Source organism: Lottia gigantea (genome assembly GCF_000327385.1).
Source record: "Lottia gigantea unplaced genomic scaffold LOTGIsca_341, whole genome shotgun sequence".
Taxonomy (NCBI): Eukaryota; Metazoa; Mollusca; class Gastropoda; family Lottiidae; genus Lottia; species Lottia gigantea.
The window spans coordinates 1-58,654 of NW_008709149.1; the positions used below are offsets into that span (position 1 = coordinate 1).

The 58,654-nt window shown below is 32.8% G+C and overlaps 2 protein-coding genes across 2 annotated transcripts; one reads left to right on the plus strand and one right to left on the minus strand.

Annotated features, from left to right (window-relative positions):
- Positions 1–4,407: 4,407 nt before the first annotated feature.
- LOTGIDRAFT_145514 (hypothetical protein) lies at positions 4,408–5,277 on the minus strand (the record flags this gene model as incomplete). The annotated part of the gene is made up of 1 exon (XM_009058567.1): positions 4,408–5,277. The coding sequence occupies one exon, from the start codon at positions 5,275–5,277 to the stop codon at positions 4,408–4,410; it is 870 nt and encodes a 289-aa protein (XP_009056815.1).
- A 15,101-nt stretch (positions 5,278–20,378) lies between these two features.
- On the plus strand, positions 20,379–53,851 carry LOTGIDRAFT_145516 (hypothetical protein; the record flags this gene model as incomplete). Its single annotated transcript, XM_009058568.1, has 5 exons — positions 20,379–20,757; positions 21,399–21,494; positions 22,549–22,599; positions 32,321–32,360; positions 53,338–53,851. The coding sequence occupies 5 exons, from the start codon at positions 20,379–20,381 to the stop codon at positions 53,849–53,851; spliced, it is 1,080 nt and encodes a 359-aa protein (XP_009056816.1).
- Positions 53,852–58,654: the final 4,803 nt, after the last annotated feature.

Below are 58,654 nucleotides of genomic sequence, written 5' to 3' on the forward strand. Positions count from 1 at the left end.
ATTTTCACATTAAACAAACACCATGAAATAGAGTGAGAGAGCATAGTTTGGACATAATTAACTTTGAACATGACTAAACTAGCCTGTTGTTTTACTAACACTTTATCTAAGTAAATACTTAACATATTTCACCTGCTCTAATTATTACAACATATTTTAGACTTGCGAACAATACACTACTATTTCCATAAGAAAACTAATGGTAGAAAAGGGGCTCCGATAGCCAAATATACACTGATGATTCAAAAATTTCATCACATCCATTGTCGACATGGACAAAACACTGATCACAACTAGGAACAACTGTTAGTTGGCTGAAGTCATATGGATGGAAATAATTCTGACTGCTCAGTCCACTGACAAGATGCCATTTTTGTTTTTTGGTAAAACACAAGCAGGATGGCAACTTCAGCTATTTTTTGTTGTTGGTTCGTTCAGCCGATTAATCAAATTCTCAAAGATGCTGTCTGTTGCAAGTCTATAAAATACTAGGAGCTAGTTTTCACATTCATGTATATACTGTTCTAAGATGGTAGACCTCAATTCAGTTGCCATTTTCCCACAAATAATACGAAATGAAATGATGTTGAGTTTGAGAAAGATGTCTCCTACTTATTCTGAAGATTTCAACTAATAATATTGAGCCAAAACTAAATCAAACTGCTTAACTTATTACTATACTCTGTTTTTAATTATTATGGTAAAAAATATAATCAGATTAATCACCTGTATACACAGAAATATATAGCATATTTTAGAAATATTATCTGTATAAATCACAATGCTTTTTATAATAGAAAATAAATGAAATGAATGGAGTTTTACGTCCTACTTTTCTGCATCATGTGGACTAATGAAGATGGGCAACGCCATGCATGGTGCAATGAGGGAAATTTTGCCAGGACAGCCGCATAGGCCTGCCCTTTTTTCGATTTCCAACTGTCGAGGTATCTTTAACGTGCACAGCCTGTAGCACTCAGTGCCTCGGTTTATTGTCCCATCCAAATGACTAGACGCTTTTTCCATGTCAGCCCCTTTTACCTGACAGGTGGAAACCAGGTTGAAAAATCCGAGGGAATTATCTTGACCTATGCCGGGATTGAACCCTGGACCTTCAGGTTAGTGAGCAAGTGTCTAACTCACTGAGCCACCGCTGCTCCTTTTTATAATAGACATTGTGAATACAGCCCCTTTGTAGAAATTATATAAAACACATCGAAATATCTCACCTTTGAAAGTTGACCATCTTGAAAGTCGTCTCCGTACAATCTTAGGCTTGGAATCAGATTTCATTTTATAAACATCAGAAAAATGTACGGTTTTCTCCATTTTTCCTCACACAAAAAAATTATATCTAAATTCACACGAGTTTTTATTCCCATTAACTCTAATTTGAACTTCAAAGTTTGAAGCTGATTTTAAGCAAATAAACCATAAAACATGAGAGGGTTAATAAATTTTTATGACCTTAACCCTCTCAACTGACTCTAGCCAAATAATTTATGGATCTAATTTAATAAAGTTAGACCAATATATATATCTATTTTCTTAATCAAATGGCCTGAGAAAACTAAAACCAATATTCCACTGTATTTTATTTGGTTTCTACTATTATTATTATTATAGCTAATTTGAATATGTATACAATACTGGTTATAATTAAAACAGAAATAAAAATAATATTTGTTTAATTTCAACACAATTGTAACTTTAAGATTAGCTTCATAAATAAATGAAATACGAAAAATAGTAACAAGTTTTAACAGAGTAACAAGTTTTAACAGAGTAACAAGCTTCAGTTTAGAGTAACAATTTTTAAGAGAGTAACAAGCTTTAGTTTAGAGTAAAAGTTTTGAGAGAATTTTTAAAGGAGTAACATGTTTTAGTTGAGATAGTAACAAGTTTTAGTTTGGAGTAACAAGTTTTGAGAGAGTAACAAGCTTTAGTTTAGAGTGAGAAGTTTTAAGAGAGTAACATGTTTTAGTTTAGAGTAACAAGTTTTGAGAGAGTAACCAGTTTTGAGAGAGTAACAAGTTTTGAGAGAGTAACAAGTTTTAGTTATGAAAGTAACAAGCTTTAAGAGTAACAAGTGTAAAGAGAGTAACAAGTTTTGAGAGAGTAACAAGTTTTGAGAGATTAACATGTTTTAAGATGGTCACAAGTTTAAAAAGAAGTTACACCTTCTTCTGTGAAAGTAACATGTTTTAGTTGAGATAGTAACAAGTTTTAGTTTGGAGTAACAAGTTTTGAGAGAGTAACAAGCTTTAGTTTAGAGTGAGAAGTTTTAAGAGAGTAACATGTTTTAGTTTAGAGTAACAAGTTTTGAGAGAGTAACAAGTTTTGAGAGAGAGTAACAAGTTTTGAGAGAGTAACAAGTTTTAGTTATGAAAGTAACAAGCTTTAAGAGTAACAAGTGTAAAGAGAGTAACAAGTTTTGAGAGAGTAACAAGTTTTAAGAGAGTAACATGTTTTAAGATAGTCATAAGTTTAAAAAGAAGTTACACCTTCTTCTGTGAAAGTCCGAGAAAAGAAAAAGAAGGAAATTGCCATGAGCAACATAAAGGCCACAGTATGCCATTTCTGGGGTTGACTTCAGTCTTGAAAATAAGAAAATAGTCTTCAGAAGTACTAAAACTGCATGAAAATAGCATAATCCTTACATATATACCTTAAACTAGAAATTTCACTTTCTTTTTCCCCAGTATACAAAGGCCAGTATTCGAGTGCATTTTTTATTTTTTGCTTTATTATAATATTTTAAATATGGTTGAAATTACATTTATAATAATAATAACAATAATAATACATACGATATAATGACAGCATTCTCACTGATCCTTTCAACTTCATTAAACTTTTCTTATTATTAGAACAATTCCATGTAACTTTCTTAGCAGACAACCTCTCGGCATTACCAATAGTGGAATCACTTCTAGAGTTTGATGAGCTACATTTTCTATCTGGTGTTTTACTTTTAGAGCCTGATATTTTCCTGGATTCCGACATGTTTAACAAACCTTCAGGAATAATATGGAATTCAAACACTACTTTTTTATAAGCTGAATCTCAAAAATATTAACATTCCATTAGAAAGCACAACGAAATTGTATGCAACTGTTATCACCAAATTTGGGTAGCACTAATACTTCAAATGTACACAAAAATTCAATACAACATATTCCACCAAACTGCCAAAATAAAGTACTGGTATTGCTTAGCTTAAAACTTCCAGCAAAGAGGCATGACAAAGTACTATGTCAACTATTGGAATTGAATGGCAACCAGAGTCTAGGTCAAAATCAATTTTTGAAAACAATATAATATTGGAAATGTTCAAACAATTCCATATTATGAGTCAAAAAATTTGACCGAACACCACACAAAATGTTGTTGAAACTAGAAACAAAGGTCCTGACAAGTTAACGTAATTTAATTTCAACGAACAATAGCCCTTCAAGTATTCTTCACTCTTATTTCAACTGCTCTCCACTAACAAAGTCATAAAAATTGATTTCCTATACTAATATACAATGTTTAATGCAAGTTATCAATTTGAAACCAGATATTACTCATAAAAGTTAGAAAAGTAATTACAAAGGACCCTATTACAAATTTTATCTGATAAAGTAAGTAATTAACTCTAACTTGTCAACAAACCATAAAGTTAATCAAATTTCTTTTAAGAAATTCTAGTTTGTACTGAAAGTTATTAGAAATAGATACAAAGAAAACTTTGGCATGAAAGATCTTGTAAATAAATCTCAGAAAAAGTAAATGACTGGAATCAAAAAATGTTGTAGGCCTCCTTTTAAAGGAAAGGTTTTTCATCCTTTTGACCAATCATACTTTAGTCTCAGAAACATTTTTTGGCTTACCTAATCAGTAATGGTGTTCATAGCTCACTAACGCAATATATACCAGAGCAGCCGGCATACCAGCCACACACTAACGCAATAATGTATACCCGAGCAGCCGGTATACCAGCTACACACTAACGCAATCATATATACCCGAGCAGCCGGTATACCAGCCACACACTAACGCAATAATATATACCTGAGAAGCTGGTAATACCAGCCACATACTAATGCAATAATATATACCCGAGCAGCTGGTATACCAGCCACACACTAACACAATAATATATACCCGAGCAGCAGGTATACCAGCCACACACTAACGCAATAATATATAACCGAGCAGCTGGTATACCGGCCACACACTAACGCAATAAAATACCTGAGCAGCCGGTATACCAGCCACACACTAACGCAATAATATATACCCGAGCAGCTGGTATACCAGCCACACACTAACGCAATAATATATACCCGAGCAGCTGGTATACCGGCCACACACTACCGGTAACGCAATATATACCCCAGCAGCTGGTATACCAGCCACACACTAACGCAATAATATATACCAGAGCAGCTGGTATACCAGCCACACACTAACGCAATAATATATACCCGAGCAGCCGGTATACCAGCCACACACTAACGCAATAATATATACCTGAGCAGCTGGTATACCGGCCACACACTTACGCAATAATATATACCCGAGCAGCTGGTATACCGGCCACACACTAACGCAATATATACCCGAGCAGCTGGTATACCAGCCACACACTAATGCAATAATATATACCCGAGCAGCTAGTATACCAGCCACACACTTACGCAATAATATATACCTGAGCAGCTGGTATACCGGCCACACACTTACGCAATAATATATACCTGAGCAGCTGGCATACCAGCCACACACTAACGCAATAATATATACCCGAGCAGCTGGTATACCAGCCACACACTTACGCAATAATATATACCGGTACCTGAGCAGCTGGTATACCGGCCACACACTTACGCAATAATATATACCCGAGCAGCTGGTATACCAGCCACACACTAATGCAATAATATATACCCGAGCAGCTAGTATACCAGCCACACACTTACGCAATAATATATACCTGAGCAGCTGGTATACCGGCCACACACTTACGCAATAATATATACCTGAGCAGCTGGCATACCAGCCACACACTAACGCAATAATATATACCCAAGCAGCTGGTATACCAGCCACACACTTACGCAATAATATATACCGGTACCTGAGCAGCTGGTATACCGGCCACACACTTACGCAATAATATATACCTGAGCAGCTGGCATACCAGCCACACACTAACGCAATAATATATACCCGAGCAGCTGGTATACCGGCCCTTACTAAGTGACGCCATACAACATCATACAACGTCATACGCTTTTACTTTTATCACTCAGGGTTCAAAGGGTGAAATATGAATGGCTTGTAATTTAATATGTCTATGATCACCATACCCACATACATTAGTTAGGATGAAATTGTTTAAAGATGGTATTATAGAACCTTGATGAAATTTGAAAAATTTTCGTAGGTTAGTTGTCAGGCCTAGATCTACATCCATTTATATATTAAACTTTTGGGTCAAAATGAAGGGGTTCACATGTTACAGAAAGCAATTAGGCCTACAAAGTAGAAGTAGGCTACGGAGGCTAGGCTTTTGTTATATAAGGAACTGGTAAACTAGAGCCACCTCTGAGCCCCTTTGGAAGGTTTTACACAACTGTAATTATTTGTCATTTAGAAAAATATTTAGTATAATTTCTTAGGAAAAACAAAAACCAATGGTCAATTTCTTATACTTTTTAAAATTGTAAACAAACGTTTATAGTTTACGTCGAATTAAGCTACTAACCAGAAGATCTTGGTCTTTCTTTCTTGGCTGTTTTTGGATTAAGTTTGCTACTCATTATTCTTTCGTGAATTTCAAAGTTACCTCTTCTTGGTTGGGAAAATATGTTATTTTTTGTATGTAAACAATGGCAAAAACAAGATTAGGCAGCCATGTTGAGTCCTTGACAACGAACCGGTAGTGGATTTTAGTACTCACAAGAATACAAGAGTTGTCTCCCTTAGAGCACCTGCCAATTTCATAATTACTGTATATTGAAGACCATTGATATTAATAAATAATTTATTTATAGGCCATAAAGCACTACAGCGAAATCTTCTGTTTAAAGCTTACTTCCATAGAGTTATGTAATGCCCAATGAATAATTAACTAGCATAAGCTAAGGCTATGAGTTAAAAAAGTGTAGTTTAGATTCAAACTTTGCCCACGTAAATCAAAGAGCCTAGCCTATATCTAGATGTATCCTAATCAGAAATCAATCTATAATCTATGAAAATATATACTATTGAAACCGTTAAATTTGGGTCTTAACTGGTAGATGGATCACATCATAATATAATAGGCTATTGGATAAATATAACTGTAAAGAAAATGAACAAAGTTTCAGAATCCAAGTCGAGACTTATGGCTCAATCTGTCATCCCTGTGTATATTTTGACCTATAGGCCTATAGACGTCGAACGTAGAATTAAGTCAAATAAGACTTTTGTATCAAATATTACACCTAATTTCTCGATACCATAGAGTAAATAACTTACCATGAACGACACCAAGCCTTATTTTAGCTTTTCCCCATTTCCCAGCCATTATATTCCAGTATATTCTCTAGATACAGAGAAGGCCTATTTCAAATATGGCGATTAGTTGATAAATTCAAATTGGCCATCATATTAATTGTGAATAATACAGGTATTGAATGTTCTATTGTCGGGTTAATAATAAGATATCAAATACACCATTACAAATGTAAATAGATCCTAAATCTATCTATTGTATTCTGATAAGCTTGGCCCAGTCGTCCATTAACTGGGTAACACCCTACTCAAGTTAAACAATACCTTAGTATAATGATGGGTTAGGACAATGTGGCTATGTATATGGTTAAAGATCGACCTCGAGAAATACTGTTCAATGTCAAGATTAGGATTTCTTTACCATAATGGAAATTAGAAACTGAAGGCTGCCAATGCCGAGCAATTTAAAAGCAATGTCCCTAAAAGCAACACCTAAAATTTGAACCACGGTGGTCCACTCCATGAACTGAAGCTTTTGCGAAAAATGGCAGAATCCACAGAAACTCCAGACTAAAGGATTCATGAATCCAGGGAAAACAATTATCTCCTGTTCTCCTGATGGTTGCTGAATCAGATTTGACCATAATGCAGTTGCTGAGAGAACAGTAACCGCTGTGGTACCTTGTTGTGTTCTTTCTGGTTAGTTATAGGCATTCTATAGACGACAATACGATGTAGTTGTTGATGTAATATTATAGCCGGTTATCCTGTCCTTTCAAAATATTTTCATGATCGTTTATTATAATAGCATCATGAAAAATGTATAGCCTTTTTTATATTCCTCTGAATGCTGTCTGAAATACGACTCTATAATTGACAACGACGACGATCATTTTGACCAGGGAGAGAGCCATCGTGCATAGCCAACTTCTTGCTATATTATTTAGAGATCATGTATCCATGCGACTTTTTTTCAGATCTTCTAGGTTTCCAACAGTCATTATATAATCTAACCAAACCAAACCAAACGACTACCATTCGAATACCAATCAACAAGAAATGCCATGATCAGAACGAGTTTAAAGAATGCAGAAGATCGAGTAACTCACGAAACACCATCCAGGGCCGAGTTTCACCGCCATGTCATTCGATCCGACCAGATCTAACGAAGAATCAACAACCAACTCAACAACACCGAATCATCCAATTTGAACCCATCCAACTACCAACAACTACTACGACTACCAACAACTACTTAGTTTGTGATATGAGCATCCGCTAGAAGCGAACGTTAACTTGTATCTACCTACCTACCCTATCCATGCGACGACGATTTTTCCATTTTTCTTTTTATCTCAAGGAAGATGGATTCAGTGACGGAGTCTGATGTATGGCTCATTAGCTCCGCCATGTTCCTTTAGCAACGGTGCGATTATTCACATCTAACCATTGTTAAAAAAAACCCATAGCTCCCCTTGCCTTTTCGACGCTTCAGTTTTTATGTTGATCTACAATCTGAACACTTAATTTCACAGAGTATCCAAGTAACACACTCTATTATATATAAGGGGTTAACCTCTCTTATTGATGTCAGATGTATATTACGAGATCTAGGGGTTAAATACAACGAATTAACCTTCGGAAGCAATGGTCGTAACCAACACATGAAGCTGCTCTCCAAAACCACATCATTTCCGGATAACTAACGACAACTTTTCATTTAAAGAAATCCCATCAATTTGAAATTCTGGTATAAAGTTAATAACGAAATATTCATGTAAAAATACTTACATACAGCTTCTAGCTTGACCTTGGCAGTGGATGGGAATTTACTTTCCATGCTATTACTACGTGAACGGGTACGTCTCTTATCGCAAATTTTCGCGTTGTTTTTTGGCATATTCGTTCAAGTGCTTTAAAAGTCGTGAAATTATGTGTGAAAGTTGTCATTAGAAATGGAATGTGGGCCCTTCATGAACACTTTGACTTGTATTTTATGGGATAATCTGTCTATTAAACATGTTTATTATGGGTAATAAGTTAAATACAATATACCATTTATCTAGCCTACTATACCCAAACATTGTCCTGTATAGAACAAACTTTATTAAAACTCGTCAAATTTTTAATATACTTGATCTCTTCCATTTTGAATGAAAATGTCCTACACAAATACTTGAGAGGTATATAGTCATTTAAGCGATTCTCTTAGGAATCATATCCTGATACAACGATTAAGTGACGATTTTATGAATCATAGGATGGGCAGAGTAGGGGAGTAGGCCTAAATGACCCTCCCTAAAAATAGATTTTACCGCCTATCGAAGCTCAATTTTAAATATTTGCCTCATATTTGTGCCAGAATGCACCAAAGCAATTGCATTTTTCAAAAGATTTCTCATGGAGAAACCCGCTCGGACGCTCTATTGAGACTATGCGCTTCCACAGAGACCAAGCAGTTTAAATCTCAACCCCGTAGCTTGTCCCCACACTAAGTCAGCATATCTTCATATTTGTACTCCCTGTCTCGAGAGACTGGCGTGCCTCCGCTGCACAATATTGCGATCTCTGTAAAATAATTAACAAATTTGACATTTGGGGATGGGTGGGGCATAGAAAAACCATTGTATTGCACATTGCCGATATTCGATCTTCATCGTCCCTTGGTGATACACATAATAGTTTGCATCTAAGTATAAAATACGAGACATTATAGTCACAGGTTTGAAGGGTCAGTTTCTTGATCGAAGTTTACTATAACGTAATACTGTTCAGACAAAATAGTATTTTCCTCAACCAATCGAGTTTCAGTTTTCAACAACGGAGTTTAAATTCATCCTGATTGACATTGATTGGTGATTATCTAGTCGTCACCTAGATCGCTCAGATCAAAATCTATAAGCTGTGGTCGCCATCGTTTACACAGACTTGGACTTAACTGCTTTATTCTCTGAAAATGTGGAACACATCCCAAAATATTTCAGCTGTCATTTTTGTTATTTTGACTTTTGTCTTACTCATTCCACTTCTACTTTCTCGAAGAGAGATAGTTATGGTTCAATTAAATAATACTGCAAACTAAAAGAGGTTTAAGTGGTAGGTTTGGAAATACTGTCCACTAATGGAAGGTATGGGGATAGTAACTGAATTACTACCCATTATATTACCAGTGGTGGAGCCAGGTTTACTTCCGAGAGGGGGAGAAATATCTGAGATTGCCCGAATTTCTAATTAAGTTATAAGATTTTTGCCCGAAAAACTTGCTTTCGGGGCACCGCCTCTGTATACCACGGTGTAAGGGTAGCTGCGAAATTCTGTCTATTCAGAGAGGGTAAGTGGTATAGTTTCTGAAATAATGTCAATTAAGAGGACGTACTAGCGTGGTCGCTGTCAGCAGAAAGAGGATAAGGGGAAGTTTCTGAAATTCTGTCGATCAAGAGAATGTAAGTGATAGTTTCTTAAATACTGTCCACTTGTAGGAGGTATGGGGTAGTTGCTTCCAACTAAGAGAGGATAAGTGGTAGATTCTGAAATACTGTCGATCAACAGAATGTAAGTTATAGTTTCTGAAATACTGTCCAACAAGAGAATGTAAGTAATAGTTTCTGAAATACTGTCCAACAAGAGAATGTAAGTAATAGTTTCTGAAATACTGTCCAACAAGAGAATGTAAGTAATAGTTTCTGAAATACTGTCCAACAAGAGAATGTAAGTAATAGTTTCTGAAATACTGTCCAACAAGAGAATGTAAGTAATAGTTTCTGAAATACTGTCCATCAAGAGGATGTAAGTAATAGTTTCTGAAATACTGTCCATCAAGAAAATGTAAGTAATAGTTTCTGAAATACTGTCCAACAAGAGAATGTAAGTAATAGTTTCTGAAATACTGTCCATCAAGAGGATGTAAGTAATAGTTTTTGAAATACTGTCCAACAAGAGAATGTAAGTAATAGTTTCTGAAATACTGTCCAACAAGAGAATGTAAGTAATAGTTTCTGAAATACTGTCCAACAAGAGAATGTAAGTAATAGTTTCTGAAATACTGTCCATCAAGAGGATGTAAGTAATAGTTTCTGAAATACTGTCCATCAAGAAAATGTAAGTAATAGTTTCTGAAATACTGTCCAACAAGAGAATGTAAGTAATAGTTTCTGAAATACTGTCCATCAAGAGGATGTAAGTAATAGTTTCTGAAATACTGTCCATCAAGAAAATTTAAGTAATAGTTTCTGAAATACTGTCCAACAAGAGAATGTAAGTAATAGTTTCTGAAATACTGTCCATCAAGAGAATGTAAGTAATAGTTTCTGAAATACTGTCCATCAAGAGGATGTAAGTAATAGTTTCTGAAATACTGTCCGTCAAGAGGATGTAAGTAATAGTTTCTGAAATACTGTCCATCAAGAGGATGTAAGTAATAGTTTCTGAAATACTGTCCAACAAGAGAATGTAAGTAATAGTTTCTGAAATACTGTCCATCAAGAAAATGTAAGTAATAGTTTCTGAAATACTGTCCAACAAGAAAATGTAAGTAATAGTTTCTGAAATACTGTCCAACAAGAGAATGTAAGTAATAGTTTCTGAAATACTGTCCATCAAGAAAATGTAAGTAATAGTTTCTGAAATACTGTCCAACAAGAGAATGTAAGTAATAGTTTCTGAAATACTGTCCATCAAGAAAATGTAAGTAACAGTTTCTGAAATACTGTCCATCAAGAGAATGTAAGTTACAGTTTCTGAAATACTGTCCATCAAGAGAATGTAAGTTTTAGTCTCTTAAATACTGTCCATCAAGAGAATGTAAGTAATAGTTTCTGAAATACTGTCCATCAAGAGAATGTAAGTTGTAGTCTCTTAAATACTGTCCATCAAGAAAATGTAAGTAACAGTTTCTGAAATACTGTCCATCAAGAGAATGTAAGTTACAGTTTCTGAAATACTGTCCATCAAGAGAATGTAAGTTGTAGTCTCTTAAATACTGTCCATCAAGAGAATGTGAGTAATAGTTTCTGAAATACTGTCCAACAAGAGAATGTAAGTAATAGTTTCTGAAATACTGTCCATCAAGAGAATGTAAGTTGTAGTCTCTTAAATACTGTCCATCAAGAAAATGTAAGTAACAGTTTCTGAAATACTGTCCATCAAGAGAATGTAAGTTTTAGTCTCTTAAATACTGTCCATCAAGAGAATGTAAGTAATAGTTTCTGAAATACTGTCCATCAAGAGAATGTAAGTAATAGTTTCTGAAATACGTCCATCAAGGGAATGTAAATTATAGTTTCTGGAATACTGTCCATCAAGAGAATGTGAGTAATAGTTTCTGAAATACTGTCCATCAAGAGAATGTAAGTTACAGTTTCTGAAATACGTCCATCAAGAGAATGTAAGTAATAGTTTCTGAAATACGTCCATCAAGAGAATGTAAATTATAGTTTCTGAAATACTATCCATCAAAAGAATGTAAGTTGTAGTTTCTTAAATACTGTCCACCAAGAGAATGTAAGTAATAGTTTCTGAAATACGTCCATCAAGAGAATGTAAATTATAGTTTCTGAAATACTATCCATCAAAAGAATGTAAGTTGTAGTTTCTTAAATACTGTCCACCAAGAGAATGTAAGTAATAGTTTCCGAAATACTGTCCATCAAGAGAGGTCAAACCTTAGTTTTTTAAATACTGTTCACCAACAGAAGTAAGTGGTTCTTTCTGAAATACTGTTCTCTAAGATTAAAAATATATCCAAGCAATTGAAAGTTCTCATTTCTGACTTTTTTTTTTATAACCGTTTAAAGTTACTGTGTGGGAAATTCATTTGATTTCCGAATAGTCATCGTTTTGTGTCTTATTTGTTTTTGAAAGAAATAGAGATTTTTTCTTGGCAAAAAGTATAAGAAGATGATCAGGTGCCTGTTGTTTGGAAACAAAAGTAAACGATATTGTGAATATGCATACGTTTATGTAAATTTGGTCATATATTCGTCTATTTGATACAATAGTCATGTGCACACAGTTTGAAAACAACAGATAAAAAATTGTAAAATGAAATGTATCTTGTTATTAACGTGCAACACGCCAAAATTTCTGTTAAAATGAATAATTAATATGTAATTATACATTGAAATTCTCTAAAGATCTGTTTGAACATTACAATGTCTGCCATTCAGATAAACATGGTTAGATTAGATTCAGTTTCACTTTCCAAAGGTCGACGATTTTCTTGCTTGAATAATAGATGTTGTCTCGTCATTTTAAATAAGACTTGATAAAACACGCCAATTTTATCAAGTGCCTATAGTCTGCCTTGACGCCACCGGACGTTGCCGATCCCCTAGTGGGCAATCATCTTCCAACATTTTGAATCTTCTTATGTTCAAACCAAGTGATTATGGCAGCAAATGAGTTAACATTTCCCAGAACTAAATTGTTTAACGAATATTATCATATGGTTTATGTTGCCAATAGACTTCAAACAACGACGGTAAATTGTAGTGGGCGCCATTTTTTCCCATGCGTTTTGTGAAATACCCAGCGAGAAAGCACGAGACGCCAGAAATTCATTAAATATTAATAAACTCCTATTGGGTCGCCGTTGTGGAATCTCTGAGGTATATTAGCATTTAATGGTCTTAGACTTATTCAATTTGTGTGGTAACTGTAAAGGAAGATTAAATTATAAGTTTTAAATAATATACTAATAGATTGTAGATAGTCGATGTTTGGTGTATGGTTTATGAGATATTAATATGTTCTGGCAGCCATGCCACTCAAATTACAGACGTTATTCCTACATTAGATGCAATACAATGATAATGAAACGAACATCGTAGAGAAGCTTAGTAGTTTCAAAGAAAATGAATACCCGGGTGGATGCATAGCTTAACAATGGCAACAAGATGAGCTGGGGTTGTGGACTTGGGGCCCCTCCCCTCGAAAAATGTGTTTTTAACATCTCTCCTGCATTCTGAGACCCCTCTGTAAGTTGTTGGGGACAGGGGTCCGTAGACTTGGTTCAACCAGTCCCTATGTTAGTTGAGCCACTGTAGCTTCTTAAATGACTGGAAGAGAATATCAAAGATCCATTTTTACGAGACAAACATTGATGGCAAACCACAATCATCGTGAGGGGTGCTTTTGTTATTTTTGGCAAGTTTTCATAGCCTAATATCCATTGATGCCTGTCGTTGCCTGTCGTTGACTCTGTCTATAATCCAAGTTCTTGCACACCATGTATAACACAAGTAAAACATGCACTGTACAATATGTTGGCGAAACCCAAAACGCATTGCGTACTCGTCGAAGCGGTCATCGCTTTGATATTCTTCATAAAAAAGACAGACCAATCGCGAATCATTTCAATTCAACCAATCATTCCATTGAAGATCTTCTTGTTATGCCAATAGAAAAGGTTTCTGTATCTACAACAATCAAACCAAAAACCAAGCAATTGTAAAGGGAGAGTTTCTGGATAGACCAATTACAAACAGTTGTACCTAACGGCCTCAATATACAGCATGACCACCAAATTATACCTTTCGTTGCCACCTACAATTCTACAGCTTAAAATGCCCGTGTGATTGTCAAACTCTTTTATAAAGAACTTCAAGACGAATTCCCAAACATTTAAACTAAAAGTGATGTTCCTGTGCAAGGTAGATTATAGATCCTTTTTCATTAATTGTTTCAATCGTTTTGCATTTCTGAATTATTTCTGTATCTTGCAAATCTCTCCAGAAGTAGACAATTTTCTATCAAATTGATGTATTCCAATGCTGAAATCCACAGACCTAGGACAGTGCTTCTATAAAAGAGTTTCTCTATAAAACCTTATACAAGTAGCCTTTCGACTGCCTATACGAAGCACTGTCTCGGTGCGTAACATATTACCCCTCAATGCTCTGTTATTATAACTGATCAAGACTTCATTGGATTTTTTTGACCGTGGTAAAGATTTATGTCCATTTGTTTCTGGTGCTTAAAGTCATCAACGGTGTCAATTGGGCAATAGAAAAGTTGATGCAGATACAAATCAAGATCACAAGTCAATTGTAGGGTGTTCACTGATCGAGATTTCTAAATTGGAACTTATAAGTCCAACATATCCATAGGCTATACTTTAAATCTAGAAAATTTGAGGTAATGTAATTTATATCGAGATTAAGAGTTGTCGCCCTTTAAATACGACAGTTAAGGTTGAATTGTCGTCGTTCACAGAAAAAGAATCTATAACTTGGTAACGACAAAAGTCTACTTTACAATTGTTTCATAGCGCCAAATTGATTGCAATTATTGAAAATACTGAAGTCAACTAAAGTCACGAGGGTTGATTTGGTAGACAGCAAGTAAAAAGTAGCGAACAAGTAAGAAGGTAATTGCATTGTTTCTGAAGGCCGGGAGAATTTATGGAGTCTCCGAGAGATTGAATAAAAAATAAGCGGCACCGTATTTATTCCCCAGTTGAATAAAATTCTTCTCAACTTATGTTATTTAACAATCTTTCAGTCTCATTAAAACAATTACACTCAAACAAGTTGGCAACTACAAGACTCTCTGGCCATTTTAAAGGGACATTAAATGATTTTTTCTTATCGAGTGGAAATGGTTTAAATAATTCGAACATCTTTTTCTTTATCCCTAGATGCAACTACGAGTCTAGCTGATCATCAAGGGACATCGCCATCTTGAACAAACAAGGCAGCACTTAATTCAACGAATGAGAGGTATGGAAAGAGTATTGGCTGATATAGGAGATAACTTTTCAATAAAAGCACTGAAACCTAGGTCTTAAATTAAGAACATGTATTTAAACATGTGAATAAATTTATCATATTTTTGAAAATATCGGGCGATAACCCGAAAACAATGCAAAGTACAGGTAAAATTCGTGGGAAAATTTTGGGCAAACCCGTCTAACAGGACTTCGTCCCCATAGGACTTCGTACGTCTGTGTGTATAGGTGTTTTCCAAGAATTTTTAGTTACCCTTTGCACTCGGAGCCACTAGACGAGGTATATGGTGTCCGATGCGGTGTGTGGAATTATTTAAACTGTAGAAAATAGAAGAAGTGCTTTATGCAAGAAGTACAATTTCAGGCATATTCCTAATGTATATTATCTTCTATTCTTCGTCGTTTTTTTTAATACGTCGATCCATCGATATTGGTCACCGTACTTTGTCTTTTTGGACCTTTTATTATCATGTATCCACTTAAAGTTATTATTACCCTAGTACCTTCGAAAATTATTTTCGCACACTATTTTATTTAAAAGAATAGACCAACATAATCATAGTTTATAAAGAGACGAACACAGCAGTCGACACACGTGAGGGAAGAAGCGTTTATAGAGTCCGGTGTGTAAATTTGAAACTATGAAGTCGGTTGGCTACCGTAAGTCTGCTGAACTTGAAAATTAACACCTAAGAATGTAGTGAAAAAGAGGAAACGTACACAATACGTTTCATTGATATAGACTGAAGCATGTAGGAACTCACGAATTCAACACGACAATGTTATCGGAAACGTAGTTTTGATTACGTAATTACAATTAAAAGTGTGTTTTAGATCAGGAAAACGTGAAGTAGGAACATGCTTTTTGTCTTGTACATCTGAACAACTGGAATCTACTAGTTTCTCATGGCTCAAACGCCCAAGTACTTTCAAAAAGGTTATTCTTTAAATTTTACGTAAATATCAAAGCTATTTGAAAAGACCATATTACTGGTTTTAAGTGCATATTGATACGATCCTATGCGAGATATTGAAATAGGCGACATACAAACAGACTTCTGTCATAAGGTTATAAGATATGATAGCGTACCAATTGACTTACATAATCAAATCCATGTTTCCTTGATAATAGGCCCTTGTTCTGATAAAATTTATAAAAAGCGAAAGGTTATAAACTGTCTCGGATATAAGTGCATGAAAATACAGAACACATTGAAATGAGTTTTGGCTGAAATGTAAAGCTCTACGACGAGTAAAACACCTTTTTAGGATGTTCTTTCTCCTCTGATCAATATATTGTAAGTGATGCAGTTGAGGTTGGTAGTTAACGTTCGCTTCCAGCGAATGCTGATATCGCAAACTAAGTAGTTTGGTAGTCGTGGTAGTTGGTAGTTGAGGTCACTGGGACGGTTATAATTGCAAGACATAGCCTTTCAACCACATTAGCTCCATAAGATGCCACATGGTATGTTTTTAAACTCCGACCTCATCTGATCAAAATATTCATATCAGTGATAGGCTATGTGAATCAAAAAGTACGGAAATTCACATTAAAGGACAGAGTGGGTAACTTTTGGAAGTAGTATTGGAACTATGCCTACAGTAAGGCTACTCAAATATTTTTAATGTGGTAGAAAGTAGCCTATCATATCTAATCGCCCAGGCAATGTTACCCGGGGGTAGATCTCCAGTTGGTGCCAGAATAAATGTTTAGAATGTTCTTATCTTAGATTGGAATCATGACAAAAATCAAACAGATCAGTTTCAGGCGAAGAATCAAAGAGAAATTGTGAAAGATAAGAAAACGAAGGGAAGTAGCCGTCTGCAACAAGAGATGAGTAGAACCTATCTGTGATCAAAATCCACCCTTCCGCAATAACCACTTCCGCCGTCCACACGAACCGTCTCCATTTTCAAAATAAACGGATATTGTCACTTGAGTATAAATAAGTTATATATAAGTCATTCAAATGTATTTTATATATAATGTTTTAATATTGATGAGGATTACTTATTATTGTTCTTCTCTGGATTTTCGGTTATAAGTCTACATTCACGCCATATTAGACAGTTAAAAATGTTTCTTTTCTTTTTGTCGATAGTAATGCTTAGCAAACCATTTTTTTTACCATACATCTAACACTAATTGGGTTTAGCTAAAAATCTATTAACTTTGAATGCTCGTAGAATATCTCGAATGGGCCCGGCATGAAAAATCCAACACACCCTTTTGGTAGAGTTACGTCCCTTGATATGGAAAACGAGCATGCTTTTATGTTACACCAGCTTTTCTGCCCTTGGTCAAGCTAAAATGAAGATTGACAACACTGTTCAGAGTTCAACGAGGGGAATCACGCCAGGGCAGTGAATTTATCGGACTTTAGTTTACCCGATACATAATTTGAAGATCATCGGATGCACCAATCGTGGACCTCAAAACAGAATAAACTTCAACATCCCCGTTATTTATTTCTTTGAGCAGTTGAATTTTAGAATTTTAGAATTTCGCTGAATGGATATATATTATAACGTCATGCATACAACTATAAAGTATAGACCAGATACAAGGACTCTTCAGAGAACCTCATACCTCAACAGGAAAAATTGAGTCGACAACCTTTACCATGGATATCGTATGCTACTAAAACGTTTCCAAAGATACAAATTTCAAAAAGATTTGTATCGGAGTCACTTTGAAGGTCGTAGGGGTGTGGATTTGTTTCAGAGCCTCTATGAAGGGGTTGTAGATTTGAATCAGAGCCTCTTGGAAGGTCTTGTAGATTTGTATCAGAGCCTCTTGGAAGGTCGTACAGATTTGTATCAGAGCCTCACGGAAGGTCGTACAGGGTTGAATCGGGGCCACTTGAAAGGTTGCACAGATTTGTATTAGAGTCTCTTGGAAGGTCTTGTTGATTTGTATCAGAGCCTCTTGGAAGTTCGTACAAATTTGTATCAGAGCCTCTTGGAAGGCCGTACAGATTTGTGACGGAGCCACTTGAAGGGTGGTACAGATTTGTATCAGAGCCGCTTGGAAGGTTGTATAGATATGTATCAGAGCCTCTTGGAAGATCTTACAGAGTTGAATCAGAGCCATTCAGAAGATCGTGTAGATTTTTATCAGAGCATTTTGTTGGATCGTACAGCCCTGTATCAGGGCACATCATAAATACAGGCGCAAGAAGATTTGCAGGAGCTTCGTATAGGTTGATGATTATATTCATGGTGCCGGAGCTGAAGTAATCTTGTGGCTATATATTAGTTAAGGTGCGGGCACACGTGCGGTCTTGATCGGAGATTTTTCTCGCCTATTAGAGTATTGAGTAAAGGATTTATGATATCAAACAAGTTTAATAATTGTCACGGATAGTTTTATCGTCTGCTAGACAGACAGTCATCATCCAATCAGATTAATTTTCCTTTTAATTGCGTGCTCTGCACGTGATTATCGACATGAACGAAAGCGGACCGACTGGAGATTTTTGTCTGCTCCTGTGTCCATGCCAGTCGGTAAAACTCTCGACGAGACTCTAGTCGGCGACAAAAATCTCCGACCAAGACCGTCCGTGTGCCCGCACCCTTACCAATCCTCCCAACTCGTCAGATTATACCTCAACTATCGTAAGTAGAGTTGTTGGGGAGTCTTTTGGGGTAGGTTATGACATCCGCTTCTTCTACATTGGTTTCCTCCCTTTTAAAACTCCAATGCTAGAATGCTTCAGTGCCAGGTATTTGAGCGGAGACATTCTGAGATATTAGAATTATTATTATTCTTCTGATTAGTTTTGGATATTGCATAAATAGGAATTGAACTTTTCACTGAAGGAAAAGAGATACATCTATGAAATTTGACCGTGTGACGGAACGGTTTTTGTGTAACATAACTTGATTTATTTGATATTAATATTTAATCAATACGTCATTTGATAATTACTCCCTCCATCAAAGCGGCGCCAATCTCATTCATAACAGAAGATGTGTCGTCTGCTACGGATTTATATCAATATGGACGAGTTCATTATCGTCATACTGAATATCAACTTTTATTACTTGATAGGCGTTACTGACGCATTACGTTGTACTTTGTGTCGTTACAGTTAATGTTTTTGGCGTTTTTACAAACTGACTCTAAGGTCTGTAATCTGATCTGATACTGCAAGTCCTCCTCTTTCGCTCATAGACCCATGATGAAAGGTTTAAACCCAGCCATCCGACGACAGCTTGAATAATATGCACGTCCCACGGCTATAATTTAGATTTTATAGCCTGTACGTCTCCATTTATATTTCCGTAAATATCATCATCTGTATCCTAAAGCGGGAGATAAATATTTTCTATGTAACGTTTAGTAAAACATTGGAGAAAAACACTAGATTTATTTAACTATAAATACCCACGCAAAAATATTTGTAGCAAACTAGAGTTAGAGCGGCGAACTAGCGATATGTGATATGTGTTTGTGCTTCAATCAGTTTAGACGCGCCAAAAAGTCTAGACTTCAGTGAGCGACCAACCAATCAAGTCGGCCCTTTTGTCGACCACTATGAGGGTTTGACGAGTCGATATCATTACGATAGGGAAGGCAGACTATACCTTTAATTAAACTAGCATTGGATATTAAAACAAAGGATCATTAGAATACGGTTAGGACAGTAACACATCATTTACACCAGTTAAGTCAACAATCAACGTTATTATACCACCTAAATGATTGCAGTAAATACGTGTGCATTAAAGAACAACCTAACACCCCTTGAAGAGGAAGTCAGCACGAATAGAACAGAGAACAGCGAAGATTGAGTTGAGGTTATGTGTCTATAACAAACCATTTACCGTTGAAAGGTGGCTTACAAGAATAAAATGAAACGTGGTGAACAGTTTTGAGTTTACTGAAATTAGGCATATTGTTGCTAATGGGGCTTTTGGAACCGTTATTTATCTAATTTGCATTTGGAGTGATAGTGTTACGTTTAATTCAACACTTGAAATTCTCCGTGTCAAAAACCGTGTCGTATATTTACCGAAATACCAGTGTCATAGTTCGCTATACTTGTGTGATAAAAGGATATATTTTTAGTTTGTTTATTTTTTTGGGGTACCTCAAAGTCTGTACTGGGAGTTGGTACGGCTATGAGGGTGGGAACCTACCGGAACGGTGGCCCAATGCTGTATGTTTCGGTCTAAACGGAACGCCCTCGTGAAGCGGCTCTGGAAACATAGGATTACAAACAATGAAACCGACAGTACGACTGAAACTGTGGAAGATCTGGAAATTAAATCGGTAGCACAATCAATGCTTAAGCGTTTGGACGAAAAACAGTTACAACTGTTAGTTGATTCAGTGGAATCAAAGGGAGGGGAAACCACAGATTGTGTTTTGCTTCCAGTGGGAGACCTGAAACTCGGAAGAAGGATGGTTGCCCCACATATTTTGTGTTGTCAGATATGGCGTTGGCCTGGCATATCAGAAAATGTGGAATTAAAACGCTTATTGTGTTGTTCATCGATTAATGACCAAACGCACATTTGTTGTAATCCGTACCACTGGAGTATTTTGATAAAACCAGGTGAGATACGGGAATTGTTTTGCTTCTTTCGTGGTAGCCATGTTGTTTTCTTCGTGCGTCCTGATTGGTCCAAAACAGACGAAGGTTTCATTTATGCATACTTTTATTATTTCTTACTCTAGTTTTTAAATTTTTATGTAATATTTAAAAGAAATATCGAAAATGGGGACCCCTTTATCTGTTGTACCGAAGCTTAGCACTTCTAAGTTAATCCCCGCAAAGCCATTAATGTTTTATTAATGCGATACGAGCTGTATATATCTCCGATACCATGCTGATAGATAACATCTCGAGTGGCGTATGTATTGGCTGGAAGACGCATACCTGAAATAATTTATAATTTTGGGGCATTTTGAATTGATTTTGAAATTTAATTTCAAGATTGTAGTGATTGTCAATCATTGAAGCGTGGACAGCTGCGGTTTGACAGAGGTCAGACATATGGTGAGTCCGAACGGCGATCAAACTTGAGACGACCTAATACCCCTTTGCAGACGAATAATGATTGTATGGCGCCAGCCACCATAGGGCAAGTTTATCAGTAGACGGAACACTACAATTATCTGTAGGATAGGAGACTGTACAATATTAACATTGACAATTATTTTCTTTTCTTCTGACAGATGTACAGATGTCTGCTCATTGTCGATTAGATACAGAACGGGTAAAAATTAACACAGGTAACGTATTTTCTTATTGTCTTATCAATATGAACGGTAGTATAGATCTGCACTCGAGAAATGTAAAGGTCCGTTTTGCACTGAAATAAGTACAAAATTTCAAGCAAATAAGAAACCCAATAAATTTATAACAGATATATGAATATAGCAATTGGTGTGAATTATTTACAGAATGTATTTTATAACTGATTGTATCAGGATAATAATGAAATAATGAACACTAGTAACCAACCTAATCACTAGTAACATACGATATACACCAGTAATATAGTTTTATATACAATATACATCAGTAATATAGTTTTATATACAATATACACCAATAATATAATTTTATATCATATAAGATATCATTTACACTTGTTATATAGGTTTATATCTAGTATACACTTGTAATATAGGATCATACACAATATACACTTGTAATTTAGGTTAATATACAATATACACTTGTGATATAGGTTTATATCTAGTATACACTTGTAATATAGGTTTATATACAAAATACATGTGTAATATAGGTTAATATACAATATACACTTGTGATATAGGTTAATATACAATATACACTTATAATATAGGTTAATATACAATATACACTTGTTATATAGGTTTATATCTAGTATACACTTGTAATATAGGTTTATACACAATATACACTTGTGATATAGGTTGATACATAATATACACTTGTAATATAGGTCTAATGATGATATACACTGGTTTAACTTCATGTAAAATAAACATACATTTTGCATCAAACATATAGGTTTGTATGCTATATATACAATTGATAAAGGGTTATATAAAATATACACCATTATTAAAGTTTTAATGATGATCTACACAAGTAATATAGGTTCATGTACAATAAATATACATTATTCATCTGTTGTATATGTAAGCCATGTAGGTTTATATACAATGATATACAGTTTATATTTTATCAGTACCAGGGTAGTGTACAATAGACACCAACTATGCCATCAGTGCCTCGATATCATATCCCGATCTTACTGGCTTTATATAACATTAAAAACCAATAACAATCCTCCTTTTTTTTTTTTCGTAGATCGACCTATGGGTAGGCAAGAATCAACTGAAACAGGATTAACTCCTACAGCTCATAGACAATATTATTCAGGTAAGCAATATTATATACTGTCAAACTCGATCATGGAGCATCGTGTTTCTTCTTTTTCAGCTTGTGCTAGGGTGTATTGAGACAAGTCTCAATGAAAGCACTGGCATAGGTCACAGAGAAATAGATAAGCTTATTAATTATGTAAAAGTTAGTTGATCATTAGTAAGATTTTAGTCACAAACGTACGTGTGACGTTTAATTCTATATGTTAATAATGATCATCACAATAAATGCACTTGCAACAAAACAGTGTTCAATAAGTATGAATATTTTAGCAAGTTGACCTTGTGAAGGTCATTTCATTTTTAATGCTACTTTTGTAATGAAAATTTAAGTTCTTATAAAAGTAGGTCGAACTAATTTTCCTAAGAGTACATGAATTTTTTTTATCAGACTGTTGAATCTTATAGCATACAAACATCATTTATAGAATCTTATACAGTGAGAATGTACCTGTAAATTACTAGGTTTATTATCTTCTCATACAATAACTATTGGTATGAAAATGTCACCAACTGTATCGAGATTTATGGTATGATTATAAATGATGGTTCATACAGTTTTTTTTTCATTCATAATCGATAGATTACAAGAGACCATTACTACATTCATAACATAACTTTCTTGATGTTATCTATCACACATATTGGTTTATGTCTGAAAAACTTTGGGCGAAGGCAGACACAAAAGATTATGATCCTGCCTTAAGGTTCACAGGCTGATTTTTCGCATGATTTTAAGAAAGTCACGTTCTCCTTATTTTGCTTGAAGACTTCATCGATCATCATAACTATGCTATGAATGAAATAAAAAGCATTATGAAGGCCTCTTGGTTATCTTTATTTAAAATTGTAGGCTCTTTGAATATTATTTTGAATATTTTTCAATCATTCAAGAAATTAATAACAAATACGGCATTTCATTGTATGAAAATACTTAAAGTGTAATGGAGTCACTACTTTCTGCACCGATGTGGTCTAATGAACACTCTAATAGATAGCGACAATTGCATGAATTTGCACCTCTGGATTCACACAAAATATTATTTAAACAATTTGAATGAACAAAATGAATGATGAATGTGGCTTTTGCATATCACACAAATTTATTGTGAATTTTTTTTTTGCAAAATCTGGTTAATAATCAATGAAGTAGATATTTTTACCAGCTCATTTTAAAGGCTTGCTGAAGTACAAAAAAGATCCTTAGTTTTTTTGTGAAAAGAATGTGATCTATTCTAATGAAAATATCATTTGGTTTTTCATCTAGATATTCCATATTTCAGGCACAGATACTTCAGTGTATATTTTCTTAAATTTATATTTCAAAATCTCCATTTTGATTGAAAGGTACAGACCTTGTTTTATCAGATTAAAGACTGAACAAAGGTTGTTTTCTTTTCAACAAAGTTTTTGGATTTTTTAAATGTTACAAATTTAGACTTGTATATTAGGAATTAAGTAAAACCTTGAAATTTTTATATTTAAATCAGTTTTGATTTTAGGCAGGATTGAGCTTGTAAGAATATTTTAGTAAGACAATATTAGGATGGTTTCTTTTTTTGAGTTTAAAAGTTTGAAATGAATTAGGTAAATCCTAAAATTTTATATATTAAACAGTTTTAATTGTAGGCAGGATTGAACTTGTAAGGATATTTGAAGTTAGACATATTAGAAGGTTGAAATCCCCTTGCATTCATAAGGTATGAAGCTCTTGACTTGCTGTCTCCAGTGTATGTAATTTTATACTATGTGTGCCGTATGTAATGTTTGCTAGACTTTACTTACTAGGGTACTCTTTCAAAAAGACGTGACCATTTCTCTAGCCAGTTGGCTGTATATAGCTTAATATCCGCCAGATATTGGACAAATTAATTTTACCGAGTATAACTATAATATAGTCAATTTTGTTTTAATTTCCACTAGAGTGGTCAAGACATATCAGTGGCTAACTTACCTAGTCTCAGGAAATGGACTGGTCTATTGTGTAGGGAAAACAATATGGGGCTAGCCAACTGTCTCCTATGAGGCCTGATAGGCATCAAAGCTTTTATACTAACTATATAATACAATATCTACTTTCTAACCATAACCTTTTTTTCATATTTTATATTTAGTGTCCTAATTACTACTGAAAATGACACTTGGTATGACTAAGTGAATATCTAAAAAAAAGTTTATCATTTTGATGCCCTTGACTTTCACAGGGAGCACCACGGATTAATTTGTAATTGTAGACCTTAGAAACCTCTGTTCGCATTTTTATATTTGTAACCAGTAGTTGATGTAGTTATGATGAAGTTAAGATACTTTTAAGCTATAATTGAAAACACATCTTGTCTAAGTTATGTCTGTGAGAAGTACTGATATTGCTAATGTTAAAAAATAATCTAAGTTTTTGTTACAGCACTAATAGTAATAGTAAATGTAGTCATTGAGTTCAGTTTTATATTTGATACAAATCAGTTCAGTTTCTATTTAGATACAAATCAATTCAGTTTCTATTTAGATACAAATCAATTCAGTTATATATTTTGATACAAATCAATTCAGTTTTATATTTTGATACAAATCAATTCAGTTTTATATTTTGATACAAATCAGTTCAGTTTTATATTTTGATACAACTCAATTCAGTTTTATATTTTGATACAACTCAATTCAGTTTTATATTTTGATACAAATCAATTCAGTTTAATATTTTGATACAATTCAGTTCATTTTTAAATTTTGGTACAAATCAGTTCATTTTTAAATTTGATACAAATCAGTTCAGTTTTATATTTTGATACAACTCAATTCAGTTTTATATTTTGATACAAATCAATTCAGTTTTATATTTTGATACAATTCAGTTCATTTTTAAATTTTGGTACAAATCAGTTCATTTTTAAATTTGATACAAATCAGTTCATTTTTAAATTTGATACAAATCAGTTCATTTTTGAATTTTGATACAGTGTGTCCATTGCCCAGTATGAAATAACGAAAGATTAGGCTATTGCCTCTTGCAAAATTTTCCCATGTATAGTGCTTGCATTGCCTGTCTCCATTAAAGAAGGAATTGAAGAAGCCAAAAAAAACATTTCATTCAATGAAAGTTATATAAAATGCCTTTTAAGAATAGCTTTTAAGATTGAATGTTGAATGAGCCAATTTACAAGTTGTAATCCATGTAACCAATTTTTTTTTATTTAATGATATCATGCAGATGATTTGGGGTGATCATTTTAATAATTCTTAATACTCAAAATACCTATAGCCATTCATTGCTAGAAGCCAATCCATATTTCCCACAAGTTTGACTAGACTAAGTTCTTAAAGTCTCTTTTCTTTGACAGTTTATGAAGTTTTTAACTTGAAAACATGGCAATATCCATGTCATATCATTTACCTCAATGATTTTGAAAACAAAATTAACAAGAATTGAACTTGCTTTTATTATTAATATTAATAAGTTATTGACTGTATTTGTTAAGATGTAGGTCACACTGCCGAACTGACCCACTGACCTTGCAAAATTTGAAAAAGTGATATGCATGTTGGACACATTTTTTTAACAGTTTATATAAGTAGTTAGTGCATAAAAGCTATCTAGACCTATTGTTTCTTTCTTAATCAGTTGGTTACTTTTAAAATTTTTCCTTAAATCATGTGAGTCAAATTAAGAGTGCATGACCTGTGCCTACTGGACAGTTGCTCATGAGACAGTTGCTCACCAGACAGTTGCTAACCAAGATGCTCACCAGACAGTTGCTAACCCGGTTGCTCGCCAGACAGTTGCTAACCAAGATGCTCGCCAGACAGTTGCAAGCCAGGCAGTTGCTCTCCAGACAAATGTTCACCAGACAGTTGCTAACCAAGATGCTCACCAGACAGTTGCTAACCAAGATGCTCGCCAGACAGTTGCTAACCAAGATGCTCGCCAGACAGTTGCAAGCCAGGCAGTTGCTCTCCAGACAAATGTTCACCAGACAGTTGCTCACCAAGCTGCTCACTAGTCACTCCAGTCAGCTGCTCACAAGAACGGTGCTCACCAGACAAATGCTCACCAGGTAAATGCTCACCAGACAAATGCCCAAGAAATTATAAATGCTTCTTAATCAAAAATTGTTGATTCCTTAGAAAATTGAAAGACACTCCACATGCATTCATTTAAATTAGTATGCATTCTGCATTTAAGTGTCATAAATAAATGTCATGAATAACATCCTGTTGTGTTTGTGAAAGTTCTGATATGGCTGTATTGGATGTTAAATGGGAGGAACATGACTAATATTTCTCAAGATAAAGTCCAGTTAGACAAGAACTACAACAATATTGTGTTGTTTTTAGCATTCTGATCAAATTTATCATCATTAAAACACATTAAGATGGAGCAAGTGGTCTGGAGTTATAATGTTAATGGACTCGCATTACAAGTTGTCTAAAGATAATAATAGGAAGTGTGGAAGACAGTCTTAATGTAAAGCTGTCATGTTTGTCTGGACCAGAGAATGGCCATACCAACCCAGACGTTGGACAACTGAAGTGGTCTAATCCGGGCTAATTTAATCCCATTAATAAAGATAATATGACAAGAGTATAAAGTTAATTAGGCTTCAAGATTACCCTTTGATCTTGATATGTTAATCCTTTATGTCAATGGTCACTGTAAGTATGTTTATGAAAATCCCAGGGATAGTTCAAAGGATTTTTCATAAATTTTGATCTTTACCATGAAATTTTGTGTCTTCACATTTGATGAACTTATTTGTCAAAATGAATGACGTCTGCTTTTCCAAATTCTCCCAGAAGTCCACTTATGGGTCTCCTGAATTGAAGAGCTCTTTGTGATTGTTGTAATGAAAGTCAAGAGACCAGATTAACTATATAATGAAGGAAGGGTTAATAAGAACAATCTACTTCTGTCTGTCAAAAAGTGTGTCATTCATGCCATAATTGTTTTTTTAAAGGCTAAAGGTTAAAGTTCATTGTTGATGACTAAATTTAGGTAGTATTGTGTGAATGAAAACTCTTTCCTGAGCCAACTTAGTCTCATTTTATTTTAAACAAACTGGGGACTTGGAATAAATAAATTGCACTTAAAAAAATAAATTTAAAGAAATTTTACCAAGATTTGAAAAGTTTTAGAGACTGGCATGGGCTTTTAAAGGAAGATACTTAAATGAATAATGTAATGTGTTTCAACAATTTAAATGGCCTTAATCAGGTGAAATGACAATGTAATTTGTTGAAACTTTGTGTAAAAAATAATTCCCAAAACACACGGCATTTGGAACCATAAAATTGTTTTCCATTCCTAATGTAATGGATTCCTTAAATGTCACTTAACAATTGATAAAGATGGCATGGGTTTATCATAAAGTTTATGCAATTGATTTCAAATTGCATGTTAGATATTGTTAAAAAATTTGTTAAGAAAATAGTTTCTATAGCCTAGTTCTGATTCACCCGAGTATATAATGCAGTTATAGCATTGAATTTCAACCTTCTTATCAGAAATATTTGACCTTTGTGAATGGGTCTTTTCAGACGTCATACCACACAACTACAGATACCATTGTATAGAATGGTATAACGTGCAGCAACACATGTAGTTTCTTACCTATCTCAATCAAGCATGTATTTGGTTGCAGATCTTATTCAACAATATGTATAAATACCAGTAATATTGTTAGGCTATGATAAGACATTATTTGTTGGTTTTGTTTCTGTCTGCTTATGGAAGCCATGTTGTTTTAACCTAGTATTTTCATGTTTCTTCCATTTTTTTATAATCATGCAAGTGAAATACAATTTTTCTAATGGATAATTTTTTTTTTCAACTTTTTTTTTTGTCTTAGAATGTTGTTTTTAATTTTTTTTAACTGTTTTAAGGTTAGGATTTTGAATATTGCCATAAAATTACAGCAGATGTTGCTTATTTTTCTTTGAGGCAACCATCAAAACATATTGAGATTTCAAGATATCAGATTGAGTTGCCTGGAAAATATGGTCGTACCAGTGCCGAAAGCTCTGATTCTGTAAATTCAGTGACAAAACTTAGTAGGTAGATAGTCAAAGTTACAGTAGATGCATATGTTTGGAATTTAATTCAAAGCAAGATAGTTTTTGAAGCTGTTGAATATCAACCACTTTCAGGAGAAGTGCATATTGATTTTAAAAAAACACAATTAATAGCTTTCCCAAAATGAATTTAAGAAAAAAAATTAGCAGCTATCCCCAAATTCAAATTGACAGATTGGCAAAACACTGGTAATAGCAAATGTACATGGTTATGTTTCCCCAAATTATTTCAAAATTTACTCAAATAATTTTGAAACAAAGGCCTATGGCTAGACAGAAAAATGTCTATAGAAAGTGTGAAGAAGTATTTATCATTTTATACACCTCATTTACTATAGTTGACCAAACCTCCCCTGGGGACAGATACAAGTAGACTTGAGGTGTCAATTATCTTAACTTTATTACTAATAAATCAAATTATACTACAATTATACCACAACTTGACTTCTGCTACTTTCCATCTGAAGATATTCTATTGATTTGCCGGCAATTTCAGTGGGAGTGTGGTGCTAAAATTTAAAAAAAAGAGCACTATTATGGACATATTCATGCAAACCATGGTTAGATGGTTGACATCGTCACAATGTCAAGCTGTTACGAACTTCATCTTATACCTTGACTGCAATAGCCACCTTTCTTATATCATGGAATACAGGACTTTAATTGAATTTTTGAAAGAATACAGCAAATACAGCCAAATGACAGCTAAATTGTTAACAGTGTTTAGAGGTTATATGTGGAACCTGCTGATTGGCTGTATTTGTACAATCCAATTATATCGCGACATTAACAAACTTCTATGATATAAGAAAGGTGGCTATTGCAGTCAAGCTATAAGACAAGGTTTGTAATAGCAAGACATTGTTAAGATAGATGGTTGAATGTTATTACTGAAATGTTAAGTTTTAGAAAACTTGCTGGTAACTGTCTTGATTTTGTAGCTGCATTTGCTTATATTATTAATCAAAAGTTCTTCCAAATCTCAATTCTAAAATATTAAGGAATAGAACCTTTAGTCACTGTTGTCACACTTGATAAATACTAAATGACCACTAGCAAAATCTATATGTAAAATTATAAATAACCAGGCTAGTATTATTGCTCATATGAGGATGGTTCTTCTGGAAGTGATATTGACAACAGATTTGTCTTTAATATAATTTGATTCTTGAAATGTAAACTTTCTCCGTATGATTGCAATATATTTAACATAACAAAATCCTATGTTTGCCAATCAACTTATTTTGTTTTAAAAAAAAAAGATCAGTTTGAGAACACGAAGGTCAAGCTCTCTATTTAACCTAGTTTTTTTTTTTATCAGTAAAAGTTTGATATTTCAGTGAAACTATCTATTATATATTGCATTAAAGTGTTACTCACCTATCTCACGTTTACATAGCCCTGGTATAGTCGTAAATATTGAAGGTAACTTAAAACCCCTGTAAGGGTGATCAGGCCAGAATTTTTGTGAGCTAAAAGGCCAGCCTCAAGAGATTTATGACCCTCTTAGTAGGGTTTCTAAGCTGGAGTTGAAGACATGAATATAAGTAGGTTTGAGACAGTAAGGGTCAAGTTTGTACCCTAGTAGTATGTTAGATAAAATAACTACAAATATTTTTCTGTCTTTTTTATTTATCTAAAATAACTGGGTTATAATCTTACATATTTTTAGACAATCCTTTATGTTGAACATATTTTTTTTAAACTTTCATTTTCAATGGCTCAGTGAGTTAGATGCTTGCTTGTTAACCTTAAGGTCCAGGGTTAAGTCTCCACAAAGGTTGAGATAATACCTTTGGTTTCTTCTTGTCCCAGTAGCTGACATGGAAAAAGCGTCTAGTTGTTCGAATGGGACAATAAACCGGGACTTGGTAAATGGAAAAAGACAATGCCACTGGTGTCCTGGCAAAATTTCCCTCATTGCATACTGCTGTCTTCACTCGGCCATTGCATTATGTGTAGAAGAGTAAAACTCCATTCATTTTATTTTTATGGCCTCATGAAAATTTTGTAGAATCATGAAAAACATTTGGTTTCCTTTTTGCATCAATTTTTGCAGCCTTTTTTTTGATGAGATAAACACTTATTTTGACTACTCCTCTTTCTATACACTTGTACATTTATTTTGCATTCACATGTTGTAGTTAAAGAACACTTTTTGTACATGTCATTCACCAACAGCACAAAAACATCAAAGGATAATGACATAATCATATTTTACTTATATAAGTTGAATTTCATTCAATGTTCAGGTGTTCTGTTGTAAAAAAATTCATTCATAACATGAAATTATGGTTCCATAACGTTGAGTAGGGCAATTATCTGCTCTGTTCATGTTTGATCTTAAAACAGAAAGTACGAAAATGAAAGTTTATGTGCTACTTTTAGTGATAAGAGTTAGGATGTAGGATGGATAAGAAAAGACACAGTTAAAACTACTGAAGCACAAGATGTCTATTATAGTTACTTGTGAAAAATCAACCAACCATTTTCAATGGTCATAATCGAGGGCAATAACACTTAAACTATCTATACTTATATATATGTTTTCCGTAAACTATTTATGCTAATTTTATCCATGGTTATTTTCCGGTCTATGGATCAATTTTCATCTGTTTTCTAAAATAATTTATGTTAATTTATTCAAATTATATTTATCAGTTATTAATGTAATTCAATCGATCGATTACCATTTTTTGATATCCATTGCTCATATATATTATTGATAACAGATAGTATGTTGTTTAGATTATAATCTATGCTAATTTATTCGTTGAATTATGTTCATGGAATGATTTGCAGAAAAAAATTCAATCAATTGATATTTAATTCAACTGCTGAAATTGGATGAGCATGAGAATAATTTGACTCTTTAGTCACTTGAGATTCTTGTTTTTTTAAGTGAAAATCTGAATTTTTTAAAATGAAAATCTGAATTTTTTTTAGTGAAAATCTGAATTTTTTTGATGTGAAAATCTGAATTTTTTAAGGTGAAAATCTGAATTTTTCAAGAGAAAATCTGAATTTTTTCGAAATAAAAATCTGAATTTTTTCGAAATAAAAATCTGAGTTTTTTGAAGTGAAAATCTGAATTTTTTGAAGTGAAAATCTGAAAGCTGTAAGCTAAATGATCAAAGAGGTTACTATAATAACCTGTATTATGTATGTGTTCAACATAAATGATGCACAAGTTAGTTTTTGAGGAGATAATTATGTATTCTATTCCACCTACATGATGGATAGAAACAAGTTTTTCACCATAGAAAACAAGAAAAAATTCATATTTCTCTGGTCACAATTGAGGTCAAAGTTCAACCATTTGGGATCAGTGAGCATGCTCAGTGGCTGGTTACTGGTAAAGAAGATTATGTAAGATTAAGAGCTTCTTTTGACATTGAAAAGGTTGACTTAGAGTTGTCGTCTGAGTAAACATTCACTCTTTTCGAGGTCCAAACATTAGAAAAGGCAGAGACACAAATATGTCGACCTACTTGATGGGCAACCTTTACAACCCAAAGAAAAATTCTTTTGATTTGGTAATTATTTGACTTTCAACATATTTGATTAAGCGATCAAAAATATTTTCTTTTCAAAGCAGTCTTCTTGAATCAGTGTTGTTTTGTGCTAAGTAGAAAGTTAAAGTACATATTTAGAAGTTGAAGACCTAAGTGAAGATATTCCATCCAGATGTGGGTGTTTCAGAGGAATTTAAAACTTGGACAAGACTGCATCATCGCATCTTCAAGCTATTATGAACTTGTACTTGACTGTAAACCACTAGTTTTGTATCACTGAATGCAGCCGTTTGATTGTATAGAGGCTATTGCATTCAAGGTATAAAACAAATTGAAGATGGGAAAATCCCTGAAAGCTGAAATTAGTTCTTGATCATTGAAGTTTTTGGAGAAACTGCACGATTGAATTGGCAGTCTTTGATGACATCATAGGTTTTTTTTGTTTAAATTTTGAATCCTCAATTCTGATCATCTCAAATTTTGAAAAATTTTCTCATACAACTTTGAGTAAAGTCAAGTTTTAGTGATCTTATAATCGTCAACTGTATGATATGTCATTGTCTCTGTCGTTGATTTGAAGTGTTTGAATCAAGTGTTTTAGGTAGATATCTTGACAAAAGAGCCTATAACCAAGTATCTCTGAGTGGTTTATTAAGAGTCATGCTTTGATTGTAAATGAGGTCAGCTTTACGACTGGTCACTTGAAGTTGGTCAGTCTGTGTACACATCCTCTTCTTTTTTCACCAACAGACCCTGTTATTGTTTCTATACTCATTGAATTTGGTGGCTGGGCTGGTGTCAATTTGAAATTCTTTCTTTTCAATGCTGGCAACTGCTTGGAATATCCGAATTGAAGAGTAAATATTTTGTTGATCAAGTCATGAAGCTACTAAGCCATTTGTAAACACTTCTTCAATTAAACCTGATTTTTTGACTCTCCTTTGGACGCAGTGTTAGCAGACGCCATTGCTTATTTGACCAGTGGTCAGTATTTGTGTAGTGAAAAATATACGTAGATCTTAATGCATCAAAGCGACCTCATTTTATTGAGACCATTATAAAAGAAAACTTCAAAATTGATTTTGAAAGGGGCAGGTTTCTTTAATGATTGTGTCACTTCAACTTTCAATACCACCCAAACTTTATATAACAACATTCATCTGAATGGTATGTGTGTCACTGAAAATGATATTTCGAGAAGACTTTTTCAATTTTTTTCAAATTTCAAACTATGCACGTTAGACTATAGACAAAAACAGCGGTTTGTATACCTGGGGAGACATCCTTTTCATCTCACAAATATCCTGGGGAGCATTCATTGTGAGGTATATATTCCAGATGTTGGTGTGTCAACATGTTGTAGGAGATGTTACACCTAGGGAGCATTCATTGAAGGCTATTGATATGTTGCAGGTGTAGGACTGTACTTGACTGAGCGCCTGTGGGAAAGAGTCTCGGTACAGGAATTCTCATCTCAGTGTTTATAATTTTTCCCTATAACTCACTTGTATCAAAATCTTTGAATAAATTTTTTACAACACAGAAATGATCTTGATACTATTAATAGCAATTAAGTTCTTTGATTCTCTTGATCTCATGTAGCAATTTCCTGGAGATATTTGGATCAAAGATATAAAAATCATTCTAATTACGTTTAGATATTGAAAATAAAGTCCAGAGAGTTAATTCCAAAATCAGCATTTCGAATCTGTTAGAATTTTCTAATTCCAATAAAAGAACTAGTTAATATTAAATATTTATAGAAAATAAATTGAAAAAAATGTATTCAGATTTGACTGACACAAACACAATCTTTAATTGGGTTCTGGTTTGCATTTCTATTGTGCTAAAAATTTAAGATATATTATGTTAACTTAGGAAATAATGAAGATCACATAAAAAGAAGGGCAAATCACAGATCTGGAATCCAAACAGACTGCCTAAATTCTTATGTTCAGTTTTTTACTAAGAAAAACAATAAGAATTGCCCTAATTACCAAAATCTAAATCTTGCCACTTATCTCTGCCAGTGTTCATTTTATTTGAAACAAGAAATCTTTAAGAAACATTCAATTTACACGTTTTCAAATATTCTCAGCTGTCAATGTTTTGTCAAAATTTAAAGAGATTTACTTGGCTGGAATTTTGGCAAGCTGTTCATGTTGAAATTTATGCCTTCGCAAATAAAAGCATAAAAAAGTTGAGTTTTTTGTCAGATATACTGTGAGTATTTCAACTTCACATTATATGATTATTTCAGCTAAGTGAATTAAATGCAGGTTTACTATTTCCTAGTTTAATATTGTTTAAAATGTCTGCCAGACACTAGACAATTTACAAAAACAGAAAAAAAATCTTCAGCAAACAGAAATTAGCGTTTTCTAGAGTAAAATAATACTGAAAGCACCACTTTACACATATTGGTAAGGGTGAAAATTGAAATGAAAGTTTGGGTTGGGAAGACAAAGTATTGATTGTACAAACTGTTATAAATCCTAAACTTAGGTGTTTATTTGAGGCCCTGTGAAGAACAATTGCTGGTCGATTATTACGAAAACTTAAAAAAGATGCATTAAGATGTAGATCATTAAAAAAAACTGTGACACACTACAAGCAGACGGCAATTCATTCAGTTGTTATTGAGACCCTGTGAAGAACAATTGCTGGTCAATTATTAACAAAACTTAAAAAGATGCAGAAAGATGTAGACCATTAAAAAAAACTGTGACAGAGAACAAGCAGACGGCAAATCAGTCAGTTGTTATTGAACAATTGCTGGTCGATTATTAACTAAAATTGAAAAGGATACAGAAGATGTAGACCATTAGAAGAAAAAAACTGACACACTACAAGCAGACGTCAATTCAGTCAGTTGTTAAGCTGTTGTTGACGCCACTGTTGTGGTTATAGCGAGACTGACTGTAATGAAGTTTGTAGTAATGGAAGATAGAGGTATTGACACAAGCTGATGAGATTGAAAAAGGAGTTAAGACCATAGTAAATGGCAGTTTAAAAAATAAGTTTACATTAGTCAAAGTTATGGCAGGAAGCCAAACCAACTAATTTTACCTTTTGAAGGTCACTTGTGGTATTTAGGATCTCATTAATTATTCAACTTTTTCAAAATGAACTACCCTGAATTAAATTTAGATAAATTACTGCTATAAATAGGCGACAGTGATGTTGGCATATCCTCAAAGAACTTCCAATGACTTTTTTCTCTGGGGAACTAAGCCTGTTTATAGATTCCTAATAATGAAGTCTAATATATGTTGACACACCCATTTGCCTAATGGTAGAATGTGTCTGATAGGGTTGGCATACGGCACCACCTCATTAATTAAAGGTGCAACTCAGATTAGATAGAAATGAGGTCTTTGGACACAAGAGGATTATACTTTGTGTAATGGACTGCTTCACTATTTGCTATTCTCTAAAGTCACGAAAATATTAGAAAATTCACATCAGTAATTGTTTCAAGCTTGTTTCCTGAAATTTCATTGTTGATGTCTGTAGAGTCTCTTCAGGGGTTTGAACAAATTGAATGATCCATCTCATGTCGAGAGATGTTCCGTTACAATGGTACATTTAGGAAATTGGTCGGAAGTCTGAAATAAGATTTTAACCTAGTGATTGATTACAATTGCCAAAGTTGTTGAACTTTATCATTTATTTACATGATAGATGGTGCAAAAACCATTGAAAAACTGTTGAGAAAAGTTACTGGAATTCTTCGTCTGCTGCAATCCTGAAGCCACAAAAGTTTTCTTTTTACTTTTTATTGTCAGTGCCTTTTATTTGTTTTGTCATTCAATCAAAACGTTAAAAACATGCGTTTTTTTTTTGTATCTTAGCCTACACCGTGGGCTTTTACCTGGTTAATTCTTTTAAGTGAAGCAGGCATAGGGGCTGACATGGAAAGAGCGTCTTGTCGTTTGAATTTGACATTTAACCAAGGCATGTGCATGTTCAAGATCCCTCGACAGTTGCAAATGGAGGAAAAAGCAGGCTTATGTCGATGCCCTGACAAATTTTTGCACTCTACATGGTGTTGTCTGTCTATGGTGCAGAAATTAGGCATTCATTCAATTTTCTTTTATAACCTTAATATCTTGACGTTAGTTTATACTGACATGTATAGCTTATTTTGTTTTGATGTGGAGCCACTGGTATCTACACATCTTCTGCTTGCTTAAGAAAATTTGATAGGTAAAATTCCATGTCAGTATTACAACAATTTGTTGATGGTCGCCAAGATTTGCTCGTCTTTTCTAGAAATTCTGAACATTTGTTTATACCTCTAAGTTATTTTATGAAAATATTCCAAACAGTGGAGATATTTAGGCCATGATAGAAGTTTTTACCTCATATCTTCTTTTACAAATATGGCAGAGAAAAATAAAGAAACGCTTGTGTTTTTTAATCAAAAATTTGATATACTGAAAGTGACATTTTGAGTGTTTTTGTGGATTGAAAGGTTAAAATGTTGATAATATGGCAGAGAGAGAAAAAAGTGGTGATTCATTGGTTAACTGTTGATAGTTGCTCCCATATTCGTGTGCATATAAACATACTGAGATTACTGATAAAAATGAAATTAATTTTTTCTGATGCTGTTTTTTTTTGGTGATTACATCTCAATATTCATATAATATGATGTTATTTTTAGATTTTAGTATTTGAAATTTTTTCATTTTTTTTTAACGAGAATTCTTTTCTATGATGTGTTTACATTTGTTGAAAAATTGTTCTGCAGCAGACTAGAATGACATAGGTGTCCGAAACACTCAATTTTGTGGTTGAGCTCATTGAGTGCTTGTCCTGAACACAAGACGCATCTTTCTTACGGTCTATTCTTATCTTTTGCTTCAAGACCAAAACATAGGTCTCTTGGAAGATCTTAAGAAGAATCTTGACACATTCAAATATCTAAAATGATTGTTTAAAATAGAGACCAAACTTGGCAGCCATTTTGAGACACTTTACATTTTATGACGTTGTTCTTTGCCTTGTATATAAAGATAAGGGGATGGAAACAGAGAAAGATTAAATGAATCTGTAGTACAATTTAGAGTTTGGACTCTGATGTATTTATCTATCTCTTTATTTAGAGAATACTAGATGACTTGTACCTGGCTTAATGAAAAAAAAATGGTCATGCTAGACTTAGATAAGAAAACAATTTATATTCTGTTTGGATCAATGATGGCGCTTTGAACTTAGGCCAGGTAGAAAAGAAGTTGTTTATGTTTGGAGCTAATGAGATGAACTAGTGTTATGTTTTAGAGATAGGCGAAATTCTGGCTAGAGCTACAGAAAGAATTGTTTTGAAGTGGCCTTAATTTAATTAAATGTCAAGTAGAACGTAAATGATATAACTTCAGGTACAAATAATTAACTTCTGCTAGAATGTTTTGTGAGAAAGAATAGATTCTGAGAGAAATTTTGAAACTCTTCTTGCCAACAAGACATTTAATTATGATTCGGATTCAAAATTGGATCTATTTGGAGAAGTAGTATGAAATATACACTTTAATTAACAGTTCAGATGACAACATGGGACAAAAGGACAATTTGAAAGCCTCCTGAGTCTGGGAGTACAAATAAGGGGCCGACTGACTTAATGGTGGGGGGCGGGGATAACTGCTGAGGCTGAATTAAATTTTGGTTACTCTGTGTTGGTGTTATAGTCGCAAGCCTTTCATAGAGCGTCTTAGAGGGTTCTCTTAAGAAAATTTTAGAAAAAATGAATTTATTTTGTGCATTCTGACACATATTTTGGAGGAAAAAAAGGTAAACTTTTAGATTTGTTGAAAATAAAGTGGGGGTACAATCAGGGGTGCAAACTACTTCTCTGTACCTCCACTGGCGCCACCACTGTTTGAATGAAATGAAATGAAAAACATATTTGCATTCTACCTTTTATACTTCTGATGACGCAAATGATTTAGATAATGCCATTCAGTCAAGGCATGAAATTGTTCAAGACAGTGACCATTCCATCGTCAAATTCATAGGCTAAAATACACAAGCTCAGTTTAATGTCCCTTCAGAAGGATGTCACACTTTTCATGTCAGCCACAAATTGGAAAGGTACAGATCACGATAGCCCAAGCCAACTCCGGGATTATGTGTTAACAAGCAAGAATCTCTCTGATTTGCTGCTCCTACCTTAAAGAACAATTAGTTAAATTGAGCATCTTCAAATGAATACATGGGCTTATTGGTTGAAGAAACTTAATAAAAATTTTGTTCCAATGATTGACAATTGGAGAAAATTTTGGTACAATGTCAAAGGTGAAAATAGGTAAATACCACTTTCAATATGGTACATGTGTAGCCATTTGTCAGTATACTTTAATAACAAAAAATCATATATGTTTAAGGCTGTTTATACATACAATTCACCTGATAGACTAGACTTTTATTTATTTCTTTAACACCCCATCTAGAAAATAGACCCACCTTAATGTTTTTATAGATTAGCTTTAACCCAGTCTAAAACTGGTAGAGTCGACTTCTCCAGAGGGGCGGTGCCTGTCATGGCAAACAAAGAAGCATTCTTGTGTGGCTTTGCTCCGGTCCTTGTACAATTCACTGACAAATAAAGGAGAGAGAGTTATTGAGTCAAGAGTAGAATTATACACTGCAAACATGTCGGGTCAACTTGTATGAATGAAAAAAAGGGCCAGGCTTTGATAGAAAATATTGTTAAGAAGGTCATTAGATAATCATAAGGTATTATATTGTATGGGGGTGGGGTCAGTAAGCCACTCTATTATTCCATTCACTGTCTCAATTTATTTCAGTCGAATAAAAAAATAAATAGCCAATAAATCTTTTGACGTGCAGAGAACAAAAACGAAATAGAAAAATTGTTGTATATTGTGGTATTTCAAATTTTTATCTAAATCCCAAACCCTATTGAAGTGAACCTTGAATAAGTAATGTGGTAGGCCACAAGCAAGGCAGGATATTGAACACCTACAGCCACTCTGCAGTGGATTCCTCATAGCTGATAATGTTTGCTTTTAAACTTTCTATCTGTATGCTTATGACTCACTTTTGAAACATTTAAAATAGAAGTACATACAAGTTAAATGACTCAAATTTATTTCAAACTTTTTTTTAAGAGGAGATGAATCAATTCCATTTTGATCTTTGAGTTCAATAACACTCATTGAGCACTTTCATGCTTTGATTCTGCATCCAGAGATAACTACTCATTCTATCACTGTGAAAACATTTTCATTTTAAAATTTGCCTGGCTTGCTGATTGAAGTAACTTAAAGTTTATAAAAATCATTATTATCAACTTCATGACCAATTTTATTTTTAAGTTATATGTTACCCTAGTATACACTGGTCTCTCATTCTTCCTGGGCTGACTTTTAACATTTCTACACCAAGTTTATTTATAGTTGGAGGTCTATTATAATAAGCTTTGTGTACTAGTGTATAGTGGGGCAATAGTTATAAAATTACCTGCTTCACGTCTCATTTCTTGAGCTGCATAAAAAAGAGATTAGCAGTTAATATTCACAATAAGGTGTATCTTCTGACCTAGCCTTTGATCTAGCGAATATATTTAGATTTAGCAGACTGAACGTAATAACTGATTGAAAAAAATTTCTATAAAATGTAAGGATTTCAGGGTTATTATCGCCATTTTGGACATTTCTTATTTTCACAGATTTATGCTTGTTACTCTTTCTTTGACAGAATATCTTATTTCTAAGATTTCACAGTCGTTATATTTTCTGAGATAATTCTGAAGGTCTTTTGGGTCATAACTTATATTGCTTTGAGGTCATTCAGGCTCTTTATTAATGCTTAATGAAAGAAAATAATTAGACTAATAATTGTCTACTGTTAAAATGTTTGCCCCCTTTGATATTGGTCATCTTTATTTCCAGTGTCTGAATTAATTAAGTTTTTAATAGCTCTTCATTTCTCAAATTCAGATTTTTTTTTTACTCATCTTCATTACCCCCCATGGTGTAGAAAAGTAGGGCGTAAAACTCCATTTCATTTCAAATTCATATTTGATACCATATATATTATTTGGTATAGTGTATGAAAGCAATTGTGTGAGGAATTGCATACAAACTTGCACACATGCAAACATAGAAAATCTGTTTCAGGATTTTTTATCATCAATATTATTAATTGATGGCCACCCAGGATATTTTCTTTCTGAATATTTATTGAAGGTAACATTTCTCATGCTCATACAGACAGCGTTATGAATTGAAAACTAATCATGTTATAACTTGTCCTCAGGGGAATTAGAATCAAAAATTCAATTCACAAGCTTTTTTTTCTCTATGAATTGCATCATGCATCCGCATTCAATGCATTCAAATACTTCAGTACCTTATTGATTAACACTAACTATAAAAGACAGGTCAATAAGCAGTGTATTTAAGGAGTGCTGTATAATGTTGCCATGGTTCACTTAATTGAGAAAGAAATCTGAAAAGTTTTAATTTGAGTGAAAATCTATTTATATGTAAAATATGTGCATCACCTGAGGCCATTTCTCGTACATGATTTCAACTACAGTAAACCTGAATTAAAAAAATATATTTCATTGAAACTAGCACATGGCTTGGTATGTTTTGTTGCGAGATTTTACAGCGAGTTTAGCTCTCTACAGACCACCTAATGTGACATTCATGCTTACATATGAGTAAATACTCCTTCTCTAAAGAATGTAATTGTATTGTGTTGTTTTTTATACCATGTCTATAAATTCTAGAGGTTTTCTTCTAAAATACATCAGATTATATGCAACTTATGTAACAAATGTAGCCTACTTTTACAGAATTTCTATAAGAAATTGTGAAGTACTGATAAGAATTGTTTCTAGTATGTAATTATTGCAGTTCTCACATAATGATTGTAGCCTACCTATATAGTGATTAAAGATGCTACAATAATATCCTACCAATTGTATCTACCCATATAACAGTTGTATCTACCCATATACCAATTGTATCTACCCATATACCAATTGTATCTACCCATATACCAGTTGTATCTACCCATATAACAGTTGTAGCTTATCTATGCAATGATAACAACCTACTGATACAACAATAGTAGTCTACCTGTATAACAATTGTATCTACCCATAATAACAGTTGTTCTTACTGGTATAACAATTGTAGCCTACTGGTACCTATAAAGTGATTACAGCCTACTGATGCAACAATTGTAGCATTCACGTATAAACCATTGTATGTACCCATATACCAATTGTATCAATCCATATAACATATACCCATATAAGAGATGTCTACCCTAAATAACAGTTGTAATCACCCTTATATCAGTTGTACCTACCCCGTATAACAGATGTACCCACCGGTATAACAAATGTACCTACCCATATAACAAATGTACCTACCCATATAACAATTGTACTCACACAAGTAACAATTGTACCTACCCATATAACATTTGTAGACTACCCACATAACAATCTTAACCTGTACATAAAGCAGTTACAGCTTACTTGTGTAAAAAATACATTACTTTTAGACTAGGGATATAAATTGTAAGCAACAAATATACAGTACATAGATATTATACATGTATATGGATAAGACCTGTAACAAGGCAGGTAATAACTACATGTATCTTACAGAAACTTATTCAAGTGGACTGAAAATGATGAGTTATTTTGTACCAGCAATCGATAGAAATGGATTCATACATATTTATTTGCAATTTCTGTGTAGAATTGAAATGGTAAATGCTTTATTTATCCATGTGGAAAAAGACTGGTTGTTTTGTGTTTCTTTGGTATTTTAGATTGTTGCTTTTTAATCTAGACAAGATAACGATCAAAATGTAGTTTCTATGCTTCTTTATTTTGAAAAAGATGAGGAAAATAGATAATTTTTTATAACAATGCCCTTGAAGACAAAATTAAAAAACTATCCCACAAATATAAATCTTTAGCAATGTATGTGAAAATACATTTTATGCCCCATTTAACGAAGAGCTTTTTTTAAAAATTCAACCACGATTTTCTAATTTTGACTAAGATTGTTTATTTCGAAGGTTTTGTTTTGCTGCAGGATTGATTACATGATTTTACATTTTTACTCTGAAAAAAGTTAATGATTAATCTTCACATCTTTGCAGTTGATATCCAGATCAGATAGCAATGAAGATTTCAGTAATGGTTAAAATGATTTGTGTCATATGAAATCTTCTGCTCAAAACTGGTTGCTGTTTAAGTCCAATAAATGGACTATTTATAGTAGTAGAGAGCAGTAAAGAGTTGGCGTCTATATGTTTCAATATTTACCACTGTTACACTACTATTTGTATTGGTATTGTAAACGTTAAGGCCTGGGAAGACAGAGTGTCGCGAAGAGAGCAGAAATGTCAATGAAACATACGTGACGTTGATGACCATGGCATTTTGGGTGTGATATACAGGCTTAGGTAGAAGTGTTGTCATTTAGATTTTACATCCATATTGTTTATACACTTTAGGTGGGAAGACTAGTCTAGTCTCCTTCAGGTTTACACAAATTGGCGACAGACAGTAGGAAGTGCAAATCTAGCTGCACTTTGTTATATAATTAAGTAAGATGGTGGACATGACGGTCCCTTGAGGTCATTACCCACGCAATTTATTATCTTCACAGTTAAATTGCATATAACTTGAGGTTCTGTGCAAAAAAAAGTGGCTCATGGGTCAACAAGGACTTGAACGAGTTTTGGAACATCAAAACTTTTAATATGTAATTTTTCATGTACTGGTAGTTAAAAAATATGACAGGTGAGGCTTGGTGTATATGACCACTAACATACCATAAGTGATACACACATTTAATAAGTCATTAATCTTCTCATGACAGCTTGTAAAATTTTAAAAAGTTTTTATTTTGGAGTCACAAGTCTGAGTGAATGCATAATTTAATTTGTACAACTATTTCCTTAACACTTTTGACATATGGGGTGTATAGGCAGATCATGTGTTAAATCCTGGTGACCTTGGTTATGTAATCTTTCCCCATTCCAAACAACCTACCAAAAAAATGGGAACAGATAATCTGGGAAAGATCGATGCAGAGAGGCATGGCTTAGGACCAGTTGAAAATCTATGAACCAAGTTGTTGTCCTTAATGTGCACAGTCTGTAGCACACGAGGCCTGTTTTATCACTGACTTATGCTCTGATTGAAACCAGCACCTCATGATAACGAGTCAACGTCTAACTCATAAAGATGAAATAAATAAATTCTTGATTAAAGAAATGAAAAGTATCATATCTTAGTGGAAAAATTGAATAATGAAATAGTTTGAAATGCAAACAATAAGAGGTTTAAACATGTATTTAAAGAAATGAGGTAATGTTTTCTCATACGACAAGACTATATTAATAAAGTAATAATATATTGAGTGAGGGTGGTACACCATCTAGTCTACAGACGTCATTATGTTGTCAATAAAAGTTGATCAATTTGTCTGGACTAGTAATAAATAATAAACGCTGGTAATGGCGACTAGTGGTATTAACGCTGTTTGATAGATGTTAATTGAATAACTGGCGGGCCTTTCATACTTCATCTTCATTTGTTTGCCAAATCAGATTTTAGCTACATTCACATGGAAGCAATTCTAAGGAGTCTTTGAATGATTGCAGTATTTCAAAGCAGACAGTGTTCTTGAGATAGTCTGTTGTCCTAGGAAGAAATGGTTGAAATCCAGCCTCAAGTGATTTACTCTGTTATTCATTTGGTTTGAAGTTTGGAGACATTGAGAAGATTAAGATTTTTGTTTGTAATATGTTGTCTAGTCTTCAAGTCTGCTGATTGTTAGATAGCCCTGTAGGTTTCCACTAGAACTTAAGGCAACTTGCAATCAAGTACATCTCATCAAGAGAAAATCTGCGTCTGCATAGAAGATTACCTCCCTTAGCTAAATTTACTTAAAAAGCTGATCTTCTGAAGTTCCTGTTTGAAATTGCTATGAATGTTATTAATCTTTAGATTTGTGGCAGGGTAAACAGTGCATTTACATTTCTTTCTATACAAACAACATCTTTAAAAATTTGGAAAAAAAAACGGAAACATAATGAGATATGACAAGGAAAAGACATCTTGTAAAAACAGAAACAATATTGACTGATCCTATCAATTAGAAAGTCTTTGTGTTTCACTTTTAAGGAACAAAAGGATAAAAAATGGCTGAAGACGACAATGATATTACCAACAAAGATAAGCACTCCATTACTAGAAGGCAAGTTTGGTAAAAGTAAGCAAATACTTGAGACATTTAACTTTGGTTGTCAGTCGACAAGTCAAGTTTGGTAGAAAAATACACATACATAATGTAATCTATTGAAGTCTATTCATGACCCTATTGAAAACCTACTACACATTTTAAGTTGTGTTCAGTATTGTATTCCCTGTTTATAGATGCCCTGCAATAACATTCTCCTGTTTTTTTACCAGTAATATTAAAGAGGCCCACCCATGTTTCCACATTCCTTACGACTTTTTTTTATCGTTGAAGGAAAGTTTTGGACTCAGTATTTAAAGCAACTTTAACTTTTAATATTTGTCTATAATTTTTTTTTGATAAAGTAAAAATCCTTATTAATTGTAATATATACAAAAATATAACAAATATATAAAAAAAAAAGTGTTATTTTGTAAAATTTTAAATTTTAACTGGACACTGAATAAGTTCTGATTTCATTTTTGTTATTTTCATAACCCAAAAATAAGATCAAGAGAGAAAATGGTCATATCAGAAAATGACCTAAGATAGAAATTGAATTGTGAGGGTACCTTTAAAGTTAGTTATTTCAATTTCTATTAAAATAAGGTAAATAACAAACAATGTATTTAGTGCTATTACAACATACTTTACAACTAAAGTCAACTAGATTGGTATTTGTTAATCCTTGTTTAATTTCTACATTTTTCTACCTAAAAACCCACGATTTCATTATAATGTGTCGTCAATTTTAACGCATTAGTCAGCAGAATATACTTGTATAAAATTTGTAGTATTTGCTAATATTGTACTTTGTATTATGATCAATGCACTCAAATCTTATTGGCCCAGGCCACAATAGGAATACATCCTGATGTACATGTTCTAAAGTTTCAAAGTCCATTTATCATTAACCCAAATGCTTTTTGAACATTTACTTATATGGTAATAGTAGATGACAATTCAATATTTTCATTTACACTGACAGATATGGGGTTAATTTCATATTGGATTTAAAAGAAACTTGAAAAAATTTATTCACAGAAACTGAATTACGAATTTAAAAGAGATATGTTACACCTATTTTGATTGGTTTAACTGGAGTAGGACTGGAATAAAGAGGAAAGATGATGTTATGCATATCTTGATTAGAACTTGTGTCTGCTAAAAAGTGCTCAATGTAGTCAAGCATATGACATCAAGATTCTAACGCTCTAACAGACTGGGCTACACTCTGTCCTCATTGTGTTAAAAAAAGGATGTTAAACTGTAATTTAATTCATTTCTAATAAAATCATTACATTTTCTGCATACATGAAAGAAGTCATTCACTGCACAATTTTTTCACCGTTAAATTCACCTTTGAAGTTCACACCCAAATATTAAAATGATTTACACTTCATTCACAAATCCTCTAAATAACATTTCAGATAAAATATTTGTGTAATGTACATGTTATAATAAATCATAACTAATAGAAGTATTCCACTTTCAATTACTTGTCAAGTATATATGTAAACAAAATACTTGTCTCCTACAGTGGTGCCAAGAGACTCCATAAAATCAGAAATGCTCACAAAAATGCCAAATCTTGAACAAGGTAACATTATTTACAGGTAGACAAAGTAGTGCTTTTTTTTTCTTTTTGACTCTAATTTTGCTTACAGTGCCAGTTAAGTTGTAATAACTTAGAATTTTATGTATGAATTTTGACATCTCACATAAATATGTTATATATGATTGTTATAAATTAACCCCTTGTACCCTAGACTGAAAATTAACCCTTGTACCCAAGACTGAAAATTAACCCCTTGAAGTCATTACCTTTAATAGACTGAACATGTTAGAATCAAAATTACATGCGTTTGGGCTCATAATGGACACTTAACTTATGTTGTCAATAATTCAAGTACAAACTGAAATTAGTAGCTACATATACATTTGTGTGAACTACTCAAAAGAGAGTCTAGTTGAATTCCCAAAGTGACAGCAGGTGTTATTGAAAGTAAAAGTTGAATATTCTGAATTATTTTAACAAAGCCTTGAATGAACCATAATTCTGATGTCAAATTTTAAACTTGTCTTGAAGAATTGGATTGTTTTAGAATTGATCTATTGACCGTTATTTTAAGCTTTGATGGGATGGGTTCATATATGAAAGGTTTTCAACTCTCAAGACTCTCAACCAATGAGAAGAATCAGATTGTTGTGTTCAGATTAACAATGTTTTAATTGGATAAAAGTTTGAAATCAACGTCTTTATTGTAACTATTGTTTTTATGATTCAAATTGACTCATTGAGCAGAAAAAAAAACAAATAAGCCAAGAAGTTTTTGAGTGAATTATGAAATTGTGATGATTCAGTAAAAATGTTATCAAAATCTGTTTGAGTTAAAATGATATATGTTCTGTCTAGACCTTATATTATAGTGGCACCAAGCAGGTAGAAGAACTGTAGACTGGTTAGACTTACCTGAATTATATCTCTTATCTTACTGACTTAGATTCCAATCTTTATGTCATAATTCATATCTTTATATCTTTTATGTTTAAGAATCCAAGAATTTTTTGGCTGGGAATTTATTGAATGATTCTCTTGTGTTTGTTGTGCTAAAATGAGTTTTTAAGCTTCTATAAAGTTTATAATTTGTATTTGTTGTGTTAAAATGAGTTTTTAAGCTTCTATAAAGTTTATATTTTGTATTTGTTGTGTTGAAATTAGTTTTTAAGCTTCTATAAAGTTTATGTTTTGTATTTGTACTGTTAAAATGAGTTTTTAAGCTTCTATAAAGTTTATGTTTTGTATTTGTACTGTAAAAAGGAGTTTTAAGCTTCTATAAAGTTTATATTGTGTATTTGTTGTGTTAAAATGAGTTTTTAAGCTTCTATAAAGTTTATATTGTGTATTTGTTGTGTTAAAATGAGTTTTTAAGCTTCTCTAAAGTACATATTGTGTATTTGTTGTGTTAAAATGAGTTTTTAAGCTTCTATAAAGTTTATATTGTGTATTTGTAGTGTATTTGTACTGTAAAAAGGAGTTTTAAGCTTCTATAAAGTTTATAATTTGTATTTGTTGTGTTAAAATGAGTTTTTAAGCTTCTATAAAGTTTATATTGTGTATTTGTAGTGTATTTGTACTGTAAAAAGGAGTTTTTAAGCATCTATAAAGTTTACAGCAGCCTTCAATTCGAAAGCTTTTAGAAGTTATATATTTGATCTATATATTGGTACATGTGAAAAAATGCTCAAAATATAGCTATTGAACAAGTACATGTTTCTTGATCTCTGAATTATCTTGAACCGTTACATGCATCTGCCATTTAACCATTTAGGTAGCAGACGGATATTTCCATCATCATCATTGAGAGTTTCCACACCATATTCTGTTTCGATGCATTTAATTGGTCGATAAATTAGCTCTTGAGATGCCTTCTTATTTTATTTTCATATCTAAATTTTGTGTCTATTATCAAAGAGAAAGAAAGCACAAATTTAAGTCTTGTCTATTCTGTTGGCGTTCGTTCATACTGTGACTCCAAAACAAGAAGTAGAAATTGTCTCGGTGGGTAGTGTAAAAAAAGAAAAGGCAATTTGAAATGAGAGTTTATTTTAATTTTATAAGTGTGTTTCTAGTGAAAGAAAAATAAAACACCTCACTGTGTTTTTTCTGTAACTTATTGTGCATTTGTCATGACATATGTTTTGAGTTTTCAAGGAGAAGGGTTTTGCCAAATTTATGTCAAGTGTTTATTATGGTTAGAGACTGTTTTAGTTAATAATATACTTTTACAACAGCCACCATCTGATTTTAAAAATCTGAAGAACAAGCAAGTCATATGGGGAAGAGTTCCAACCTAATAATAATTGTAGCAGACGACACAGGTAGCTTCTCAGTTAAACTCATTACCTGTATCAGATGATCAAGTTAAAGAGCATAGATTCTGTAATTTATGCATTGTTCTCTGCATGACCTATGTTTAAAAATCACTCATCATTAAATTGTTAGGTAAGCCAACAATGTGTGCTGCAAATTAGTTTTCAAGATTGTCAAAAATGTAAATTGATTACATTATGTACTTATTTGTATTGCATCATTAGCTACTAATCGACTTTGAAAAAAAAGATATATATATGTTACTGTGACATTGTAATGATACCTTAGAATAGAAGTCTATAATATATTGTAATTTCTAGAAAATAGATAACAGAAAATCATTGAAGGCCACCGTTTCACCATTTTCCGGGATTGATTTGGGTGTTGAATAATAGTCATAAATAGTTTTCAGAAGTTATAGAAATGTACAAAAATTTGATCCTTTCAAATATACCTTAAACTAGAAATTTCACTTTCTATTTTTATATATATATATGTGAAGTTTCAAGAGAAGATGAGTCATTTAGTTTTCAAATGCGGATAATTCTGGACATACATGGATTTGAAGGCTTAAATTTCAATGGTGAGCTGTGATATTATTGATGATAAGCTTGGCTAAAAAAAAATTCCCACTTCTGAGAATATGGTACGATTGGTCAAACAGAGGGTGAATCTGTCCCTTTTAGCTTTGATTTCCTAGGTACTGAATTTTCCTTTATTTCAATTTTTGAATAAATCAACTGATCACCAGTTGAGAAAAAAACACCAATAACCGTAATGTAAGATGAATAATTATATCAAAATTCAATGAATGTTATAATTAATGGGAAATATATGAAAGAAAATTCCAGAAGCTGCAACATACAGTTGGTGATATTTTCCATAGACCACAAGCTTATATAGTAATTGGTAACATTACATCATCATTAGAGAGTGGAGGTATTTAGCAGTTAATGTGAAATAGTCAATTGAAATTTAACTAGTAAGGTGTGCTATCTTAGTCAACTTTAGTCTATATACTATAGCTTAGTTTGAGAGATTTTCAATAGGTCACCAGTCGACCTGTATTTTGTGTCAGCTGGATTAAGATGAGGATTGTAAATCTGATACTAGCCTAACCTACCCCTGTGTTAAAAAAACAGCAAGACCTGAACCATTGTCCTAGTAGTGAATAGCTCATCACCTAGGTAATTAGGCTGTACTAGACAAGTAAACAATGCCAGGCTTTATGTAAGGTTATGTGACACCTATGGTATTTCTGCTCTGTGTGAAATTTTTTTTTGTCAAAAGAGAAAAGAATTCTCGGCCCAAAAACTGCAAATCATTTAATGAAAGGCTGTGCTTGAATTAAATGGAGCTCCCTATTATACTATTGCTAGATTGGTTTTGACAGGAAATTTTCTTCAAAAGTATATGTTGTTTTTAATTGATAAAAGTTTTCTTAGTGAAGTCTTTTTTCAAGGAAAAGTGTAGGATGGTTCAGGTATTAAAATATGGGTTTGCCATTTTGATGTGAAAAAAAAAAAATAATATGTAAATTCCGAAAACGGGATTTCAGATTTGAATTAGCTGGAATAAATTTAGTTTTAGTAAAATAAAAATGAAATACATATATCCTATGGTTTAAAAATTGTTATATTTATACTAAACTTTTTTACAAAAACCCAAGTTCAGGAAAAAGTTGTAGAATATTTTGTGATTGATCATTAGAGGTGTAGAAACACTAATTAAGATTTTCTGTTAATTAATAAAAAATAGTCTAGGTTAATCAGTTCGTTACATTAAAATATGTGTTGTGTTTAAAAGAAATCGACCAAGTTAGAAAAAAAAAGCGTTTGTATTAAAGGTGTTTAGTATATGTGGTATTAAACGCTATAAAGTTATCTGTGTAACCTGACCACACCATACAATAGACAAGCCCATTTTAACTATATAACATAGACATGTTGACTGCCAATAAGATGGGCCAAGTGAGATAAGAAAGTAAGAGATCTCAGCCTACATAACTAGCTAGGCTATACTAAATACACTCGTAGTTGATTGTACCCTTTTCTCTTACACTCTCAATTAAAGTCAACTTCTAACTTAATAAAAGAAGGTCAAATTAAAGGGGTAGTGTGCACCTTCATATAGATATTGGTCTCCCAATTAATATACTAACATTGTTAAAACAATATTTTTTTTCTCCTGATTTTAGACTGAAATATGTAAATTCCAAAATTTACCAAGAATGTGGTGCATACCCCCTCTTTAAAGATTAAACAGAATGTTAATGTAATATTGGAATCTAAATTGAAGGATTCTATTAAAAAATTTACTATTTTGCTAGTAACTGCTTTGATTTCACAGGACCTTCCCTTTAAAACTAGAGTATACATTAGTATATTAGTAGTATTTCTACAGTGGATAATTAGCTAGTACCAGTCAAACCTTAATCAAAGAGACCCAGAGCAACTTTGATCATTTTTAAAAGAGATACTGGTATAGATATTTTAATCAGTCTCAAGGTGAGGTGTCCAGTTGGCAATATACAGAAGAAAATAAAAGAAGTATGGAACATGGTTTTGGAGTTCGCAACACAATGCTTCTACTACTGCACCATATTCAACACCAGACACCATAGTTGTCTATTTGTACCTTTAGCCCACATCTAGTATGTTTTTAATGACATTGACTCAGCAACTATTTTATGACAAGATTGGTCGGCTCTTGAGAAACCTGTCTTCATGTTTATGAATAAAGAATTTAATTTCTGTGGCAGTCTAGTTTGTTTTGGTTAATGTAAACAAAGTACATGGACTTTGAAAAGTCAAATATATTCCACTTTAGAAGAATCTTCCTCACTCTTAGTGACTGATATGCAGCTAGTGTAGAGTCAGAACACTGTGTCATTATTTTTTTTTAGAGCTTTCTGCGCCTCAATATTGGAAATAATGATTGAAAATGCTTAATTAGGATCTTAGGATAATTCGAAGCTGACCCAATTCTATTTTAAATAAAAGATTTTTTCTTTTGCTTGTGTATTTTTCAATGTAGAAAATACTGAATACATGTACAAATATGGTACAAATACTCTTGCCATTCTAATATTTCAATGAATACAATAAATTGATGATATAATTTGAGGTAAAGTATTTTGCTCCAATTTAGCACGTTTCAGTATAAAAAAAAGTAGTTGAAGATGTTGTTAAATAGAAATCTATCTAAACATAGCCTACACCTACTCAATTGTACTTCAATGAAAATACACTGAAGAGTATAATGTTGTAATGGTGGGTGAAAAATTTATCCTGGCCTAAAGTCTATCTGTAGTTTAATGTTATGGAGCCAGTAAGACTAGGTAGAACAGTTATATATCTAGACTTGTCAATTCTAATATTATACCTACTTTACATTACTGGCTTTTACCTCATACCAGTCCACCTATCACATTCTACACTTGTCCTCTCTATAATACACAAGATGTCTTGACAGCAAGGCAGTCCGCCTGCTCTCATTGACATAGCAAACCTAGCCTGTGAAGCCATCTCTCCCCATTAATGTAATGTTTTTTAAAAAGATAAATAGACTATAATGTAATTGTTTTAAACACCATTCTTATGACTCATAGCTCTACTCATGAAGTTGTTTTTTTTTTTCTTACAACATGGTTTATTTGTGAGAACCTAAAGCTTTAACATTTAAAATTATCCCAGTTTTGGAATTGCTTGATCTCCGTAGAATTTACCGTCAGACAGCAAGACTGGCCAACTTTGGTTCATAGCGTCCTACTGGAGACAAGATTTTTCTATTTATTAAGAAAATAACTATAAACATGTCTTGAAATTTATGTACTCTTAACGTGTAGAAACGTAGTTTTGACTTCTGCCAATATATAAAGATGCAAATCAGGCACTCATCATATTACATTGTAAAAGGGCACTTGACAATACGAGAATAGTGGAAAAAACCAATGTACAAGAAAATAGAACACTTAAAATATTGTTACAATTGAAAACGGAGGATTGTTGAGTACAAATAAAGTTGTGTCAATATTTCCATTCTTTTTTCTCAAAGGTTTTATGTATGATATTTTAATGCATATTCACACATCTTTGTTTTTAAATGCTCTAAGTAAATATCAGCTTAGGTTGTCGAAAACACTCCAATTTTTAGTCCTTTTTGGTTGACAAATGTCAAATGTTCTTTATATCAACTTGCTGCACTGACTTGTATCTCCCTGATGATGTGTATCTAATATGGACTTTTTATTATTATGAACTATATTTCATGATATTTTTGGTGCAAATCACTCTGAACTAAAGCCTTTAAGAAATGAACAATTGCTTGAATTTCAACCACAAATTTTATGAAGGAAACTTACACAAAATAAGATGGTATCAATTACCCCTTGGTTGGGCTCCTTGCTGTTATTAATGTTTTATATTCCACTAAAGTTGGGCTCCTTGCTGTTATTAATGTTTTATATTCCACTCAAGTTGGGCTCCTTCTTGCTGTTATTAATGTTTTATATTCCACTCAAGTTGGGCTCCTTATTGCTGTTATTAATGTTTTATATTCCACTCAAGTTGGGCTCCTTCTTGCTGTTATTAATGTTTTATATTCCACTCAAGTTGGGCTCCTTGCTGTTATTAATGTTTTATATTCCACTAAAGTTGGGCTCCTTCTTGCTGTTATTAATGTTTTATATTCCACTCAAGTTGGGCTCCTTGCTGTTATTAATGTTTTATATTCCACTAAAGTTGGGCTCCTTCTTGCTGTTATTAATGTTTTACATTCCACTCAAGTTGGGCTCCTTCTTGCTGTTATTAATGTTTTCTATTCCACTCAATTTGGGCTCCTTCTTCCTGTTATTAATGTTTTATATTCCACTCAAGTTGGGCTCCTTGCTGTTATTAATGTTTTATATTCCACTCAAGTTGGGCTCCTTCTTGCTGTTATTAATGTTTTATATTCCACTCAAGTTGGGCTCCTTATTGCTGATATTAATGTTTCAATTTTCTTGTCTTTTCAGATAGTTCAACAACTGCACCAAGAGGTCCTCACTGGTGTTCTATAGCCTATTGGGAACTTCGACAGCGTGTTGGACGATTATTCACTGTTTTTAACCCAAGCATTAGTGTGTTTCAAAATCTACCTCATGGGGATGGCATGAGCCTCGAAATACTACAAAATAAACCCAATTTAGAATCTGTGAAACGGACGAGAGAAAAAATTGGATTTGGAATAATTCTAAGTAAGGAAGCAGATGGAGTTTGGGTGTATAATCGCTCATCATATCCTATATTTGTGAACTCTCCCACCTTAGATGATCCTGAATCAAGAACGTTAATAGTGCGGAAAGTTTTACCGGGTTACTCAATCAAAATCTATGACTTCGAGCTGGCAAAAGAGCTGGAACTCTCTAGAGATCCTGCATTACTGGATGGACCGTTCGATCCTTGTTCAATACGCATCAGCTTTGCGAAGGGCTGGGGACCGTTTTATTCTAGACAATTTGTGACTTCGTGTCCATGCTGGTTAGAAATATTATTAAATATAAAAAGGTGATAGTTTGTAGATTCACGGTAGATTTTTTATATCAAATTATCATCCTTCTATGACAAATTCAGGGCATTGGATATCAAAATGTAATTTTGGAATCAGGGCTACACAAAGTGATGTGATGACGAAAATGCTCCTAGTGCAGTAGAAAACAGCATGGTGATTTATAAGATGTATAAATTTAATACGTTATGTTGACGAACAATTCACTTGTTGTTAAAGTGAACAGACTAAATCTTGGTTAGTGCTGAAATATATTATATATATATAATGATATTTAATTTTGGTGCCATGGTGTGGAGCCTACAGATTTCACCATTTTTCATTTTTACTTTCTCTACACCTAAAACACAATATAGTGCCTTGTTCCATACGATAACTCAATGATTTCAAGCAGGATTCAACAACACTACTTTTATCAGAAACCAAACCTGAATTATAAACATAGACACATACAATGTCTGTTTCTCTCAAAAATTCTTTTGATTAGAGTTTATCCCTAGTACCTAATTCTGAAATGAAATAAATGAAGTTTTACATCCTACTTTTCTGCACCAGAGTGAACTTAGACCATATCTTAAGATTTTTCAGAAAAAAAGATCGAGGAAAGTTAAGGCCTTTTATTACTTTGATAGAGAGATATTATCAAATTATCTTTCCCCCGTATCAAGTAGGCATTCTTATCCAGTCTTTTCCAAATTCCTTTTATTATGACTTCGAATTCTTCTGATTTCAAATTTTCTCCAAAATGAATTGAAAGTGGTGTTGTTGTGATCCTACATCCTTACAAAATATTATTCAATTCAATTAAGGGATTTAATGCAATTAGATTATTTAAAATTTGTCAATCAGTTATACCTCCATTTATTAACTAGATATAACTTCAGATAGAATGTTAAAATGATAGTTAAAGATCTTGAAAGAATAATTAAGCATATATATAATGAAAAATCTTTTTTCTCTTTGAGTTATAATTTAGATCATGGTTTTTTTTTTTACCATGGTTATCAAAATTTAGTTACCATACTTAATTGTGCATTGCCTATATGTGTCTCTAACCAAAATTAGTATATTAGCTTTTTACCATTGGCTTTTTTATCCTTTGGAATAACTTTTGATACTAAGAACAACTGACAAAATATAACTTCAAGGAAGATCATCCCCCAGACTCTTGATACCATTACCCGACTGTGTATTCAACATTCTATCTGAAGTTGAACTAAAATCAGTCACTATCATATAATCATATCAGTATTATGTATATTTTTTATTGTGATTTAATAATTTCAATCAAAATATTCATTTTCTTCACAATATTAGTTGTTGCTTTGTTCAAAATATTATTAGAGAACCATGTGGAAATTAATCAACCAAAGATATTCTGGCACATTTGTGGAAAAGTGCAAAATTAAACAAGGACAGACCATTTTATATTAAGGTATTTCAAGTTGTAATGTAACAATAGATTTAGTTACTTATATCATACCTTAAAAAAGTGGACTCCTCATGTTTATTTTTAGAATCATACTCTAAATGTGCTCAATAACTTTGACTCACTATACCTTAATGAGATTTTAAATTTTGGAAAAATATATCTGATAATGATATGAAAATATCTTTTGAATTTGCAATTTATGAAAAATTGATGATTATGAAATTTATCAAAGTTATAGACTCGTACATGTCAAAATGATTCTGGCTTTGTTACATACACCAGTGATGTAAATTACCCTGCTTTTTGTCATTTACATGGCATGGATCTCTATTTCAGTATGACAGTTTTGGGAAAATGCATGACAAATTTTATGATAAATTGAACAAATCAACACTAATAGTACTATTCTTGTCATAACTAGTAGAAAATAGTGACTGATTACTAGTAATTTGATTTAGAAGTTAATATCTTCTGATTTTATCATATGGAATAAAGTGTATATACAATGTTCATACACTTTCAAGTGTAATTTATAAAAATGTGCAATTAATATATTGCATTAACAATTGAAATACAGAGTTCTCATACCCTTTGGTTTTGTTATATCTTTATATCTCTGATTGGATGTATCGCTGCATTCTGTGAATCAAGAATATTGGGAATTGCAGTCAAGGTATAAGACAAAGTATGTAATAACTTGACATTATAAAGATGTAGATCCAGTAGATATGGACGCTGAAAGGGTATGAGAATATATAAGATAGTGGTGCTGCCTTACCCAATGTATAAATGTTTTCAATCTATATATATCTATATATATATTTTGCGGGTATATTGTTATGCATGTAGTATGAATGATAGTTGTTATTATTTTGTTGAATGGATGTTGCCATTTGGTTGTTATTTGTTTATATTATATTATGTAATTTTATTCATATTTGATTTTTCTTGATATTTGATATTATGACAAATTTCTTCTATTTTTCACAGCAAAATCAAAATTTTAAATTATTTTTTTGTTCACTATAATATACCTCATTATATTCTTATCAGCTTTAAATATCAGACTGGTGTCATGATTTATAATATTTTATTTCATTTTATTGGACAAAACATTTTCAATAAAAAATTGTTGGGACATAGTTGCTGCTTGATTATAATGATATTTTTGAATTTTAGACCAAAATAAAGAATTAAAGTTGGGTATTCCAAAGAACTCAAAATAACAGTAAATTTGTATAGTTTTAGAGGATAGCTACTTTAAAAAAAAATTAGAACAATACATTAAAAACATTTAAATTATTATCATTTGATGTAATATTTCCTCATGTGAAAAGTTCATTAGCTGCTATCTAAGTTTTGTATGTTGTTTTAGATTGCGGGTTTCATTTGTTGTTTCGATCGTTAATACTTGGTTTGTTTATGATCTAAACTTCTTTCAAAAACCAAAATTGAGGTTCATTTGATGAAAAGAATTAGCTACATGGACACATCCTTTTAATACTACTACTTGGTAACCTACATGGTTAGAAAGAGAGAAAAGCTCTAGGGAACATACAATTGTGTTATTTTTGACCTAGTGGTCAAGCTAGCCAGTCAGAGTGGCGACATTTAATATCACAATAGTTGTTTCTACATCAGTTAATAGCTCATCTGTCATGACCGACATTAGTAATTTCATTTCAATAGACTATCCTATTGTGATTTAGTCTGTCCTATTGTCATATTGGCTAAAGAATTAAATTTGCCTCTTCTTTAAGTTAAATACTTGACTTTTATCCTTAAAATCTTCACTTTTATTAAAATAAAATACAGGAAGATAGGAAACCTTTGATTTTACCGACCATTAAAGACTTGCTTTGTTCTCAGTTAACAAAGTCAACACAAATTTTCATTTTTTAATGGAAATAGCTTAATCATTGTCTGTTGTATGCAGCTTCTTAAACATTTATCAATAGTTGAAATTAAATCTTCAATCTAAATGGAGCCATGTTTAAATAGGATTCAATTTATTTAGCGACTTCTATTTCATTTTGTAGTCTGCAGTTCTATTAAAGGGATTGTAAAGAGGTTTCTAAATTTTTTATGTGAATAAGGAACACTGATAACATCAATATGTACCATTCCAATTTTCATTCAGATGTCTGTGGTTCCTGCAATTCAGCTAAAAATAAATGTTTGATGATGTTTCTAAACTTAAAGGGCCTTATGTGATAAAGCATATTTTGCGATTAGTGATGTCATTGAACACTTATTCTTAAGTGGAATTGCAGGAACCACAGACAACTGACTGAAAATTGGAATGGTTCAAATTGATGCTATCAGCGTCCCGGATACACATAAAAAACTTTATATAAACATGAACTTGTTCACTCAACTGGAAAACTATCTCACTCATTTTATGCAAGCCTCTTCCCTTTTTCCCGACACATATTCATAAATTAATTCATGCATATCCGAAAATAAACACAAAGTTTGAAATTTTGTGCAATAAATAATACACTTTTTAAAATATAAATTAAGTTATAAATTTGCATAGAAATGGGTTGGTTGCCCGACAGTCTGTGACTTTAATTTAAACAGGTTTGGCTCCAGTTGATGTATGATAAATTTATCATTTTTGTACTCTTAAAAATTCTTAACCTATTTCAAGGTAGTTGGCAGATATTTTTCATGGGTTGTGATCTGGGTTGAACTTTTTGAAAAAATATTTGGAGATTTATAGGGCATGCAGTACATTCTTAACATTTTATAACTTAGTTTAGAAATAGAAGCTATGCTCTCTAGAAACAAAACCCTTATAAAGCACATTAGAATTAAAAATTTTAACACATCAGATCAGGTTTATGTAAAGAAAATGGCATTTTGTAATCAAATCCAAATTTTGAGATATTGTAACTTCAGTAAGACAATGTAAAGATTTATTGATTTAGTCAGACTTTCTTTAAGATGACCAACCAGAGAGTGGCTATTTAAAACTATGTTTCCCCTTCAGAAAGTTGAGATTTACATCAATGGCAGGTTTATCATCCACCAAATAAAATGAATGAATATATAACTTCGCTATCACAACCAAACAATTTGAAAAAAATGGATTAGTCATCAAATTGATCATTGGGGATTAAACATCTCAATTATTATATTTTCTACTGTACATTACGATATCAATTTGAAAGAAAATGGCATTTTTAAATATTAGCCAATTGAATTTGGTTAATAATTGTTATTGCATTATGTTGTTTATGAATAATGCATTATTTTTTATTGATGCTTGATGTTGTCATATTTATGGGTTATGATTGTGGGTGTAAAATTTGATTTTTTTTAATGATAATGAGTAATAGGGCCAAATATCAAATTAAATGAAATCAAAT